The sequence below is a fragment of the Salarias fasciatus genome, chromosome 5, assembly GCF_902148845.1.
Source record: "Salarias fasciatus chromosome 5, fSalaFa1.1, whole genome shotgun sequence".
In the NCBI taxonomy this organism is placed as follows: Eukaryota; Metazoa; Chordata; class Actinopteri; order Blenniiformes; family Blenniidae; genus Salarias; species Salarias fasciatus.
This window is the reverse complement of record NC_043749.1, coordinates 32,593,619-32,654,566: the sequence shown is the minus strand read 5'-3', so window position 1 is coordinate 32,654,566 and position 60,948 is coordinate 32,593,619. Positions and strand designations below refer to the sequence as shown.

General features: G+C 47.4%; 1 protein-coding gene and 1 long non-coding RNA gene across 2 annotated transcripts; one reads left to right on the top strand and one right to left on the bottom strand.

The window, feature by feature from the left end:
- Positions 1-9,427: 9,427 nt before the first annotated feature.
- Positions 9,428-19,417, bottom strand: sdc4 (syndecan 4). Its single transcript, XM_030092806.1, has 5 exons — positions 19,161-19,417; positions 12,634-12,832; positions 12,501-12,541; positions 12,205-12,403; positions 9,428-11,204 (listed from the first exon to the last, which is right to left on the bottom strand). The coding sequence occupies exons 1-5, from the start codon at positions 19,212-19,214 to the stop codon at positions 11,053-11,055; spliced, it is 645 nt and encodes a 214-aa protein (XP_029948666.1). The 5' UTR covers positions 19,215-19,417; the 3' UTR covers positions 9,428-11,052.
- A 7,486-nt stretch (positions 19,418-26,903) lies between these two features.
- Positions 26,904-28,392, top strand: LOC115389333 (uncharacterized). Its single transcript, XR_003931571.1, has 3 exons — positions 26,904-27,031; positions 27,610-27,679; positions 27,789-28,392. It is a non-coding gene; the product is annotated as an uncharacterized LOC115389333 (long non-coding RNA).
- The last annotated feature ends 32,556 nt before the right edge of the window (positions 28,393-60,948 follow it).

Genomic DNA, 60,948 nt, shown 5'->3' with positions numbered 1-60,948 from the left:
CCCCAAAAAACACTTTTATTTTCTCCTCTCTCCACTCTAACTGAAATGACCATATATGGGCATACATTGCAGTTACACAGCTGACAGCAGCTGTCAATCAAACTCTGCCACTGATTGCCTTCATTCAGTGACTGTCAAAAGCAGCTGGGAGAAGCTAACAACTCCATGTTAGTGGATGACTGATGCCACCAGCTCCATGTTAATGGATGGAACATGCTAACAACTCAATGTTAGTGGATGGGAGACGCTAACTACTCCATGTTAGTGGATGGGAGATGATAACGACTCCATGTTAGTGGATGGGAGATGCTAACTACTCCATGTTAGTGGATGGGAGATGCTAACAGCTCCATGTTAGTGGATGGGAGATGCTAACTACTCCATGTTAGTGGATGGGAGATGCTAACAACTCCATGTAAGTGGATGGCAGACGCTAACTACTCAATGTTAGTGGATGGGACATGCTAACTACACCATGTTAGTGGATGGGACATGCTAACTACTCCATGTTAGTGGATGGGAGATGCTAACAACTCATTGTTAGTGGATGGGAGATGCTAACTACTCCATGTTAGCGGATGGAAGATGCTAACAATTCCATGTTAGTGGATGGGAGATGCTAACTACTCAATGTTAGTGGATGGGAGATGCTAACTACTCCATGTTAGCGGATGGAAGATGCTAACAATTCAATGTTAGTGGATGGGAGATGCTAACTACTCCATGTTAGTGGATGGGAGAAGCTAACAACTCCATGTTAGTGGATGACTGATGCCACCAGCTCCATGTTAATGGATGGAACATGCTAACAACTCAATGTTAGTGGATGGGAGACGCTAACTACTCCATGTTAGTGGATGGGAGATGCTAACTACTCCATGTTAGTGGATGGGAGATGCTAACTACTCCATGTTAGTGGATGGGAGATGCTAACAGCTCCATGTTAGTGGATGGGAGATGCTAACTACTCCATGTTAGTGGATGGGAGATGCTAACAACTCCATGTAAGTGGATGGCAGACGCTAACTACTCAATGTTAGTGGATGGGACATGCTAACTACTCCATGTTAGTGGATGGGACATGCTAACTACTCCATGTTAGTGGATGGGAGATGCTAATTACTCAATGTTCGTGGATTGGAGATGCTAACAACTCCATGTTAGTGGATGGGAGATGCTAACTACTCAATGTTAGTGGATGGGAGATGCTAACTACTCCATGTTAGTGGATGGGAGATGCTAACTACTCCATGTTAGCGGATGGAAGATGCTAACAATTCCATGTTAGTGGATGGGAGATACTAACAACTCCATGTTAGTGGATTACAGATGCTAACAGCTACATGTTAGTGAATGGGACATGCTAAAAACTCCATGTTAGTGGAAGACGGATGCTAACAGCTCCATGTTAGTGGACTGGGCATGCTAACTACTCCATGTTAGTGGATGACAGATGCTAACAGCTACATGTTAGTGAATGGGACATGCTAACAACTCCACGTTAGTGGAAAAGTGATGCTAACAACTACATGTTAGTGGATGGGAGCTGCTTACAACTCCATGTTAGTGGATGGGAGATGGTCACAACTCCATGTTAGTGGATGACAGAATCTAACAACTGCATGTTAGTGGATGGGACATGCTAACAACTCTGTGTTAATGGGAGACAGATTCTGACAGCTTCATTATAGTGGGTGGACGTCTCAGTCGCTGGCCGGCAGGGAGGCTCGGTCCCGACCAATGCCGCTTGCGGCTTTAATGTAGAGAGCTTTCAATGAAGATGGCTGCACCGCCTCCTGTTTTATTTGGTCTGTTGATATATTGTAGTTCGTAACCATCCAAGCTAAAATCAGATCCTCTGTCAGTATTCATCCACGTTTCAGTCACCGTTATGATGTTGAATGGATTAGTGAAGTGGCTCAGATATTCCTTGATATGGCGAAAGTTAGCATATAGGCTTCTGCTATTGAAATGTATCAGAGACAGTTTCCCTGTGATGTCTCTGCTCTGATTGAACTGATTTTCAGTGTAGTATCTGCAGTTGACTTCAGAAGAGAGAAAGTTATGATCAGGGTCTATATTATAATCAAAGTCATTACGTTTCCTCGATAAGGCAATGTTCAGTTCCAGTGTTTGTTCCGACATCATATTTGTCTGTGAGGAGCTGTCTATTTCAGGTAATTGTGCCATGGATATTGTCTGTGATGTAGGTCACCTTACATACACACTGATCATATGTATTGATCCAACTCCTCCAGTTTCCTGATGACCAAGACTTTTGCCTCTTCTGGTGTTCCCTTTAATTTGATGAATACTTTGCAGTTGGTTGTCCATGTACTTTGAATCTTTCCTTGTTTTCTCAAGGCTCTGGCTTTCCAAGCAATTTCTGCGTTGACTTTTGTCAGGTGTTCATTCATAAACGCGTTGGTTCCCTTTAATTTCCTGCCCTGTTTCAACAAGGCGATCTTGTCTTTTCTGTTTACAAATCTCATTATTACGGTTGGCTTGTGATCTCTGCTCCGTTTGGGCAACAAGTGGCAGGCCTCGATGCCGTCGCAGTCCACAGAAATGCCTCTGGACTCCAAAAAAGCAGCTACCTGGCGCTCGGTAGAGAATTGCACCAACTTTCTAAATAACTGGTCACAAAGAGATTTATCCATTTCAGGTAGAATTCTCCTCAGTAAAACTGAGAGCATCTCACGCCTTATACACCCTGCTTATTCTATTGGTGTACCCAATCCTGCCATAAAAGCTATAAATCAAATAAATTTTAACTTTATATGGAAGCGAAAAACACACTATATAAGACAAGGCAATTTGATGAAACCATATGAGGATGGAGGTTTGCAAGGTATTGAATTTGAGAGCTGAAATGGTGCCCTGAAAATGAATCGGCTACGCTCATTCATAAAAAGCCCAAAAAGTTTATGGTTTATTATTCCTGAAATAATTTTCTCAAAATTAGGTGGCATAAAATTCCTCCTCAGTTGCAACTTTAATGTTAAAAAACTACCCATTCATCTTTCCTCTTTCCATCAACAAGTCCTGTCATATTGGAGACTAATATACAAACACAGTTTCAGCCCTCACAATGCTCCACTTTGGACCTGCCAGAAACAAGTCTCCATTCATACAAAAATGGTTTGAAAAAGCTATTTGGTCTCTCATGCATATTTTGAATGATAATGGTCATCTCATGTCTTTTGAAGAGTTTTCTGTGAAATACGACCTTCAATGTGAAAAGAAGAATTTAGCTAAAATGATTAAAGCCATACCTCAAAATATTATCTGTACAATTACTGCCTTATTTAACAACCCCAGCTGCAGGTCTCCTTCTCTTCCTTTGCTGTTGGTGAATGGTCTCAGCATTACATCGACTAAACTCCCAAACAGGGACACTCGTTACCTCTTCACCGAAGTTCTTTTTCCTTACATATTAAATCCAAATGCTGTTTCTCTTCTCTTTTCACATGATGAGAAGCGAATAATCAGAAAAAAGTATTTAAAACTCCCTGTCCCCCCAAAAGCAAAGGAAGTCCACTTCAAAACACTGTCAGGTGTCTACTCCTAAAGAATTTCTTACAAAACGTTTTGGGTTGGAGGACAACTGCTGTACATTTTGTGAAGATACCAGAGTCTACAGACCACTTGTTCTTTGAATGCATGTTCTCTAAAAGTTTTCGGGACGACATACATTATTGGCTTTTCCCCAAAATCCCTAACTTACCGGATTTTTCTAACAAGGACATTATTTTTGGTATTCTCCTAAAGGACAGACACTTTGATGATATATTGAATGTTATAATTATTATGGGTAAATTCTTCATTCACAAATGTCGTTTCTTAAAGACCAAGCCATCGTTTTTCACTTTTCACAAAGAATTTCTATTCTTTCTCTCTTCTGTGTCCTTCATGGAAAAAACAAAAGCTGTAAAACTGAAAAGTATTATTGACGATCTGGACCTTTTTAAAAACCTCTAGTAATGTATGTATTGTTTTTCTTTTTTTCTTTTGTTTGTTTGTTTTTTGGGGGGGTTCCCTCCTCGTGTCCTTATCCATATTTATTTTGTGTCTTGTTTTTTGTTTTCACATCCTTTATTTCTGTAATGTTTAACTCCTGTCCGTGCTCATTCCAACTGTACCTGTTGCAATGCGTTATTTGAAAAGAACTGCCCAGTTTGTTGTAAATTTCAAATCTTTGTTAATTGCGCGTGCTTGTTAGCGTGTGCGTGAGAGGGTGTGAGTGTGTTGGAATGTGAGTGTGTGTGTGTGTGCGTTTGGTTTAGGGATGAGTGGTTGTGTGTGTGCGTGTGTGCATGTGTGTGTGTCAGTATGAGTGAGTGGGTATGAGTGTTGGGTTGGGGCGGGGGGGAGTGAGGCGGGAGAGGACAGGGGGTGGGAGGGGTGGGCCGGGCGGGGGACGGGCGGGGGGGTGGGTTCCGGGTGGGGGTCGTGGGGTGGGGGGTGGGGTGGGGTGGGTTGGGGGGGGGGGGGGGGGGGGGGGGGAGTGGTGGGGGGGGGGGGGGGGGTGGGGGGTGGGGTGGGGTGGGTTGGGGGGGGGGGAGTGGTGGGGGGGGGGTGATGCCCTGGATCTCGGGGTGCGTGGCCGGAGCGCTGGGGGGTGTACTGGCCCGGGGTGGGTAGCCGCCCGTGTGGGCTGGTTCTCCCGGGTGGGTCATAGCCCTTCGCCTGGGTGGGGGGTTGGCTCCTGGGCTCTTGGGCCTTGGGCTCTCGGCCCTGCCCGCCCCGGGCGTCCGGCGCCCGGGGTGGACCGGCTCCTGCCGGTCATGGCTCCGCGGGGCCCGGGCCCCGGGACTGCCGGGGTCCCCGGCCGGGGCTTTCCTCTGCCCCGTTTCTGGACTGGAGCGTGGGCGTCTGCCTGGGGGGGCGGCTTGGATCCGGGCTCTGTGATGTCCGCCGGCTGTCTGGGCTCTGAGGGCCTCTCTGGCCTGCTTCTGGCCTTCTCAGAGGTCAGAGGTCATATATGCATGATCACTATCACCATCACTGTCACCATCATATTCACATGATCACGTTGATCTTTAATCACTCTTTACATACTGGGTTACCTTGTCTTCTTGTGGTGGTTAGACTAATGGTGATCTGTAGCAGACCTCTCTTGATGCACGCCCCTAGTTTACTACTAGTTACGACTAGCTATATTCAAAAAAAAAAAAAAAAAAAAATACGGTTTGTGGTGTCCTTGCATTTCCCTCCTCCCCTACACCTCCTTTTATTTTTGTGGCCTGGTCTGTTCACTAATATGGTTTGGAAAAAAAGGGGGGAAAAAAAAAAAAAAAAATGTATGTATGGTTCTGTAATTTTCTGTGTTGGTTGTCGGCTCTGTTTTGGTGTTGTCTAGATTGGGGGTTTGGGATTGTTCTAGGTTGCGTGTGGTGCGTCGACAACACTGTTTTGTATTGTGACTTTGTACATAGGTTGTGCCGCCCCCCCCCCCCCCCCCCCCCCCCCCTTCCGTTCTCCCTCTCTTTATCTTTCTCTCTTTCTGTCCCTGCTCTCTGAGCGTTTCCGTCCCGGTCCTGTCCGGTAGCCATGCCGGATGCCAGCTTTAAATAAAGGCAGCAGCAGGAGGAGACTCAGTCTCATCCTGCTGCTAATATTAAAATCTGTTCGGATAGTAAAAGGCTACAATCATACAATATTGCACGCCCCAGCTGCCGAACAGGACAAGGGAAAAAAAAAAAAAAAAAAAAAAACCTTCCATTGTGTCCGTCCGAAAACCTTCCCCGACCCACCTCTGGATAAACGAGTTCACGGCCTCTGGGAGCTCAGTCCAGAGCCGGGGGGCGGAGCCTGGACTGCTCTGTCACCATGGTGCAGGTTTGGTTCTGGGCTGGAGCAGGTGGTGGGCGGAGGTGGTGGGTGGTGTGTGGGGGAGGGGTTCTCTGAGGTGGGCGGGGCAGCTCCATGAACACACTGGTCAGTGAGGAGGCAGAGTTTGACTCGTGTCCTGTGTTTTGTCGGCGGCCAGTGATGAGACTGGAGAACAGCAGGTCACATCTGGAGAACAGCGGGTCACATCTGGAGAACAGCGGGTCACATCTGGAGAACAGCAGGTCACATCTGGAGAACAGCAGGTCGTAGCTGCCTCCTCGTCAGAACCCGGGCAGCTGGGCTGCAGCTTTTGGAGATTCCTGCCGGGGATCCCGACGAGGAGTCCAGCCTGGAGGAGATGAAGGCATGGATCAGTTTTTCGGCTGATTGGTCGGGAGAGGGAGGGGCGGAGTTTGGCTGTTTTTGAGGTGGAGGAGTGAGACCTGACAGAGGTGGAGGGGGGAGACCTGACAGAGGTGGAGGGGGGAGACCTGACAGAGGTGGAGGGGGTGGGGATCCAATGACAGGTGAGCGTCAAGTTTGACTCCAAGGTTTGTAGCAGTTGAAGAAAGGGGGACGTTTTGGCCAAATACATGGATACTGCTGAGGGGGGGCTGGATGGGGGGCTGAATGGGGGGGGCTGGATGGGGGGCTGGATGGGGGGGGGGCTGGATGGGGGGCTGGATGGGGGGGCTGGATGGGGGACTGGATGGGGGGCTGGATGGGGGGCTGGATGGGGGGGCTGGATGGGGGACTGGATGGGGGGCTGGATGGGGGGCTGGATGGGGGGGTGCCAGTTTGAATGACTTCAGTTCTGCTGCTATTAAACTGAAGGACGTTCTCAGCGGGGGGGGGGGTTCCAGGTTCTGTGAGGCCAACAGGAGGAAAATCCTGTGGTCCCCAGACCAGACTTATGGACCGGTCCATAACGATTCTGAGCAGAACCAGCCCTGCTGGAGTCCAACATGAACCAGGACCAGGTCCGACTTACTGCCGGTAATGCGGACCAGAGTCCTGCTCCGGCCCTACAGAGACCGGACGGTCCAGGACAACAGGTCCCGGATCCCCCACAAGACACCAGGAGGGACGCGGTCCAGCACCTTGTCCAAGTCCACAAAACACGTGGACTGGTTGGGTGAACTCCTGTGAACCCTGGAGCCCCCATGGAGGGTCTAGAGCTGGTCCAGGGTTCCAGGACCAAAACCACCTTGTTCCTCCTGGATCCAAGGCTCACTGTCGGTGGAGTCCTCCTCTCCAGGACCTGGATCAGACTGTCCCGGGGAGGCTGAGGAGTCTGACCCCCTGCAGCTGGACCACATCCTCCGGAACCAGAACCCGGCCTGCCGGTCCAGAGGTTCTGTCCCTGACCGCCAGGCCCTGGTCCAGAGACCAGTCCACAAGACGGTCCTGAAGATCCAGAGACTGACGGTCCTGAGGACGGACCCGTTCCTCCATCTGGACCTGGAGTCCATCCTGAGGTCCAGAAGCCCGGTTCTCCTGATGGTCCCCGGTTCCCCCGACGGTCCTCTGATCAGAGCTTCCTGTCGCTTCCACCGTCGGTTTCCCATCATGCAGTTCTCTTCATGATCTCCGTCCAGCGGTTCTGCTGAGGCGGTTCTGCCGGTCCTGTCGGGAATCATGGATATTTTTCCAAAACGACGTAATTTTCCAACATTTCCAAAACGCCTGCCTGACCAGCCTCTGCTGCCCGCAGTCTCTCCAGCAAGGCACCTTCCTCTGGGAGAACCCCTCCATACCGGGACCGGGTGGAGGTTCCACCCCGTCATGATCCTGCACAAAGCTGACACACACACACACACACACACACACACACACACACACACACACACACACACACACACACACACACACACACACACACACCCGTCCCCTGCAGTACCCCGGGTTCTCCTGTGGAGGCGCTGTTGGCCACAAGTCAAACCTCATGAGGGAAACAGATGAAGAACTGGAGTCATGTGAAGGCATGACTCCTCCTCCTCCTCCTCCTCCTCCTCCACCTCCTCCTCCTCCACCCGGTGGAGACCCTCGTCCCCCGTCCTCCCGTCCCTCAGCAGGGACCCTCGCAACTCGCTCATGTTTTAAATGAGGTTCAGGACGTTCAGGTGGAGAACAGAGAACCCAGAGAACCGAGCTGCTCCTCAGGGCCTCACACACCCAAACACCCACTTGAACACACCCCCGAACACACACCTTAACACACACACGAACACACACCTAAACAAACACCGCTCCGCCGCGTGTGTGTGCGTGTGTGTGTGTGTGTGTGTGTGTGTGTGTGTGTGTGTGTGTGTAGAAATGTGTGTCTCCCTGCAGCGCTGCTCTCGTCACTGTTTTACACTGAGGTGTTATTCCTGCTGCTGAGGCCAACAAGCAGCAGCCTGTCTGAGAACTCTCACACACACACACACACACACACACACACACACACACACACACACACGGAATGTTCTCACTGATAGTTATAGTTCCTCTTCTGGTCTGGACCAAACTGCTAGCGCTGTTAGCCGCTAGCAGCTAGCTGCTGTTAGCTGTTAGCTGCTCGCCGCTAGCTGCTGTTAGCTGCTAACACAGGGTTCTGCAGTCTTTCGGACCAGAAGAACCGTCTGCGAGAGACGTTCTGCTGTTCTGGATCCATGAAGAACCTTTAACCTTTAAAACGAGGCGAAAGCAGCTCAGGAAGCTTCACACAGAAAACATCTGATGAAGCATTTATGAAGTCTGAATTCTATGAAAATTAACCTATTTGTACTCGATTTTTAGTTTTTCTATTTATGCAAGTATTTTTTGTTGACAATTTACAAATTTTAGCAGTTTTTACCATTTTCCCTCCTTTTAAGCAGTTTTGCATGTTTTCCTCTCAGTCATTGATGTTCTACTTTTAGATTTTCTCAAAATTTCACATTTTTTAAGCTCTTCTGACACTTTTCCCCCCATTTCTTGTTTTAACTATTTTTCCTAATTTTACTTGAACCTTTATTTGAATCCTTGTTGAACCGAGAAGTGAAGAATCATTCTGAGAGTTCTGTGGTGGAACTATGATAAAGATCATGTTAATATTCATTCAGCCTTCATTCTATGAAGGCTTCATGGAGCCACAGGTTGAACACCCCTGCGCTAGCAGCTAACGGCTAGCGCCCATCGGACCGACTGGTGCTGGAATCCCTCCCCGCGCCACAGTCACAGTTCATTCCATTACCCAACATGCACTGCTCCGTCACATCCTCTTGGTCTGCTGGATAGTCCACTTCCTGCCTGTGGACCAGAACACGGTTCACCTGAAGTGACCCCAGACCCAGGTCTTCAGGAGGACCTGGATTCACCAGTTTGGTCCAGTTGAGCCTTCAGACCGGGGACCGTCCCCGGAACCAGCTGTGGTCCGGATCATCAGTGCTGGTGGAGCAGCGGTCTGTGACTCGGGTCCAGGTCCAGTTTGACCGTTGAGAACTGGTTCCAAGAGTTTAATGAACTGAGTAGAGTTTCAGTGGAGGAGAAGTACCGGGTTCTGCCAGGGAGACGAAGACCAGGACCCGTCTCAGGGAGATGGGAGGCCAGGACTGGCCTGAGGGAGACAGAAGGACTCGGATGTTTCTGTGCATAAAAATATCTTTATTTCTTTACGGACTCGGACCGGCAGTCAGTCACCATCGCTCCGTCACGCCGTGACGTCAGAAAGCAGCAGAACATTCTCCATGTGGACGGAGAGGACATCCGGTCCTCCGCCGGGCGGAGGAGGGCGTGGAGGTCGTCTCCACCCAACAGGAACATCATCCATCCTTCTACACAACAACCGAAAGACATAAATACAAAAAAACACAAGTCTAGAAGACGATAGAAACTCTTAGAAAAATGAAAAGTTTCCAAACTACCTGGAACAAGAGAATATAAAACTTTAGAGCTCACATGTACAACAGCTTAAAACGGGTGAAACACCCAAACCTGAAGAACGGCAATAAAATCATCTGACAGTTAAATTAAAACAGGAAAGGCTGATCTGGAGAGACGAAGACGGCCGAGGAGTCAGTCCCACAGGCGGCAGCGCAAAACTAAATCCATGTCCGGGCGACTGTTTGGCTTTTCAGCATTTGGTTGATATTTAGCTTCGTACCGCGTTACACAACAGTCACTGCTACAACCGCGCTTCAAGGTCAATGTCACGTCCAAAACGACAACCGACAGAGTCAACGTGACGTCCAGAACAACCGACAGAGTCAACGTGACGTCCAGAACAACCGACAGAGTCAACGTCTCGTTAAAATCAGCCTCCTCATTGTTGTTTTTATAAAAATGGTCAAACATTGAAATGGTGGAGGTTCAGCGCCACCTACAGTCTACGGACCAAAACAACAGGCAGACGGAGGTGAAATGAGCAGAACATGTTCTTGAAATGAAACGGCGTTCCGTTCAGTGGCGGTCCGTCAGACGCGACTCCCGTCCACTTCCAGTCCGAGGGTAACGCTAGCAGCTAGCTAGCTCGCTAGCTCGCTTCACATTTATATTAGCAGCTAGCTAGCAGCTAGCTAAATTGAATTAGCATTGAGCACCGCAGGAAGAAGTCCAAGAACCTGAAAGTCACCGTTTCTGGACCAACGCAGGCTGAAGGGAACCGAGCTGCTGGGACCGGACCCCTTCTGGATACGTTCCAGCTCTGATCGGGCAGACTCCGCCCACCGAGAGGGAGAACCTGAAACTCATGTTCTGCGTTCTGCTCAGTAAAAAGCTCCCGGGGTTCCCAGACGTAAAAGACCTCAGTCTGCGAGCAGACCGTGAGGAACGCCCTGGAGCCGGACCGTCCCCCGGAGCCGGACCGTCCCCCGGAGCCGGACCGTCCCCCGGAGCCGGACCGACCCCCGGAGCCGGACCGACCCCCGCGTCAAAAACGTCCCCCGCGTACCGGAATGTATCGCGGTACCAGAATGCCGACTGTCTGGTCATGGAAAGGTTAAACCAGGTGGAAGCCAGAGTCTGCTTCCTGGGCGGAGAACGTGTCAGAACCAACGGAACCGTTCTTCCTACCGTGAAATGTAAAAAAAAAAAAAGAAAAAATCAAAGTGAAGTCCTCTGCCGCCGCGGCGAACCAGGAGGAATAAATAATCATACGGCCGTTAGTGTTGGAAGGCGTGGCGCGGCGGCGGGCGGGGGCAGTCAGAGGGAAGGCTGAGGCACTGATTGGTGGGCGGGGCGAGGAGGGGGCGGGGCCTAGGCGTAGATCTCCGTGGTGGGGGCCTTCCGGTAGATGGGCTTGCGGCCCAGGTCGTAGCTGCCCTCGTCCTTCTTCTTCATGCGGTGGACGAGCAGCAGGACGAGCAGGACGGCGAACATCAGGCCGACGGCGCCGCCGGCGATCAGAGCTGCGGGACGCACAGAGGTCAAAGGTCAGTGACGGGAACAGAAATGTCACATTTCACAGTTCAGATGTAAAATCGAGGAAACGCTGAGAGAAGAAACTTGAAAAGTCCGTCTGACTGTCGTTCTCCCGGTTCTCTCAATGTTCCACAAACACACAGCGTTCTTAAAGCCATACTTCAACATTTTGGCAAATTGGCCCATTTAGCTCAACTCCTCAGTCATTAGAGCAGCAGACTGACTGTTTCTGTGAGGCGAGCTGTTGTTTATCCAGAGGCGAGTCGGGGAAGGTTTTTGGGACGGACACAATGGAAGTGGACGGTATTTTTGTTCCCCCTTCGTCAAACTCATCAAATACACAATCCAACAACCCCAAAACACTTTGGTGGACACGTTATAATCCACACACTCACTACGCTGTGGAACACCAACAAATAATATTGTAGCATTACGACACTGAAGCAAATACTGGGAACTACTTTTTCTTTTGAGATCACTACGCCCAGACGCCATGTTTAGTAAGTAATTCCGTCTCAGCAATCTTCGCATAAACAACTCAATCTGGTCATTTTGCATTAATATTCCACAGCGTAGTGAATGTGTGGATTATAACGTGTCCTCCAAAGTGTTTTGGGGTTGTTGGATTGTGTATTTGAGGAGTTTGACGAGGGGAACCAAAAATACCGTCCACTTCCATTGTGTCCGTCCTGAAAACCTTCCCCGACTCGCCTCTGGATAAACAACAGCTCGCCCTCACAGAAACAGTCAGTCTGCTGTTCTAATGACTGAGGAGTTGAGCTCAATGGGCCAATTTGCCAAAATGTTGAAGTATCACTTTAAGAATGGAACAGCTGATCAAAACCCCAGACGGCTTCTCATTCTAGATCAGACACTGGGAGGGTTCTGGTCTGGTTCTGAAGTGTTCTTGTAAGGTTCTGGATCTAAATGCTCCTGGGCTGGTTCTAAAGGGTCTGAGACGATTCCGAGCGGAACCTGCTTCCTGACCTGCCAGAACCTCCGTCTTGTTGAAGACGCTGTCGTCCCCGGCGTGCGCCATGAGGACGTTGGGCGGGTTCTCGTCGGCCGGCGCCGGCCGGTTCTTCAGCAGCGGGATCTCGTTGGCGTTCTGGACCGGGTCCTCTGCGGTGGCGGCGGGCTGCAGCGGCCGGTCCGGCTCGGGGATCCTGTTGTCGCTGGCGTCGGGCTGAGGAGAGCATCACAGAGTGAGAGACGCGTTCTGTCAGACGGTTCCGGACCGTTCTGGACCGGACGGCGGTGTTCTGCGGCGTTCCGCGGCTCACCTTCGCCGACGGCCGCGGCGTTCCGGCCGGAGTCTCGGTCGCTGTGGAGGAAACAAACAACTGGTTAACTGGGCCGATCGCTCGCCGCCGAAGCGGGTTCTGTGTTCGGTTCTAGCTCCGGGCGAGCGCCAACCTCCGTTCCCCGACCCGGAGAACTCCTCGTCCTCGTCTTCGTCGTCGTACAGCGTGTCGTCGTAATAGTCTTCGTCGTCCATGAAGCCGAAGTCAGAGCCGTCGGGAGAGTCGCCCGACGCCTCCGGGTCGGCGCCACGCGGCGCCAAGGCGGCGGCCGGCGAGCGCCGCAGCGGCATCCAGGTCTCCGTCTCCCTCACCTGCAGGGGGCGGAGCAGAGCACAGGGGGCGGGGCTTAGAGCCACACAGACCTATCCACTCACAGAACCGGAGAACAAACAGGAACGTTCAAACTAACGGCGGCAGGGTTCCTCTGAGAACATGAACCAGGACCCCCGGGTTCTCCAGGGTCCTCCGGGTTCTGAGCAGGGTTCCTCTGGGAGCTGCAGATCCACGTCCAAGAGGAACCACTCAGAACCTACTGGCACCTGGCCCAGGCAGGTTCCAGAGAGGTTTTGCTGGGGCGTCTGGGTGAGTGGATCAAACGCCCCCATCAGCTCTAATCAGCGTGAAGCCCAGGGTGCAGGGTGACCCCGGGCCAGGGGTCAGAGGTCAGGGGTCAGAGGGGGCCTCACAGCGGCGAGCTGCAGCAAAAACAGGAACAGAACCGGTTCTGCTCGATGTGCCGCTGAGCAACACTGAAGCAACCAAGAGAGAACGTCCTAGAACCTCCTCCTGGAGGGCGGAGCCATGAGGCTGAAGCCCCGCCCACCCCAACTTCTCAAAACCTCATTTCAGCAACTTCCACCAAACCTCAGTGTGGAGAGAGTTTCAGCCATTTAGGGTGTGTGTGTGTGTGGGTGTGTGTGTGTGTGTGTGTGTGTGTGTGTGTGTGTGTGTGTGTGTGTGTGTGTGTGTTGGAGAGAATCTCCACTTAAACCAGAAAACGCTTCCTCTCGTCTCCACGGCAACAGGCCTGCCTCCTCCTCCTGTGATTCTCACTAAATTCTCATTATTTCTCGGCCTCAAACGGATTTTGTTGAGATTTTCTCCTGAATCCAAAAGTTCACACATCTGTCCAGACGGGCTGTGGATGAACGGATGATCCTCCAGAAGGAAAACCTCAGGATGAATCCATGAACAGACCTGGCGCCGACTGTCAAAGAATGATTCCATTTCACCTCCGGGTTCTGGAGAAACGTTTCAACCAAACAGACCGGAGGAAAAACTGCTGACTCACCGTCATGGCTGCTGACAGCAGCTGGTCTCCATGGCAACACACACACCTGCTGACAGCAGCTGGTCTCCATGGCAACACACACACCTGCTGACAGCAGCTGGTCTCCATGGCAACACACACACACACACCTGCTGACAGCAGCTGGTCTCCATGGCAACACACACACACACACACCTGCTGACAGCAGCTGGTCTCCATGGCAACACACACACACCTGCTGACAGCAGCTGGTCTCCACGGTGCTGCAGACCTCGGAGTGTCACCCGACCAGCAGCTGGCAGGCACTAAATAAAATGTCCTCTGGAATTTTCTTTAAGGTTTGTTGTGACATGTTAGCATGAGAGCTCGGCTGAGCATGGACCCAGGACTGAGCCCTGAGGGACGCCGCCTGCAGCAGACCCCCCCCCCCACTGACACCAGACAATAAAGCCGGATGAATCAATGACTTGGGGGGGGGGGGGGGGGGGGGGGGGGGGACCCCATCTGTCAACACTGAAGCATCTGGAGCGTTCTCATGGCAGGAGGAGGAGGTAGAGCATCTTCCTCCACTAACAGCCACTGCAGAGCCTCTGAGTGGGGTGGAGCTTCCAGCCTGGTGGTCCTGGTGGTCCAGGTGGTCCTGGTGGTCTCCGTGGTCCTGTCGGTCCTGGTGGAACTCAGCGGAGAACTGTTCTCTGGAGTGTTCCGAGCTCGGAGGCTGGATCCGTTTCCGATTCCCTCCGTCTTTTCGGAGGAGTTCTGCAGTTTGTCAAACTGCCTGAAAGCCAGCATGTTTGGTAAAGTGTGCCGACCTTTGACCTGGATCCCGGCCGGAGTGAGAGCGGCGTCCAGAGGAGCCGGGTGTGAACTCCTCCAACAACCAGTTTCGCCTGAACTCCAACACAAAGCGTTTTATGAGCACCAGCAGCTCTTTGTGGAGGAAACCCGAGCCGCAGCACCACCGCCTCCACCTGGGGGGGGCGGGCCGTCGCGCTCCACTTCTGCCCCCCATGCAGGACTACAGCTCCCATTACAACCGGCTGCAGCGGCTGGGAGGTGGAGGAGGGACGGGGGGGGGGGGGGGGGGGGATCAGACTGTGGGCTGCAGGAAGGACAAAAAGCTCCTCTGAGCTGCCAACATTCCTCAGCCCAAAGAGATTTTATAGACCAGCGGACAGCTATGCAGCAAGCATTAACACACACACACACACACACACACACACACACACACACACACACACACACACACACACACACACACACACACACACACACACACACACACACACACACACACACACACACACACACACACACACACAATTTAAAGCCTGAGTAAAGCTCAGTCTCCACTCCGCCGCTGCTGATGAGATTAAAACCTCAAACATTCAACAGTTTGTTTCAACGTTTTGAAAACAGTCCTGACGGCCTGTCCTCACCGGTCCCCCCCGGTCCGGTCCGGTCCCGGCCGGCCCCTCTCTGGAGGGTTTGGTAGAGTGACGTAACGGAGCGTTGGCCTCTGTTAATGAGTGTCGATCGCCCTCGCCACTCTGAAGCGCTGAGCTCAGTGGAAACGGCAGCAGGCCCGGCAGGCTGGTTATCTGCCACTGATTACAGCCGGCGGCGGCGGTCGCCCCGGGCAACGGCGAGAAATAACTTCCTCTCAGCAGCTGAAAGACGGCGGGATAAAAACATTCCGGCGCTCCTGCAGCTCCCAGAATCCCCTGCTCCTCCATTCAGAGCGTCTCCGCTGCAGCCATCGATTAGCAAGAACGCCATACCCACAATCCCCGGGGGGGCTCCATTCAGATCCCTCCAAGTGTGCTAAATCCCCCACAGGGCCAGTCAAGGTCAGAGGTCACATTCCAGAGGAGAGACCAGGACCAGGAGGAGGAGAGACCAGGACCAGGAGGAGACAACACCAGGACCAGGAGGAGGAGACACCAGGAGGAGGAGGAGGAGAGACCAGGACCAGGACCAGGAGGAGGAGACACCAGGAGGAGGAGACACCAGGAGGAGGAGACACCAGGAGGAGGAGACACCAGGAGGAGGAGACACCAGGAGGAGGAGGAGGAGCCTGGACTCTGATTCACCATCAGTCTGAGCGTCTTGAGTTTTCTCTCCCTAAGAGAACCAGCAGCTGGTGTTCTGGAAAGTTCTGCATCCAGAACGACGGTCCAGACCTGAGGACACACGGGACACCAGTGGACCTGCTGGGAACCAGGACGTCCCCCAAGTAACACATCCACCACCAGGTCCACTTCAGACAGTCTCCACTAGAGGGAGCTACAGCTCCCTGGACCAACCCGCCGCTGCTCGCTACAGCCACGCCGCTGCTCGCTACAGCCACGCCGCTGCTCGCTACAGCCACGCTGCTGCTCGCTACAGCCACGCTGCTGCTCGCTAGACCCACGCCGCTGCTCGCTACAGCCACGCCGCTGCTTGCTAGACCCACGCTGCTGCTCGTTACGCCACTGCTTGCTACAGCCACGCCGCTGCTCGCTACAGCCACGCCGCTGCTCGCTAGACCCACGCCGCTGCTCGCTAGACCCACGCCGCTGCTCGCTACAGCCACGCCGCTGCTCGCTACAGCCACGCCGCTGCTCGCTAGACCCACGCCGCTGCTCGCTAGACCCACGCCGCTGCTCGCTAGACCCACGCCGCTGCTCGCTACAGCCACGCCGCTGCTCGCTAGACCCACGCCGCTGCTCGCTACGCCACTGCTCGCTACAGCCACGCCGCTGCTCGCTAGACCCACGCCGCTGCTCGCTACAGCCACGCTGCTGCTCGCTAGACCCACGCCGCTGCTCGCTACGCCACTGCTCGCTACAGCCACGCTGCTGCTCGCTACGCCGCTGCTCGCTACAGCCACGCCGCTGCTCGCTACAGCCACGCCGCTGCTCCTAGCTACAGCCACGTCGCTGCTCGCTAGACCCACGCCGCTGCTCGCTACAGCCACGCCGCTGCTCGCTACAGCCACGCCGCTGCTCGCTACAGCCACGCCGCTGCTCGCTACAGCCACGCTGCTGCTGCTAGCTAGACCAACGCTAACCTCCTACAGGAAGCCAACGGCCTCCCAACTTCAGCCAACATTAAAATCTGACTGAACCGTCGATTGTTGAGATTAAATACTCAAAATAAAAACAAAAAAAACATGTAGTGCTGCCTGATCCAGTTCAGAGTCCAGTTCAGGGACCACCAGGACCCCCAGACCACTTCGCAGCGTTCAAGCATCTGATTCTTCTAATGAAGCAGCAAAGAACTCAGTAAAAAACCTGTTCTGATGGGCGCCGCCCTCTGCCAAGCTGCCGTCAAAGAGGCGGCGGCGGCTCGCCAACGCTAACGGCGGCGGCTCGCCAACGCTAACGGCGGCGGCTTGTCAACGCTAACAGCGGCACTCAGGAACAGGTTGACTCCGACCTCACCCCGCCGGCTTCTATCGGTGGAAACACGCCTGAAAACCCCAATGTCCAAAAGCCTGTCTATGACGGTCCACTTCCCTCAGTCCACCGAGGACCAAGGAACCGGGGAACCGAGGAACCGGGGAACCGAGGAACCGAGGAACCGGGGAACCAAAGAACCGGGGACCCGGGACCAATCAGCCAGTCCTCCCCTGAACAGCAGGCGTCTGGAGCTTCCTAGAAATCTGAACTCTTCAGTGTGAAAAACAAGGAAAACCGCTGGAACCAGCGATTGTTTTCAAAATATTTTGGAGCAACAGTCAAAGTCAAACCTACAGCGTGAACAGATTACAGCCAGACACTCAACAGCTGGACAGCACCGGCTCACCGACTGTTCCTACATCAACAGCAGGAAGAACCAGAACGTTCCGATAACAGCCGGCACGAGGAGAACAGGCACTCCGATCGCCTCCGTCACCATCCCAACGACTCGCAACAACCGGAACAATGAGCCAACAGCTCCGAGGAGACACCGAGACCTGCTGAGACACCGAGACCTGCTGAGACACCGTCAGCACCGCTGCCCATCGATGGCAACAACACTGACTGTCGTCATGGAAACGGGTAAAAACTGCTTCCAAAAACACCAAGACTTCGTCTCCACGTGGACGGAATAAACACTGCTACTGGTCCCGGTTCCAGTCCAGACTCCCCTGGTCCTGGTTCCAGTTCAAACCCCCCTGGTCCCGGTTCCAGTTCAAACCCCCCTGGTCCCGGTTCAGACTCCCCCGGTCCCAGCCCAGACTCCCCTGGTCCTGGTTCCGGTCCAGACTCCCCCGGTCCTGGTTCCGGTCCAGACTCCCCTGGTCCTGGTTCAGACTCTCCTGGACTTGGTAGTTTTAGAGTTGACAGTCACCGTCATAACAATCCATCTCGGTGTTCTGTTCATATGAACGTCTGAGTTCTCCACTGTTAATGTTCACGGTGGGCTGTTCTCCGTGTTCTGTATTGTTTACGGTGGGTTGTTCTCTGTGTTCTGTATTGTTTATGGTGGGCTGTTCTCCGTGTTCTGTATTGTTTGCGGTGGGCTGTTCTCTGTGTTCTGTATTGTTTACGGTGGGGTGTTCTCCGTGTTCTGTATTGTTTACGGTGGGCTGTTCTCTGTGTTCTGTATTGTTTACGGTGGGGTGTTCTCCGTGTTCTGTATTGTTTACAGTGGGCTGTTCTCCGTGTTCTGTATCGTTTACGGTGGGCTGTTCTCTGTGTTCTGTATTGTTTACGGTGGGGTGTTCTCCGTGTCCTGTATTGTTTACGGTGGGTTCTTCTCTGTGTTCTGTATTGTTTACGGTGGGCTGTTCTCCGTGTTCTGTATTGTTTACGGTGGGTTGTTCTCCGTGTTCTGTATCGTTTACGGTGGGTTGTTCTCTGTGTTCTGTATTGTTTACGGTGAGCTGTTCTCCCTGTTCTGTATTGTTTACGGTGGGCTGTTCTCCGTGTTCTGTATTGTTTACGGTGGGTTGTTCTCCGTGTTCTGTATCGTTTACGGTGGGTTGTTCTCTGTGTTCTGTATTGTTTACGGTGAGCTGTTCTCCCTGTTCTGTATTGTTTACGGTGGGCTGTTCTCCGTGTTCTCTCTGCTGTGTGACTGTACTGAACAGCGCCAGCTAGTGGAACAACATGAAGCTGAGGCTGTCTGTAAACAAAAACTTCTACGATGTTTTCCCCTGAAACGAGGCCTGAATCCATCAGGTGAAACTGGGTGGAGTGTGTGTGTGTGTGTGTGTGTGTGTGTGTGTGTGTGTGTGTGTGTGTGTGTGTGTGTGTGTGTGTGTGTGTCCCTCCCCCCCCAGGGCCCCATGCGGGAGCAGAACTTGACCAGCTCTCCTCGCGGACTCCGCCGCAGGACTGGTCGCGGACCCGTTAGTCCCGGAGGAGGACCGGTTCCTCCCCGGAGACGCCCAGACTCACCGACTCGGAGCAGACGGCGGAGGACGCGAGCAGCACGAGGCACAGCGCGAGCATGTTGTCCGTCCAGGTGGGAACCGACCGGGAAGCGAGGGGCCGAGGCGGGCTGGAGGCTGCGGAGGGCGGGGGGCGTCCGGGCTGCGGCGGGGGCGTCGGTGTGGTCCCTGGGGGGCCGTGGCGGGGCTGCGGGCGGTTTTATCCGGTTTTCTCCTGACTGCTCCTCGGTTCTCCCGCTGCGGCTCCTCTTCGCCTCCTCTCGCCGGTCCGCTGCTCTTTATCTCCTCGCCGCCTCCTCCGCTCCTCCAGCTCGCCGCCTCCTCCAATCACAGGCCGGCGCTCCGCGTGACGTCACGGCCCGCCCCACCCGGGAAATTTCTGCGTGCTGACCACGCCCCTCGCGCAGTAAACCCGCCCACCGGGCAGGTCGGGACTGGAAAGAAAAGTTCAATAAATGTATTAAAAGTCACACTTTTATTAAATCTGTATTTTTTGTTGGATTTTCTGTCATTGAATAAAAACAGGCGGTTAGAGAAAAAGTTACTAATTTATCTTTTAGGTTTCTTAAAAATTTATGGAAAATAAATGAATTCAAATCTAATGAAAACGTAGAGCTTCCACAGCAGGAGAGACGAAACAGACGAATATTCACTGAACGGGGCTCAGTTCTCCGTTTTCAACAGAGTGAGACTTTTAATAAACATAGAAACAATCGATCAGCCGTTAAAGAGGTTTTATCTTTATGTCAGAAGACTGTCCGACTTCTGCTCACAGACAACGGTTCTGGGAATCTTTAGAGATGTTTTTTTACCCAGGTAAACCCAGGGGCAATCACAGTGCTCACAGACAGTGGCTGGCAGCGGTGGGTTTTTAGCGGTGTTCACAGACGATGGAGTCCTGGACTCTACAGTCACTGCCCCTGTGTCCATGCAGTGGTTTTCTATGAAAACCACCCTGAAGATTCCCAACATCATGATTTGGTTTCCTTTTGAAATGTAACACGCTCTGTGTGTGTGTGTGTGTGTGTGTGTGTGTGTGTGTGTGTGTGTGTGTGTGTGTGTGTGTGTGTGTGTGTTCCTCCTGACGCCTGTCAGTGGAAAGCGAAGCTGCAGCCTGCGGGGTTTTTCTCTCATCTGCTTCATGAAAGTTCAACAAGTGACGACATCTTCCGGGAAAGTTCCTCCCTCGTCCTCCGTTCTCCCCCCCCTCCCCGGTGGAACCGTCACACACTCCAGTGTTCCGGTGTTGCCCTCCCTCCTCCTCCCATCCAGCTCTGACCCGTCTGCTCTCGTGTTTGAAACCTGGAGGTTCTGGATCTGACGTTCCTCTGAGCAGCTTCAACAGCCGCTCCAGTCCGCCGCAGAACCAGAACCTCACGGAACAGCATGAGGCTCACATCCAGCAGACACACGGTCTGATTCCACTGCCAGGCTCAAAGGAACTGGGGCCAACACCAGAGCCGCCAATCAGCAGTCAGCAGTTCCAGAGACTAGAGAACCTCCTGGACTACAGAGACCAGAGACTAGAGAACCTCCTGGACTGATAAGAAGAAGGTCTCAGACTCAGTTCCACACATGGAGACTGGACTCTCTGGAACTGGACCAGACCAACAGACACTGAGAACCTTCAAGGGACTGTAGACTGGAGAGACCTGACTCGGTGTGTGTGTGTGTGTGTGTGTGTGTGTGTGTGTGTGTGTGTGTTGGCTCTGGGAGCAGCAGACCTTCTTTTCTGTGGAATTTAAACGGTGAAACTTTTGAGGTGAGAAAAGCTTCAGTCTGTCAGAGCTGCTTGTTTTTTCATGGTGTCATTTCAACACTTCATTGGTGGCTGTTTTCTGATGCTAACAGGCTAACTCGCTGACAGGCTAACAGGCTAGCAGACCCGGCTTGTTGGATCCTTCAGCTCAGCTGTTTTACATTTATGGAAATGACCCGACGGAAGGTTCCTGTTCCTGTTTCTCGCTCCGTGACGCTGACGGGGATTTCCAGACGGTTCCCTTCACCTCATCGTCGCCCGGTCCTCACTTCTCTGTTCTCTGCGTCAGGCCGAGGACGAGACGAGACGAGACGAGGACGAGGACGAGACGAGGATGAGGACGAGACGAGAGGAGGATGAGACGAGGATGAGGATAAGACGAGACGAGGACGAGATGAGGACGAGATGAGGACAAGGATGAGTACGAGATGAGACAAGACGAGGATGAGGACGAGACGAGGACGAGATGAGGACGAGACGAGGATGAGTACGAGACGAGACGAGACGAAGACGAGACGAGGACGAGACAAGACGAGGACGAGACGAGGACGAGACGAGGACGAGATGAGGACGAGACAAGGACGAGACGAGGACGAGACGAGACGACGACGAGACGAGATGAGGACGAGTCGAGGACAAGGATGAGGACGAGACGAGACGAGGATGAGACGAGACGAGGATGAGGATGAGGACAAGTCGAGGACGAGGATGAGGACGAGACGAGATGAGGATGAGACAAGGATGAGACAAGGACGAGACAAGGACGAGACGAGGACGAGACGAGGACGAGAATGAGACAAGGATGAGGACGAGACGAGAGGAGGATGAGACGAGGATGAGGAAGAGAAGAGACGAGGACGAGGACGAGACGAGGATGAGGACGAGACGAGAGGAGGATGAGACGAGGATGAGGATGAGACGAGACGAGGACGAGGACGAGATGAGGACGAAATGAGGACAAGGATGAGTACGAGACGAGACAAGACGAGGATGAGGACGAGACTGGACGAGGACGAGATGAGACGAGACGAAGACGAGACGAGGACGAGATGAGGACGAGGATGAGTACGAGAGTACGAGACGAGGACGAGACAAGACGAGGACGAGACAAGGACGAGACGAGGACGAGATGAGGACGAGACAAGGACGAGACGAGGACGAGACGACAACGAGACGAGGATGAGGACGAGTCGAGGACAAGGATGAGGACGAGACGAGACGAGGATGAGGACGAGACGAGACGAGGATGAGACGAGGATGAGACGAGACGAGACGAGGATGAGGATGAGGACAAGTCGAGGACGAGGATGAGGACGAGACGAGATGAGGATGAGACGAGGGCGAGACGAGGACAAGACGAGGACGAGACGAGGACGAGACGAGGACGAGACGAGGACGAGACGAGGACGAGAACGAGACGAGGACGAGGATGAGACGAGGACGAGACAAGGAAGATACGAGGACGAGAACGAGACGAGGACGAGATGAGGACGATACGGGGATGAGGACGAGACTAGGACAAGACAAGGACGAGATGAGGACGGGACGAGGACGAGATGAGGACGAAACGAGGACAAGACGAGGACGAGGATGAGACGAGACGAGGACGGCTGAAAGGAAAGTGGAACTTTGTTTGGTTTTCCCTCTCAGGTCTGAGCTGAACTTTGATCTTCTCCTTCTTCTGTTTGCTTTTCTCCTCCAGCCTCAGGAGAGACACACAAAGAACGACTGACGCAACAACCGGCTGATACAACAACACAACACCGAGAGACGACTGGCTGAGAGGAGAGCTGAATGACACCAGGAACAAGAACCACAATTAGACACACAGCAGCCACAAAAAGACACAACAACCACAGACACACAACAACAGTGGGACACAGTGATCTGGGCCTGGTCTCTCGTCCTCAAACAGGATTTTTTTACTTGTATGATCCTGTTTCTGAATCTGATGGAAGTGAAGTCACACACACACACACACACACACACACACACACACATACACACACACACACACACACACACACACACACACACACACACACACGCTCAGTCTCGTATTTCTATCCTTGTGGGGACCGTCCATTGACTCCCATTCATGTCTAGCCCCTAACCCTAACCCTTACCCTAACCCTAACCCACACCACAACAAAGCCTAACCCTAAAGAAATGTTTTTGCACTTTTACTTTTTTCAGTAACAACAACATGGTCAAGAAAACACTGTTTCTCCTACTTAGGACCGGAAAAAGGTCCCCACAAGGCACGTCGTTCCACGTTTTGCTATCCTTGTGGGGACATTTGGCCCCAACAAGGATAGAAATACGAGAACACACACACACACACACACACACACACACACACACACACACACACAGGTAGAAGAGTGCTCTAAAGTTCTGACAATGTTCTGACGCCTCACCTGTGTTCGGGCGCCCCCTGCTGGTCACTCTGGAGAAACACATGGTGAATAAAGATGCTGGAGTTGGAACCCGTGGATTTCTCAGGGTGAGGCAAAAGTACTCACCACTGCACCACCGTCTAAAACAGCCGGTCTGTTCAAACCGGCTGCAGCCTGCAGGCTGAAAGCGCGTGTTCAATATTACCCATCATGCATTGCGAATCTCCAGCAAAATAGCGGAAGAGCAGCAGCGAGCCGGGAATAACTTAATACGTTTTTATTTATTCTTCAGTGATCAGAAAGACGACAGGAAAGGAAAAAGCACAATAAGAGACATTAAAAAAAGTATTACAAAGCGTCTGGTTACCATGGTTACCATGGTTACCGTGGTAACGACCAGGGGTCACATGATCAGCGCTGAGGAAAAAAGTAGGGAGCTGCGAGTCCGAATCCCAACGGATTCAGGCCACTAAAGTCCACTATGTGGTCCAGCTCTGTGGAGACTGAGGGGTCAGGGGTCAGGGGTCGGGGGGACATTCTGACACAGCCCTCTTCACCAATCAATACTCCATCCATTCCAACACTTCAGATCAACCAATCACAGCTCCTCCTCTGTCCACGTGATGCCATCATGTTGGTCATGGACCAATCACATTTCATCTGGTTTTCAGTGTTCAGTATGGAGACGACCTGCCGTGGGGGACGCCACGTTAGCTCCGCCCACCTTTGTATACAGCCTACCAACACTGTGGGGGACGCCACGTTAGCTCCACCCACCTGTGCCTCCAGTCAGTGGGCCGCCCAGCAGCAGGTGAACAGTGGTTCCTGCTGGGCGCCGGTTCTCTCGGGTGTTCAGGTCAGTCATCAAACACTCGGTTCTATCATCAGTAACTGAACATGACCTTAAAGAGGCTCCAAGTTCTCTGACATATTTAATCCTTTTTTTTAAAGTGATGCTATAGTTACTTTACCAGGTAATTCGTTACTTTTCAAATATTGTAACTCAGTTACTAACTCAACTTTTTTGAAGATGTAACTAATAACTATAACTAATTCCTTTTCTAAAGTAATCTGCCCAACACTGCTGAATTTACTGAAACAGATCAAGTCCAACTAGTTTGAACGAAAAGAACATCTGGAAGGTTCCTCATACTGTATGTTCCTGATTTGTTCCAGTCAGGGTCCTGATCTGTTCTTGATACGTATGTTCCTGATATGTTCCTGATATGTTCCTGATATGTTCCTGATATGTTCTTGATATGTTCCTGATATGTTCCTGATCTGTTCCTAATATGTTCCTGATCTGTTCCTGATATGTTCCTGATATGTTCTTGATATGTTCTTGATATGTTCCTGATATGTTCCTGATATGTTCTTGATATGTTCTTGATATGTTCCTGATATGTTCCTGATCTGTTCCTAATATGTTCCTGATTTGTTCCTGATATGTTCTTGATATGTTCCTGATATGTTCCTGATATGTTCTTGATATGTTCCTATATGTTCCTGATATGTTCCTGATATGTTCTTGATCTGTTCCTGATCTGTTCCTAATATGTTCCTGATATGTTCCTGATATGTTCTTGATATGTTCCTGATATGTTCCTGATATGTTCCTGATATGTTCTTGATCTGTTCTTGATATGTTCCTGATATGTTCTTGATCTGTTCCTGATATGTTCTTGATATGTTCCTGATATGTTCCTGATATGTTCCTGATATGTTCTTGATCTGTTCCTGATCTGTTCCTGATATGTTCTTGATATGTTCCTGATTTGTTCCAGTCAGGGTCCTGATCTGTTCCTAATATGTTCCTGATATGTTCATGATATGTTCCTGATATGTTCCTGATATGTTCTTGATATGTTCCTGATATGTTCTTGATATGTTCCTGATATGTTCTTGATATGTTCCTGATATGTTCCTGATATGTTCTTGATATGTTCCTGACATGTTCCTGATCTGTTCCTAATATGTTCCTGATATGTTCCTGATATGTTCCTGATATGTTCCTGATTTGTTCCAGTCAGGGTCCTGATCTGTTCCTAATATGTTCCTGATATGTTCCTGATATGTTCATGATATGTTCTTGATATGTTCCTGATATGTTCCTGATATGTTCCTGATATGTTCCTGATTTGTTCCAGTCAGGGTCCTGATCTGTTCCTAATATGTTCCTGATATGTTCCTGATATATTCTTGATATGTTCCTGATATGTTCCTGATATGTTCCTGATATGTTCCTGATTTGTTCCAGTCAGGGTCCTGATCTGTTCCTGATATGTTCCTGATATGTTCCTGATATGTTCATGATATGTTCTTGATATGTTCCTGATATGTTCCTGATATGTTCCTGATTTGTTCCAGTCAGGGTCCTGATCTGTTCCTAATATGTTCCTGATATGTTCATGATATGTTCCTGATATGTTCCTGATATGTTCTTGATATGTTCCTGATATGTTCTTGATATGTTCCTGATATGTTCCTGATATGTTCTTGATATGTTCCTGATATGTTCTTGATATGTTCCTGATATGTTCCTGATATGTTCTTGATATGTTCCTGACATGTTCCTGATCTGTTCCTAATATGTTCCTGATATGTTCCTGATATGTTCCTGATATGTTCTTGATATGTTCCTGATATGTTCCTGATATGTTCCTGATTTGTTCCAGTCAGGGTCCTGATCTGTTCCTAATATGTTCCTGATATGTTCCTGATATGTTCATGATATGTTCTTGATATGTTCCTGATATGTTCCTGATATGTTCTTGATATGTTCCTGATATGTTCCTGATATGTTCTTGATATGTTCCTGATATGTTCTTGATATGTTCCTGATATGTTCCTGATATGTTCTTGATATGTTCCTGACATGTTCCTGACATGTTCCTGATATGTTCTTGATATGTTCCTGACATGTAATATATAATATATATATAATTTATAATTTATGTAAATGATTTTTCAAATTCTTCTTCAGTTCTTTATAAAGTTGTCTTTGCAGATGACACAAATTTATTCCTATCTCACAAAAACCTGGAACAACTCCATAATACTGTAAATCGGGAATTGGAAAAAGTTGATACCTGGTTTAAATGTAATAAATTATCACTGAACACAGTGAAAACCAAATTTATCATATTCCGCTCAAGTAAATGTCGGAAAAGCCTTGAAAACATACAAATTAAAATAAGCAATTGCGTACTTGAACGAGTGGAATCTATTAAATTTCTTGGCATCCAAACTGATGAACATTTAAACTTCAGCAAACACCTTGATTACCTAACAATGAAACTATCTAAATATGTTGCCCTGTTACTTAAAGGTCCCATATTATGCTAAGTTTCAGCAAGTTCCAGTGGGTCTCAGAGGTCCAACACCAGTCTATTTGATGTTTTTTGCCTAAAAATCCAGTTTTTTCCTGGACTTCAGCCAGCCTGAAGTCCCCTCTCCTGAGCTCTGCTGAGAACAGGCCGTTTCTGGTCTGTAGCTTTACATTCTAATGAGCTTCTCTGACCACGCCTCCTCCACACCATATATGGGAGAGGGCGTGGCTCTCGCTCTGGTATCATGCTGTAATGTTGACACACGCAGAGCCGGCATGTCTGCTATGAACTCTGTGGTTCAGCCAGACCAATCTGATCCAGAGTCTGACCCAGAAGGAGAGGCCCCTGAAGAAATCCAAACTCTGCGGCTGCAGCAGGACGTTTCTGAATGGTAAGTTCTCGATAGTATGTGTCCCTGATATTTTTCTTTTTACTTTTTTTGTGTGTTGTTGCACAATAACTTATGCAGCTAGGTCACGTTAGCTCCTGCTAACGGTTACATCTCCGCTGTCGTCTCGTTACTTGGAGCTCTTTTGTTGAATGCGCACGATTGTGAAAAGCTGATAGTTATCTGTCATGACTGTATTCTTGCAGTCTACGGAGAAAAGGTGTCGTCAGAGGACTGTTACTAGCCTCCGCTGTCTGTTGACAAAGGCCAGAAAAAATCTTGTTTGTGATGTTTAGAGCAGAGTCGTTTGTCATCACAGCTCCCTGCCATTTCTTTTTCACATCATTATGTACTGATTTAGCGTAAATATGCCTGTATCAATAACCTTTTAGTCAGTTTTCATAATTGGAGTCGGTGCACAGTGTTCTGGAAGCTACACTGTTCTCCATGTCCACATCAGTCACATGCTATAAATGAGATATTTCTTGCACCTGAAGTGGCTTTAGGCTCAGGTTACTTCTGATCCACCTCTGCTTGTCCACTCATTTTTTGTTGAAATGTTCACTTTTCTCATTGGATAGGTGCAGCTGTGGAAACTGAGCTACCATGCCCACAGAAGCTGAGAATATCTGCTGTTTGGAGATACCACAGGTAGCTTCATCTATACCCAAACTGAAAATAATTTGTCTTGATTAGGCTCCATGTTACATTTACAGTATAAAACACAGTACATACATTTACCTTCTGTAATTCCCTGTAGGTCACCAGACGGCTGCGGGAGGTGGAGGAGCAGCCGTCCTGTATGGTGGACCATCCTGGGTTGGAGCCTGTTTGCCTCAGTGTGTACTCTCTGCAGAAAGCCTGCCAAATGTATGGTGCTGACTATGGTCCTTTACAGCTGAGAGGAATACACCAGTATGCTATGCTTTGTATCTAAATCAAAAATGTAGTCTTACTTTGCTTCAGTGAGCATAATCTTACAATTGTAACAAAACGTGATGAGGTGAATTGATTTTGCTTTTTTAAAACTGCATATTTCTTCCAAAAGCCGTTGATCTGTACATCATTCATGTAATCACAGAGTGCCTTCGGTAGACAAGCATTTATTGACATCACACACTTTACATATGACCATAACACGGGGCCAGCCTATGACTGGCGGTGACCTCCTCTGTCAGGCCGCTGAACTGTGCAGTCAGGTCCTCTGGAACGGGGATGGCCAGGACTGCCTCTGTGTATGGAGCCGGATCCTTGAAGATTTCTTCAAAAATGAGGTCCATCATCTCAGCAACATACCCTGTTTCAGAACAGACATGCACAAAGAAACCGTTGTTTTTGTTTTGTTTTTTTAATTTTACAATGACAGAGTTTTTTCCTAAATACGTCCTGGTGTTTGACACTTTATCTGATTCACTGTTTTCACAAGGTTGTTTTTGGTGTGTTGAAGGTTCTTTCCAAAACACGTTCCGGTTGAAAAAATTAATAAAAGAATATGACACTTACGGAATGTTGGCTCTGTCTTTAGTTGTTTTGCTCTGCATCCTCCCTTCATGGCCTTTGGAAAGTGGACCTTGAAGAGGGGCACGCCTTCGTTCTGGCTTGTGGTCGGTTGGCGTTTTCATTATAACACATGGCAGCCAGGTAGAGTCTGGAAGTACAGGAAAGAGAAAATCAAAGATGTTAACACTGACAGACACTTTTCGCTAGACACTCACACAATTTCTATGTAACCAGTTTATTTTCCCTTTAATTTCAGTGAAATATAAAAACCTGGAGAGTCTGCCCTCATGTCGCCACAACGATTACTTTGTCGTCCTGACTGAGCCGCTGCAGCATCACATCCTGCAGTGTCTTCCAGTGGCGAATGACTGCAGGCTCAATGAAGGATCTGGCACGCCGGCGAAACGGGTCATATTGTCATAGTTAGAACCATATTGACAGAGTCAAAGGAAATGTCACAGAGTTTGAATGGTCATAGGTGGAGTCCTGCCCTTTTGAAGATGCCACTGAAGAGGTGTCCTGTAATGGATCTGAATCCAGCTCCTGCTCCTCGTCCAGGTCGAGACGAGATCTCTCTGAAGGTCTCTTTACTGGTGTTGATGATAAATAAAAAGGATCTGTAGTGGATGTCCCAACACCAACATCCTGGCAGGACACCGTAGCCTGGACACCTGTGAAAAAATACAATTTTTACTAAAGGAAGTCTTTCCATGACACATAAAGACAGTAATACATTACATTATAGGTGAATAGTATTATAACAGGTAAATGATTACTAACTTCATCAACAATAAATGAACTACACTTGACTACAGACCTTTACTTCTGACATGAGACTGTAGAGTCCTCCAGGACAGCTGTGTGCCTCCAGAACGGGTCTCCACTGGGTCAGTCTGGCAGGCAGCATCCCTCAATGCAGGAACATCTGTGGCTGCAGTTGATGTGCTGGCCTGTAGACAGGAAACAGAGGTTAGTAAAGTAAAGTAAAGTAAAAGTTTATTTATATAGCACATTTACAAGCGGCTTAGCCGTGCCAAAGTGCTTCACACAAGTGCAGAGAATAGAAACAAACAAAAAACGGTGAAAAGACAAAACAGCACAAACAAATTAAAACACATCTCAAACTCGAGCGCCAAGGAAAGACCTAGCTGAAGGCCAAGGCAAAGAGGTGGGTCTTCAGCAGTGATTTAAAAATTCCCACAGACTCGGCCGCACGGATGTGGGGGGGAAGGGAGTTCCACAGCCTCGGGGCAGTAACAGAAAAGGCTCTGTCCCCCCTGGTTTTTAGCCTGGTCCTGGGAATGAAGAGGAGGCGTTGGTCAGCCGACCGTAACGCTCTGGAAGAGTTGAGGGGGCGGAGAAGATCGGTCAGGTAGGGAGGGGCGAGGAGATGAAGAGATTTAAAAACTGTTAAAAGAATTTTGAAATCAATGCGGTGGCGGACGGGGAGCCAGTGAAGGGAAGCGAGAACCGGAGTGATGTGAGCGTGTTTTTTGGTGGAGGTGAGGAGTCGGGCGGCAGAGTTCTGGACGAGCTGCAGGCGGTGGAGTTGGGCTTTATCAATACCGGTGTAAAGACTATTGCAATAATCCAGGTGTGAGGTGACAAAGGCGTGAATGGCCTGCTCTAGCCCCGCCTGGGGAAGGTAAGTTTTAATTTTGGCTAAAGTCCTCAGGTTGAGAAAACTTCTTCTGATGACTGCGCTGATCTGCTGCTCGAACTTGAAGGAACTGTCGAAGACCACACCAAGATTCCTGACAGCTGGCTTGGACTTCAAGGCAAGAGTACCCAGGGCGTTGGAGAGAAATGCTGGGGCGGCTTTGCCAAATACAATAACCTCAGTCTTATCCTCATTGAGGTTGAGGAAATTTGCTGTCATCCATGCCTTAATGTCAGACATGCAGTCAAACAGAGGCTGGAGAGCAGCAGGGTCGTCGGCCTTGAAGGGGAGGTACAACTGAACGTCGTCCGCGTAGCAGTGGAAGGAGATATTATATTTATTTATAATATCTCCTAAGGGCAATATGTATAGGATGAACAGAATGGGGCCTAATATGGAGCCTTGAGGCACACCGCAGGAGAGGGGGGCTGCAGAGGAGGTGAAGTCTCCCAGCTGAACAGAGAAGCTCCTGTCAGTCAGGTAGGAACGGAAAAATTCCAGAACTGTACCTCTGATGCCCAGGTGTTCGAGGCGAGACAGTAGGACCCTGTGGTCCACTGAATCGAAGGCGGAGGTGAGATCGAGAAGCACCAGGACCACAGGGCTACCTGAGTCCGTAGCTAAGAGCAGGTCGTTAAGGACTCTCAGGAGGGCAGTCTCTGTGCTGTGGCCAGATCTGAAACCGGACTGGAATTTTTCAAAGCTGTTATTATCTGTTAAGAATGGTTGCAGCTGGGAGTATACTTCACGCTCGATGACTTTGGAGAGGAAGGGCAGTTTGGAGATGGGCCTGAAGTTTGCAACGGAGGAGGGGTCGAGGTTGGGCTTTTTTAATAGAGGGTGCACCACAGCATGCTTGAACGCTGGCGGGACACAACCAGTGGACAAGATGCAGTTGACTATTGAAAGGAGGAAGGGGGCAACTGAGTCAAGGACTGTTGGATCCTTGAGAAGGCGCGAAGGTAGGCAGTCAGAGGGGCAGTTGGAAGGCCGCAGGTGCCTGACTACGGCAGAGAGAGAAGCTACCGAGGCGGGTTCAAATCGTGAGAATGTTGCTGACAGGGGGAGGGGGGGAGGGATGGGGGGTGAGAAGGGGCCAGTAGAGGGCCTGAGTGCGGCGATCTTGCTAATGAAGAATTGTTGGAAGGTATCACAGAGGGCAGTGGAGGGCCTGACGGGGGGATCATTACGGGGGTTGATGAGGGAATTCAGTGTGTGAAAGAGAACCTTACAGTTACACCTGCATCTTCCCAAATACATAGTTACAACAGCAACAAATACTGCAAAAATGACATGTGCACCTTTGTTTACTGTCTTTCATGATAGGATGAACTGATTCATCCAGGTGTGTCTGACCAGTTCATCCTGTCATGAAAGACTGGAAATAAAGGTTCTGTCAGAACTTCAGGAAGTAGTGGAGCTGTGCATCTCGACCACTGTATCCCCCCCTTCACTTATTCCCTGTAATCCAACTACTACTACTATCAGGGAACAAAAACTATCGTTAGCATCTTGGTGCTAAGTAAAGGCTAATGCATGATGAGGTGTACATTATCACCGTCCGCATCGTCCATACATTATCCCTTACGTATATAATGCCCGTTTTACATGAAATATATGTTCATACGGCAGTGTTTACTGCAAGGAAAGAAGTTTGATCGGGGGGGGGGGGGGGGGGGGTGTCGTTGCTAACGCTGCTAACGGCTAACACTGCTAACACTGCCGTGTTCGACTGTCGGAGAGTTTTTTTTTCCTCTGGTGGAAATCCTGATACGTCAAGCAAGAGAAGGAGAGAATAGATTTTTCTCATTTTGGGGGGGTTTGTGCACAGGCTCAGGACGCATATTACTGTTACAAAACCATTGTAAAGTGGATTTTGCATAATATGGGACCTTTAAGGTGAGACATTTCCTTCCCCTTGAGGCCCTTCTGACTTTATATAGGTCCATATTTGAACCTCATCTAGATTATTGCAGCATCACATGGTGTAATACTTACCCCCGTTACCTCCTACAATTGCAAGTTCTACAAAAGAAGGCTATCAGAGCCATTTCTTGGGCTAAGTATAACTGTCCGTCGGACCCTCTCTTCTGTAAACATCGGCTTCTGAAACTCACTGAGTGCAACTTATTTCACAATGCCTGTACCATGTATAATGCAGTGTATAGACTCTGTCAGTTCATTCCTGTTTCTACCTCCTCTCATGATTACAACACAAAGGGAAAATCACTGTTAAAGGGTAAAAATAGGAAGTTGAAATGCACCAGTTTTAGTGTAACATGTAAGGGTCCACAGATTTGGAATGAGCTGAGTGAAGACCTTGAAATGTCTAGGTCTTTGCCCATTTTCAAAAAGAAACTTAAACTTAATCTCCTTGAAAAATATAATGGAACCCCGACGAGCTGAAGGCTTATTTATGTCCTCTGAAGCCCATGAGTAATCTGTATGTAATGACATGTTGATGTGTGTTTATCTGGCTGATGATTGAAGCAAACACTGTTGCCGTGCGCAGGTAGGATTAGTGTAGCGTAGGTAACAGCTTAGGTAACTGTAGGCTGAATTTCTGTGATTTTCTGTGTTTAATGTAAAATTCTCTTATCTTAATGCTATAAGAGCCCCGTCAATAAGCACCGGTCTGCTTCCAAGGGTGTCCCTAGTTACAAAATGATTGTTGTGAAATGTACAGTAAGTGTCTGTGTGACATTTTTGTCATTTTGCAATTTGTAATTTTGTAATAAAGAAGATGATGATGAGCCAGCCTGGTTTTAGAGTAATGGCACCTGAACAAGACTTTGACCTGGACCAATGTCAAACGAGCACAAATGTCTTATGAATAAGTTTCAAAGCAGAATCCCATCAGGATTGGTCGACGACCGCTCCGGGTTCCGTCTCCCAGGCTTGCTTTACTTTTGTGGTTAAATAACTATCATATGATTGAATAATGTTATATATTTTAGAAGTCACTGAGGGGGTGAATTGTTAAAGTTCGATCCACGGCTGCTCGGGTGGGAGGTAAGGACGACGGGAGAATAATGCTTTGGCACAATTTCTCACTTGGAAATATCTAAATAGATGAGTAGGCGGAAGATCAAAGTTACGCGATCAATCTGCAAAAGAATAAAAAAATCCTTTTTCGTAGAAATCCTTAAAGCTTCTCAATCCTTTATCATGCCATGCTTTAAAAACTGGATCCGTAAGTGAAGGTTTGAACCGATGGTTCTAAAGAAACGGTGCTAAAGGTGTAGATTCAATACATTTGAAATGCCTCCGAAACTGAAAAAACATTCTGAAAGTTGAAATCACCACCAAGTTATCAGAAAGGCCAGAGGACAGAAACAGAGCCGGTCAACAGAGCAGAGGGAAGACGAGGGGCTCCACAGCGACTCACAACACACCAGGGCGCCTCCACTGGCTGCGACCAGTATGTCATTCTGGAAACGTTCACTGCCCAGTAAGAAAACTGGACATTTGGCAAGAACAAGCCAGCATCAAACATTCTGCTTGACTCCGGGTGTTCTGCCGTTCCACAGAAAGTGTGAAATAGTTGACTGAATCAATTTAAAAAATCATTTAGGCAAAAAAATAGGCAGGCACTGAAACAAAAATAGACATTTTGGTAGGACATTCATCTTCACTGTGTTTATTTTACCAATCAAAGTAAGAGGGAGACAAACAGTCAGTCACTGTCTGCTTTGATCAAAAATGCCATCTTTTAACATCTCCACTGAGGCAGTGGGCTGGTTTGCGTCGTACCTCCAGGACAGAGAACAGTGTGTTAAAGTAGGGGCATTCCACAGGGCTCTATACTGGGACCCTTACTGCTGAGTCTATTCATAAATGACCTGCCTAAAACCTGCGCTGCAGCTAACTGCCAACTATATGCGGATGATGCAGTTTTTTATGCAGCCGCCAAGGCCCAGAGCAGGCAGCGGACATTTTGTCTGCATGTGTGGCCGAGGGGAGTCAGTGGCTCACTCAAATCAGTGGGTGCTAAACTTAACAAAGACTGTCTCAACGTGTTTTTCTATCAGAAAACAAAACATAGAACAAAATTTCCAAAGAAACTTAGAAAATAAGAAGCTTACCACTGTGACAGAAATTAAATATCTTGGATTGGTCCCAGACCCCCAACTTAAATTTGATAAACACATTGAGAAAGTCTCAAAAACAGTTCAAAGCAATTTAAATTGTTTTAAATTAATTAGATCTTCCATCCCAAACCAGGCCGCCCTCCTGTACATGCAAGCTATGATATTCTCTCACATATCATCTTGCATGACAGCCTGGGCCCAGGACACTCCCTCAGCCACTGAACGCAGAGGTTCATTATACAATCAAACTGTAAAAATCATGGACAAAAAGCCAATCCGTACCCATCACTGCAATGTCCTTGAGAAGTATAAATTGTTAAGCTTTGAAAGCTTTGCAAATTTGTGTTTTCTCAAGCTAATATTTAAATGTATGAACAATCCAGCACCTGAGCCACTGACTTCATTTATTCAGAGACAAAACAGCCAGAGGGACGCCAGAGCATTTCCAAATCACAACTGCCGGGTCCCACGCTGCAATACTTCATCTGGACAATCCGCTTTCTCTTTTAAAAGTGTAAAGTTTAATTCTTTACCGACCGAGCTGAAGACCATATCTGAGTTTCAAGTTTTCACCTCCAGGCTTAAGTCTTGGCTTAAAAGTAATCAAGAGTGTCCTCATCAGTAAATAGCACTGTGAGTGAATGAGAACATGAGTGTGAGCGCTTTAATGTTTTTCCATGTTGTGTATAGTAGGCTTGTGTGTGGAGGGTGTGTGTGTGTGTGTGTAATCGTGACTTTTTAAGCATCTTTTAGATCTGCCTGTCTGAGGGTGGATTGATTATATGATTAGTGTTATTTTGTGTAGAAAAGCCCAACTGGGGACGGGAGCTGTGAATTAGCTCTGGCTATAAACTCTGATGCTCCACATCAGCTGCAAACATTGTTTAGTAACTATGTCTGTCTGCAACTGTCCCTATCAAATAAATAAATAAATAAAAATAAATAAAAAATAAGCCCATCTCTGAAAATCTGCCTTAAAGGTTGTATCGAGGATTTTCCACGAAGAGAAAAATTCCAGTGACAGTTAGTCCTTTTTGAAATGCTGCCATGCGTGACCCCCCCCCCCCCCCCCCCCCCCCCCCCCGCTCTCTCCGGAGGAACGCCTCCTCCTTAGCAGAAAGCAGCATGTAGCATGTAGCAACTTAGCATCATAGCGCTAACACATAGCTACCAACGTGTCCCTTTGAACAACACAAAACACAGCGAATAAGAGTAAAGCCCTGTCCCTGAGCCGTCCCTGAGCCGTCCCTGGTCTCGGTGGATCGGAGGAGGACGGGGAGGTTTGTGTGCAAGACGCTGGAGCTCACAGCTGATCTGTGTGGCTGCAGCCTGCAGGCGTAAACACACACACACACACACACACACACACACACACACACACACACACACACACCCTCCTCTCACTCTCCGGACTGTTTCATACAAGTCTTGTTTTAAGATTAAAACATACATTTTCACCAAATGGCAGCACGTTGCAGCTACATTAAGAAAAACTGTCTCAGGTCTGCAGGTGAAAAGGTGTTGATAGCGGCAGCAGAGCCTGGCGGGGGGGAGCGTGTGGGGGAGGGGGGACGAAAACGGCGTAGGAGCATGACAGCTATGCTACAAATGTAGAGAGGTTGATCGACACGTTAGAAAACCAATAGATAACAAGGCTACCTCCTTATTGATTGGCTAAAGTAATGTTGGTTTTACAACCTCCAGAGTTGATTAATTTCAATTTTCTTTTTGTTGATCAAGATAAAAACAAGGCTTCTACAGCTTAGTAACACCATTTTTTAGCTTTAATTCATTGTTGTTACTAATAAAGATCTTCTATACAACCTTTACCCTCAGATACCAGGGGGGAGAAATTGGCCGAATGAAGAGAGTTGAAGGCTCTCTGTAGCTGACGCTGTTTAAGAATCTGGTTGTTATGACAGCACAGGAAGCTGTATAGTTCATAATCGGAAAACAAATTTTAGTTTTGAAACTGATGTTCTAAAAACGATTCTGTCATATTGTTGATCATTTTGTGTGTTGAAAATTGATTAATTTAATTTAGTTTTGTTTGCCCGGATTGTTTAAGTTTCACTTGATGTCATGTGACTTGCGCATATCAGGAAGTGAGTAGCGCGGGAGAGAGAGAGAACCAGCGAGCGGGAAGCGGCCGATTAAACATACCAACTTCATTTAATCTTTCTGTTGGTCATCCAGGCGAACACGGTAACTATTCATTTGGATATATTTTCAAAGATCTGTGTATTTTGTTTATGAGAGATGTGAGAGACAGAGTTGATTGTTTATTTCCGTTTTGTGAATCAATGCGATTGTGTGTGTTATAGTTTTCACGGTGTTCCACGGTGCTCCACGAAATGACGTATCTTCTGTGAAGAATAAACCTTGATGTGGACATCAGTATGAAGCGTGGACTCTTTCAATGACCAGCAGTTATAGTGAAAACGTGGCCTAATCCATCCTCTGGAGGTGTGTCGTCTTCTGCGGTGGACTTCAGCGTCAGCGTGCCGATCTGCTTCATCCTCAGCGTCAAACCTCAGGCTTCAGCGAGCAGTTCTGCATCTTCTACAGCAGTGGAATACTGTTACAACGCGCAGTTCTGTTGTATCCTGTGGTGAGCTGTTGGTCCCAGCGTGCAGATCTACTCCATCCTCGGCAGTGGACTTCAGACTGTATCATCCCTTTGCAAGTTTCATCTCCTGTGGTGGGCCACAGGTTAAAGTCTGCATCTTCAGGTGAGACTGTGCCAAGTAAAATTAAAAAACCTCCAATAACGGATGGAAGATCCCACATCAAAGTAAAGAGAAACTGAACATTACAAAAGCAAAGCAACAAGGTTTGATACCACATATAAGAGACTGAATTTCAAGAGTTGAATAATTTTGTGTTGATGTTAATAGTGGTGAAGTTGCTTATTCATTTGATTTAAGACTGTAATGTTCACAAAGTAATAAGGTTTGGTTTCATTCATACTTGCATTATTGTGAAGATTTGAACAGCAAGGTTGAGAGTGATTTAAGTTTATTGGAGCAAAGTGTTTCATTTTCTATTGCTGTGTTGCAAGTTTATGGGTTTCTTAATTTTCTACTGTAAAAAGCAACTTGCTTCAGCTTTGCACACAGAAAAATGTCAGTTCATGGTGAATTTGTCTCACAGAGTGGTGAGTTAGATAAACAAGCAGAGGATGTTACCAAGCAGGAGCAATCTAAAACTGACAAAACTGAAACAGCGCTCACAGAGGCTAATTTAACTGAAGAAAATGCAGATAAAGCGAGAAAATCTTCCCGTGAGCGAAACTTAACCCCCAAAATGCTGGAGCTCAAAACTCAAGAATCAGCTAAGAGAGAAAAGAAGTTCATATCAGCATATGAAAAGTGGAAAACCCAAGCCAGAGAGGTTCGTACAAAACTAAAGCATGACTGCTCTGAGACTGATTTATTTAACATGATGGATGCAGTTGAAAAACTAGAGTCTGAACTGAAAGAGCTATACAGCAGTATAAGACTCCAAATGACACCCAGTCAAGAGATCAGAAGAAAAATAGATGCATGCACATCAGTAACTGGAAATTTAATGGGCCTAATGAAACTAAGGCTCACAGAAGAGGGAGAGGAATTTGATGCAGAGGCAGAGAAAGCAAGATTATGCCTACTGCTAGACAACGAATACACGAAGTCCATATATGGATCCTCATTTTCCAAAGCTGCTTCAGTTAGTCACGCCTCCAAGTGTGGCTCAGAGACCCCAAGCATTTCAGCCAAAAGAGCAGAGACAGCTGCAGAGTTAGCAGCAAAGAAAGCTGAAATTGAAATGGAAGCTGCAATTGATGCTCAACGTCAGCAACTCAAAAAACTGGAAAACCAAAGAGACGTTGAAATCATTGAGGCAAAACTCAGGGTGTACAATGAAGAGGAGTCAAAGATCAAAAATGAGAACAGAAGCCCCCCATGCAGTGAGTTATCGTGTGCTCGACAGTCCAATTCAGGATCTCAGGAAACTCAAGTCTCAGAACATGAAGCAATATTAGTGCAGACACTACAGGAATCAATGGCACTATCTCGTCTCCCTGTACCAGAACCTTCTGTCTTCCATGGTGATCCAATTAAGTTTACAGAATGGAGCACAAGCTTTAAAGCCCTAATAGAGAGACGATGCTCAAATCCTGCAGATAGGCTGTTCTATCTACAAAAGTATGTCAGTGGAGAGGCAAGGTCTGCTCTGGAAGGCAGCTTCTACAGGAAGGATGAAGAAGCTTACCAACAGGCTTGGGACAAACTAAATGCCAGGTATGGTCACTCTTTTGTAGTGCAACGTGCCTATAGAGACAAGCTTAACAAATGGCCGAAGATTGGTGGGAAAGAATATGTTAAGCTAAGAGAGTTCAGCGATTTCCTGCAAACTTGCAGTGATGCCATGCCTCACGTCAAAGGTCTCCAGGTTTTGAATGATTGTGAAGAGAATCAGAAGCTGCTTGTCAAACTACCTGATTGGATCACATCCAGATGGAATCGCTATGTCACAGAGCAATTAGACCAAGATAAAGATTATCCAAGTTTCAAAGAGTTTGCTTCATTCATCTCCAAAGAAGCTCGCATAGCATGCAATCCAGTGTCATCACTGCATGCACTAAAGCCTTCTGAAGAAAAGTCTTTCAGAGATTTAAAGAGACCAAAAGCAAACACCTTTGCTACAAGTGTAAAGGCTTCAGATGCAGGTCACACAACCAAAGTCATCGATTTTGATGACAAACCAAAAGATTCAAACAAAGATCCAAAGAAACCCAGCACACAAGTACACAATCCAAACCAATTCAAGTGTATTTGCTGTGGAGAAAGCCACTCAATCCATAAATGTCCAAGACTTCTGGAAAAATCTTTAGAAGACAGGCGAAAGTTTGTTCAGGACAGTAAACTGTGCTTTGCATGCATGAGAAAAGGACACATCTCAAAAGACTGCAGAAACAAAGCCACCTGTGGTATATGCAAAAAGCATCATCCAACGCTGCTGCATGAAGATCATCCACCCACAGAGAAGTCTTCTCTCCAAGGTGTCCCACAGGGAGGAGAAGCCACTTCTTCAATGTCATGCTGTGTCAAGGGAGATGAAGGTGGGAGCACATCAATGATCGTGCCAGTATGGATATCATCATCAAACACCCCAGATTCTGAAATCCTGGTATATGCCCTACTAGACACCCAAAGCAGTCATACATTTGTTGACAAAGAGGTATGTGAGAGAACAGGGGCTGTGATGGAACCAGTCAAACTAAAGCTCTCCACAATGATGGCAAAAGACTCGATTGTGGAAAGTCAGAGAGTGAGCGGACTTAAAGTAAGGGGCTTCAGTGCCAATAACTTCATCAACTTACCTCCTGCCTACACAAGAGATTTCATTCCCTTCGAACGTGCACACATCCCAACTCGTGAGACAGCCAGCAAATGTAATCACCTCAAGGCTATAGCTCCTGAAATGCCTTCGCTGATGGATTGTGAGGTTGGTCTTTTGATCGGCTATGACTGCTCCATAGCGCTTGCACCTCGAAAGGTCATCACTGGTGGTGATTATGAGCCCTATGCAGTCAAGACAGATTTGGGCTGGAGCATTGTGGGAAATACAGCACATAAAGCCAACTCAGAAGATGTGACTGGACTATGTCACCGTGTGTCTGTAAAAGAGCTTCCACCTGTCTCACCAGCCGCTGTTTTAAAGGTGCTCGAACAAGACTTTGTGGACACTAAACCAGGTGAAAAGAACATCTCACAGGAAGATATTCAGTTCTTGCAGATCTTAAAGGGAAGTATCCATCAGAATGAGTGTGGTCATCTCGAAATGCCCCTTCCCTTCAAAGCTCGTCCTCAGCTGCCTGACAATAAAAGGCTCGCTCTGACCAGGTTAAAGCACCTTAAAAGAAAACTGGACAGAGATCCCAAATTTAAAGGTGACTATGTGAAGTTTATGGAGGGCATCTTCAAAGACGGTGATGCTGAGAGGGCAGACGAACCTTCAGAGTCTGGGCATGTTTGGTACATCCCACACCAAGGGGTGTACCACCCCAGAAAACCAGATAAGATCAGGGTGGTTTTTGACTGCTCAGCGAAGTACGAAGGCACTTCCTTAAACGACCATCTGCTGACAGGACCTGACCTTACCAATGGGCTCACCGGAGTGCTCTGCCGTTTTCGGAAGCATCCCATTGTGATCACCTGCGATGTGGAGAAGATGTTCCACAGGTTCCATGTCAGCGAAAGAGACAGAGATTTCCTCCGCTTCCTGTGGTGGGATAATGGTGACACAGATTCAGAGCCCAGAGAGTACCGGATGAAGGTCCACCTATTTGGCGCATCATCATCCCCAGGCTGTGCTAACTATGGTTTGAAACATCTTGCCAGCCAGAATGAGAGTGAGCACCCTTCAGCAGCCAACTTCATCAGGAAGCACTTCTATGTAGATGATGGCCTCATAAGTGTGGAATCTGCAGAGGAAGCAGTTGAGCTGATAAAAGAAGCCCAAATGGTGTGTGGAGAAGGAAAACTACATCTTCACAAATTCACCTCAAACAACCGAGAAGTGCTGGAGTCCGTCTGTGCCACTGAACGTGCTGCTGAGGTCAAGAGTGTAAATCTCATCCATGATGATCTTCCAATGCAGAGTGTGCTCGGAGTAAGATGGAATGCAGAAAATGACACCTTCGGCTTCAAAGTCTCAGTTGAGGAGAAACCAGCTACACGATGTGGAACAGGGGAGCTGATGGTGGGAGATCCAGAGGTAAAAGCAACCCAAGTGCTGACAACTGAGGCTAAAAGGCATGTTAGTTTCCAAGAACAGCTGTCCCACTTCTCAAAATGGACTATTGCTGTAAGCGCAGTTGCTCGAATCCAGAGGTTAGCAAAGAGAGTAAAGCAAGCAGAACCTCCAAGTGTTGAAGAAAGAAGAAGAGCTGCACTTGCTGTTGTCAGGCTTGCTCAGCGTGATGCATTTGAAGAAGAGATGCACATGCTTGGCCAGGGAGCTGGTAAACTGCCTTATAACCATAAAGTCTTCCAGCTTGAACCACACCTCAAAGATGGTGTAATGAGAATGAGTGGAAGCTCGCCAGGGTACTTAAAGTACATGAGGATGATGATGGACTGGTACGAAGAGCAACAATACAGATCGGAGAGCGGAAGTTAGGAAAAGGTGGTGAACGCCTCAACAAACCATCTATCCTAGAAAGACCCATTCAGAAGTTAGTTGTTCTTGTAGAAAGCAGCTAAAAACAGCAAAAAAAAAAAAAAAAAAAAAAAAAAAAAAAAAAAGAAGAGAAACTTCTGCATCAGCCGGAGCTTCCAGTCATTAAATCATCAGTAACTACTTCCTCCAAGATTAAAAATTAAAGTGATTATTTTACTGTGTTTACAAGAAAGAGTTCAGAATTTGATTGTAGTTCATTATAAATGTACAGGTCAGTTTCAACAGATAAGTTAAACACCCCCCATACATCATATTTTCTTGTTTTTGATGGTCTCTGAAGGTTTTGACAAATACCTCTGAAATTACCTTTGCTTTAATTCATGAAGAGTGTAAAATATTCTGTAACGTTTCTGTTTGAAGTGGTGATTCAAAACCAAAGGTAATTTGGTGGGAGTGTAGCTGACGCTGTTTAAGAATCTGGTTGTTATGACAGCACAGGAAGCTGTATAGTTCATAATCGGAAAACAAATTTTAGTTTTGAAACTGATGTTCTAAAAACGATTCTGTCATATTGTTGATCATTTTGTGTGTTGAAAATTGATTAATTTAATTTAGTTTTGTTTGCCCGGATTGTTTAAGTTTCACTTGATGTCATGTGACTTGCGCATATCAGGAAGTGAGTAGCGCGGGAGAGAGAGAGAACCAGCGAGCGGGAAGCGGCCGATTAAACATACCAACTTCATTTAATCTTTCTGTTGGTCATCCAGGCGAACACGGTAACTATTCATTTGGATATATTTTCAAAGATCTGTGTATTTTGTTTATGAGAGATGTGAGAGACAGAGTTGATTGTTTATTTCCGTTTTGTGAATCAATGCGATTGTGTGTGTTATAGTTTTCACGGTGTTCCACGGTGCTCCACGAAATGACGTATCTTCTGTGAAGAATAAACCTTGATGTGGACATCAGTATGAAGCGTGGACTCTTTCAATGACCAGCAGTTATACTCTCACTATATCGACACCTAAGTACCTGAAGCCAGAGGGGCTGAACTTAAAGGGGCACAGCACGGTTTTAAATACTAAATTATCAACTATTCACACCCACACACGTTTTCACCTTTGCCTGATGCGCAACAAGAGCTATTTCTGCAAGATCGCAGTCGCTCCTATTGTCCTGTGCAGGGCGCTGAAGGCACAGCAGTATGACTGATTCGGGTACGAATCGCTCTGAGCCTGACGTAATGCGCCTCCCGCTGGCCTGGTATTCTTAAGTTTGGTTTTGTCCGCCATTACTCCGCCAGATGCTTAGCACAACTGAGCAGTACTGAGGATGGAGCTTCCAGAAAGTAAGAACAGACCGGCTTCTAGCACTGCCACAGCTCCACACAGACCCACCAGGCAGAAGAAACTTACATTTTACTGGAGCGCTGCTAAAAGAGCGAGGAAGGAGTTCCCCTCTTCTGTGCACGTACATGGACACAAGCCACAGACACGAGCTTTTCACTAGGCTACAGTGACACCTAAGGCCTGCAGGGGGCGCTGTTTCACATAAAATGAGCAAACTGCGCTGTGCTCCTTTAAAGGGAATATCTGACGGACCAAGTTGCATTGACAGGTTGTTACAGTTTCTGCCTGTTGCTTGAACACGTTTTGCAAAACTTGGCTCATTGTGTCAAAACTCTACACACAAGCAAATGAGACACAACTCTGGGAAATAAACCATTCACATCTCTGTCAAATTGAAACTCTATCAAAACCTGACAATCCTTTGTCAAAATGTCACTCTGATGACAAAATGATCCCCCTTGCATCATATGAAAACACTTTCAGATCGGCAGCAACACACCAGTCTACTTTATATAAAACACTGCCGTCTTTTGTTTTCACTCTTTTTATTCAGTTCCACAGAAGGCACGTTTTCACAACAACCAAAACATGAAATACTCAATCTGAAATCATTACAGTAGTGTATTTTACAGTACAGTAAATTCAGTTAAAGCAAAAATAAAACAAAAAATATACTGTCAACACAGAAAAGCACAATTGTGTGTGGGCTTACAGTTTTTTTCGATTACTAAAACACAAAAAGCAAAAATTTGGCACAATTTTCACAATTGCACCCATTCTGTCCTGTAAATGTGAAGGACTGTAACAGTCAGCTGTACTTATTCATGTGGAAGTTCTTTCACCCTGACACTGTTCCTCTCAAATGGGAGCCTGTACAGTCGCTTCATGGTCATGTTGTGCTTTACCCAGATGCGTCCGACAGCGGAAACGCTTATTCGATCCAAGTTGTTGAATACGTTCCAATCTGCAAGTATGTGTTGCTGTAGCTGGTTGTTTGCTCTGACTGGGTTCACTGTGGACAGTTCCTGCACTCTAAAAAATGATTCATGGGGTTAGTTAGTTGAGCTTAAAAGAATACTCCGAAGATTTTGGACCCACGCCCTATCCCGATCATTTACAGAGTGAGATAAGCTCATAAATACCTTTTTTGTGTTCGTTTGTCCAGCGGCTGGCTAACAGCTGTTAGCATCGTAGTTAGCTTAGCTCAACTACGGCAGGTGAAGAGGAGACAGAGCCAGACTGAGAAAGTGGACAAAATCCTCCTTCCAGTGGTCCAGGGGACGGCGAAGTAAATCTGAATGGTTATAAAACATTTTAACAGAAGTGTTTTCTTTTCAATCCCTTAAAATAATGTTTTGATACACAGATCTGCACAAGCATAGCGCTCCGCGGAAGGATATGCCGGCGCACAGCGGCTGAGTCCATGCTTCTGCTGCTGTGCTCCGGTATATCCTTCCAGAGCGCTGCCATCCTCATTCTGGCTCTGTCTCCTCTTCACCTGCCGTAGTTGAGCTAAGCTAACTACGATGCTAACAGCTGTTAGCCAGGCACTGGACCAACGGACACAAAACAGGTATTAATGAGCTTGTCTCCCTCTGTAAATGATCGGGATAGGGCGTGGGTCCAAAATCTTCGGAGTATTCCTTTAAAATCATGAGCTTTTTTGGCATAAAAGAATAAGGTTGTTACATGGACTTATTATAACAAGGTGGTAATTTGTTTTAAGAGGTGAGTTCAGCTGAAAATATTGGATTAGCTAGTTGAGCTTAAAATCAAGAGCTTTGTCAACATAACATTCTAAATTTGATAGATGGACTTATCAGAACAAGATGGTGACTATTTTAAGAAGTTGGTCCAGCTTGAAATCGGCAACTGTGTCAACTTAAATATGTATGTATATTTTCAACAAAACCTGTCAAATTCAAACTGAAAAAACTTCTTTTGTCAGGTGTGTCAAAGGCCACACCTGAAATCAGCTACACCTCATTCATTGTCTGAGCTGAATCAGGGACTGAAATTTTGCTGTATTTTGAGTTTTCCCATCAGTTTGCCCAAATCTCAGACAGCAACTGGCAGGTGACAAATAACTGAAAAACATAAATGTAAAAAATACACTTTAAGTAAGACAAAACAAACAAAAGTGTTCATAAATATTTTAGGGCTGAGTGTAAGTAAGATGGCCACATGGTGGTGCAGTGGTTAGCGCTCATGCCTCACAGCAAGAAGGTCCTGGGTTCAAATACCAGCCGGGGCTCAGGCCTTTCTGTGTGGAGTTTGCATGTTCTCCCCGTGTGTTCATGGGTTCTCTCTGGGTACTCCAGCGTCCTCCCACAGTCCAAAAACATGCATGCCAGGTTAAATGGTCACCCTAAACTGCCCCTAGGTGTGAATGTGTGAGTGAATGGTTGTATATATGTCAGACTGGTGACCAGCAGCTGGGACGGGCCCAGCCACCCGCGACCCCGAAAGGGAAGAAGTGGAAGATAATGAATGAATTTATGTAAGATTTTCAAACCATGAGGTAACCTCACCTCTTTCATACGTTGTTTCACCTTAATTTTACAGAAACCATTTCACTGAAATTAAGTTGCTTCACCTTAATTTGACATGGACCAGTTTATTAAAATTATGTTGCTTCACCCTAATTAACTGTTTGCAGGTTGAAGTAAATTATGTTGGTTGACCTTAAATAACTGAGTTTCCACCATTAAAAGTCCTGTTGGATTTATTGAAAGGTTTTAGTTGGAATTTCTTAAAAAGGTTGATGCAAATTGTTACCTTAATTGAATTAAGCTGAGCTGTTACATTATTTCTTAGAGTGTGCTGTTGGGTGAAGAGGTGCTGGCGTCCCCCCCCCAGGAGGTCTTCTAGCCATTCTGTAGAAAAATGCAACCACAAATAGTTATTGTTTGCTTCTTCTTTACAGTACTGTACATACTGTTCTTACAGTTTTTACCCATTGCTTGAACACTATAGACACATGCTTAAACCAAAGTAACATAACTTGAAGTTGTTGTGACTGTACCTTAAACAAAGTGTAACCACACCCTAAACAAAGCGCTGCTTTGCACTTTAGTGGGGGGGGCAACCTATGTACAAATTCATAATGAAAAACCGTGCTGTCGACGCACCACACGCAACCAAGAACAACCAACACAGAAACTGACAGAACCGTACATTTATATAATTATTATTACTATTATTATTATTTTTTTTTGTTGTTTTTTTTTCCCCCCTGACGAGCCATAGTAGTAAACAGACTAGTAACTAGTAGTAACTAGTAGTAAACTCGGGGCGTGCATCAAGAGAGGGCTACTACAGATCACCATTATTCTAACCACCACAAGAAGACAAGGTAACCCAGTATGTGAACAGTGATTAAAGATCAGCGTGATCATGCAGATATGATGGTGATAGTGATCATGCATATATGACCTCTGACCTCTGAGAAGGCCAGAAGCAGGCCAGAGAGGCCCTCAGAGCCCAGACAGCCGGCGGTCATCACAGAGCCCGGATCCAAGCCGCCCCCCCAGGCAGACGCCCCCGCTCCGGTTCAGAAATGGGGCAGAGGAAAGCCCCGGCCGGGGACCCCGGCGGTCCCGGGGCCCGGGCCCCGCGGAGCCACGACCGGCAGGAGCCGGCAGAGCCGAGAGCCCAAGGCCCAAGAGCCCAGGAGCCAACCCCCCACACAGGCGGAGGGCCATGACCCCCCCGGGAGAACCGGCCCACACGGGCGGCTACCCACCCCAGGCCAGTACCCCCCCCCCAGCGCTCCGGCCACGCACCCCGAGATCCAGGGCATCACCCCCCCCCCCCCCACCGTCCATCCCCCGTCCCACCCCTCTCACCCTGTCCTCTCTCACCTCACTCCCCCCCGCCCCAACCCAACACACACACACACACACACACACACACACACACACACACACACACACACACACACAGAGTCAACCCTACCCCAAACACACTCACATTCCCACGTCATCCAACCGTCATGTCCTGTGGGAGACCCCCCCGGAAGGCAAGGGAACACCGAACCCCACATCCAGCCCCCCCCGCCCTCAAACCCCACCGCTGCAGATAGGTATGCACCCCCCAGAGCCAGCAGCCCCCCAAACCACAGCCGGTCCAAACCCCAGGCCTGTGGGGAAACAACATGTATTTGGTCGTGTTAGATGACTAAGTGCAGTTAAGACTGAGAGGCGAGCCATTGAAGGGTGCAGTGACTGGGGCCACTTAGATGGCATGATACACACCCACACTCCAGATACACACCCACACACTCACATACACATACATACATACCCACTCATACAAAAACATACATACATACTCACACAGACACACCCACACACACACATATACATATACACACACTCAGACTGTATCTAGAGTATTTACAGTACTGTACCGTATCACGTTACCGTGTCACCGTGGGGTGGTTCTCTATGTGTGGTAGTGTAGTTATGTGGTTTGAGTGAAGCCATCCACAATATGTACGAGGGGGTACCCAAAAAAAAAACGGAATTTGGTCAGAAAACAATAATAATAATGAGTTCCGACTTCTGGCCGTCAGATGTGCTGCAGGTAAGCCTCGTGCACATCTGTGAGAAATTTGAGCTCCAAGAGTGACACTGATGCCTGTCAGGCGCTATTTATAGCAACAGAGTGCAGAGGTGGTCTGCGATTTTTCCAAAATGGCGACATTGACTGTGAAGCCAGAGCAGCGTAAACATTAAATTCTGCTTTTTGCTGGAAAAACAGCAGCAGAAACACTCAGCTTGTTGCAGCAAGCCTACAAGGATGATGCTCTGGGGAAGACTCAGGTCCATGAGTGGTCCGGGGGTTTGAGAAGGGCCAGATGTCGGCGCGTCAGGTCCGCTCAGCGTGAAAACAATGCTGAGCTGCTTCTTGGCTGTCCAGGGTCTCGTCCACAGCGAGTCTGTCCCTCCAGGTCAGACTGTAAACCAGGACTACTACAGGAAGTCCTCAGACGCTCCGTGAGGATGTGAGGAGGAAGCAGAGCGTCGTGGCGGAGTGGAGCCGGTTGATCCACCACCACAGAGCGCCAGCGGACACGGCGCTGCGCCTCACGCAGTTTCTGGAGAAGAATGAGATGAATCTCCTCTCCCATCCGCCTGATTCGCCAGATGAAGCCTCCAGTGACTTTTTCTTGTTCCCCAGGTTGAAGAAGCAGCTGAAGGGACAGCGGTGTGCAGATGTGGAGGAGGTGACAGAAAAATCACAGCCGGCTCAGAATGGCACAATTACGCAGGGGTCTGACGACGCATTGGTGAAGTGGGAGACACGGCTGGAGCGCTGCATTAATGCGGATGGGGATTATTTTGAAGGCGACGGTGGTGTTTTATTTTGAAATGTCATAAATAAAAAGTTATAATCAAATTCCGGTTTTTTTTGGGTACACCCTCGTATTTTTCGTTACAGAGAATCTTGGCCATGGATGGAGCTGCCCAGCCTCATGAATGTATTTACATTGACGAGGCTGGTTTCAACCTCAGTAAAAACAGACGACGGGGACGTAATATAATTGGCCAAAGGACAATTGTGCACGTCCCGGGGCAGCGCGGGGGAAATATCACATTGTGTGCTGCCATAAGTCTTCAAGGGCTGCTGCACCATCATGCCCAACTAGGTCCCTATAATACGCAACACATAATCACATTTGTGGATGCACTTCATGATGCAGTTGTACAGGAGAGACCAGAGCAGCCAAGGTTTGTTGTTGTCTGGGATAATGTTAGTTTCCATCGGGCTGCTCTGGTCCAGGACTGGTTCACCAACCATGATCAATTTGAAGTTGTGTACTTGCCGCCCTACTCGCCATTTCTGAATCCTATAGAAGTTTTTTTTTCTGCTTGGAGATGGCGCATATATGACCACCAACCACATGCCCGTATGCCTCTTCTGCAGGCAATGGAACAGGCCTGCGGGGACACTGAGGTGAGGTCGATCCAGGGATGGATTCGGCACACAAGGAGATATTTTCCCCGATGCTTAGCGAGACAAAACATTGCTTGTGATGTTGATGAGATCCTGTGGCCAGACCCCAACAGACGGCAGGATCCATAAGCCCACTTACACACAATTGTGTTTTTTTTTTTTTACAGTAAAGGTGCAAAAGGTGCTATACAAATAAAGTTTATTATTATTGTTATTATTATTATTATTATATTGTTTGTTTTATTTTTGTTTTATTTTTGCTTTAACTGAATGTACTGTAAAATACACTACTGTAATGATTTTGGATTGAGTATTTCATGTTTCGGTTGTTGTGAAAACGTGCCTTCTGTGGAACTGAATAAAAAGAGTGAAAACGAAAGACGGCAGTGTTTTGTATAAAGTAGACTGGTGTGTTGCTGCCGATCTGAAAGTGTTTTCATATGATGCAAGTGGGGATCATTTTGTCATCAGAGTGACATTTTGACAAAGGATTGTCAGGTTTTGATAGCAGAGTTTCAATTTGACAGAGATGTGAATGGTTTATTTCCCAGAGTTGTGTCTCATTTGCTTGTGTGTAGAGTTTTGACACAATGAGCCAAGTTTTGCAAAACGTGTTCAAGCAACAGGCAGAAACTGTGACTGTATTTACCATGCACAGTACTGAAACATCTCCACACGTTATCACCGCATGTTTCACAAAGCAACCACTTTAGTTTGAAAGAGAGCGTTAGCCACCCTGCAGTGCAGCACATGTGACACGGTAACGTGATACGGTACAGTACTGTAAATACTCTAGTTACAGTCTGAGTAGAGTAGAGAGTTGAAGACATACCTGTTGTCCAGTCGGAATGTCCTGATTATGGATGAAAGTGTGAAACGGCTCAGATCAGGCTGGACTCTCTGCCAGCTTCCCTCACAGTCAGACCATGTTTAGGACCTGGTCCACCAACGCTGCTCTCATGTCATTGGAAGTAACGTCCCTCGCTCGGCCTCTTCGACCACGTCCTCCTCTCTCTCTCTGTCTTCCTCTTCCTCTGCCTCTCGCTCTCCCTGCCTCCATGCTCGCAAAGCTCTCCAAATGGCTTAACGGAGGCCTTTTTGTATCTGGCTGATTGGTGTTCACTTTTTCAAGTAAGTGTTTTCAGGCACACGCCTCAGTATTTTCAATTAGGCAATGTGTGTTGTATTTTGAATAGATGTGTTTTCCCAGTGGTACCTTGAGATTTCATTTTTGAACTAAGTGTCTTACATATGGAATAGTGTGTAGTGTGCAGGAGCAAGTGTGTAGTGTGCAGGAGCAAGTGTGTTGCAGAATTGCAACTAAAGTACAAAGCAGCGCTTTGTTTAGGGCGTGGTTACACTTTGTTTAAGGTACAGTCACAACAACTTCAAGTTATGTTACTTTGGTTTAAGCATGTGTCTATAGTGTTCAAGCAATGGGTAAAAACTGTAATGGGGTAGCATTCACTTTTTGATATATTAATTTTATATTAATTTTATATCCTGAAAATAAACCAAATCTATGAAAAAGGGAGATAAGATGCGGAAAAACAGACCTGGGATTTGTAATATACAGTAATAAATCATCCGCATACAGTGAAAGTTTGAATTCTGCTGGAAGCCTGGTAACACCGGTGAAGTCAGGGGAAGACCTCAAATAGACTGACGGGCTCAATGGCGAGTGCGAATAAGAGGGGCGCCAGAGGACAGCCCTGCCTGCAGCCTCTGTTCAGAGTGAAATGTTCAGATGTAACGTTATTGGTAACGATACCAGCACATGGTGATCTGTGAAGGAGCTGTATCCAGGACATGAATTCACTGCCAAATCCAAACTTTGACAGAACAGCAAACAAACATTCGACTCTATCAAATGCTTTTTCTGCATCGACTGACCAAATCATTTCTGGTGTATTGGTGGAACCTTTAGAGTAAATTACGTTCAACAGGGTGCGAACATGATAAAGTAGCTGTGGCCCCTTTATAAAACCAGTCTGTTCCTGAGAGATGATACTTGGAAGCACTTTTTTTCAAATGATGAGCAAGAGCCTTAGTATTTTACAATTTACATTCATTAAAGAAATGGGTCTATATGAGGAACATAAATCTGGATCTTTATCTTTTTTTAAAAGAACACTAATAGAAGCTTGTTCTAATGTAGGCGGAAGTGGGCCACAAGATAAGGATTCGACATAAACTGAATATAATATCAGAATGACTTTTGTGTGAAATGTTTTAAAGAACTCCACCGGGAATCCATCTGGACCCGGCGCTGTATTACTATGCATGTTTGTAAAGCCAGATTAAGTTCTGCAACTGTCAATTTTGAGTCCAATTGGTCAGAAGTATCTGAGTTTACAGGATGAAATATAAGCCCATCTAAAAAAGCTTCCGTATCTGTTGAGTCAGAGGGGAATTAAATCTATACGAGGACTCACAGAAAGACGAGACAACAGAACTAATAAGGGAAGGTTCCTCCACCAAGGCACCAGAACCACTTTGAATACGAGGTATGACTCTGGATGATGCTCGGCGGCGCAACTGATGAGCAAGTAGTCTGTCCGATTGATCTCCACGTTCGTAGCATCTGCAGCGTGAGTGCAATCAGAGACGCTCTGCCTCGTCGGTAGTAACGATGTCCAACTCGGTCTGTATGGCAACTCCACGTTTTAAAAGACCAGCAGATTGGACAGTTGCAAGCTGTTGCTCTCGAGATTTAAGATCAGCTGATAATTTATGGATTTTTGATGTCATTTTTTTCACATGTGCAGAGAATGAAATCATCTGGCCTAGTAGACAGGCTGTCAAAGATTCCCATCTGTGGCGGACCGTGCATTTCACACTAAGGCCTTCAGAACAGATCCGCCTGAACCAATCCACCCCTCAATAACTATTTTATGTCTATAAAAAAAAATCTTATTATACAGATATGCACATAAAGAGTTGTTGCACAGCAGATAGATACTTGTGCAGCCAGAATAAATGCCTTTGCTGAAGAGCACAATTCTCCTACTACATCTGTGCACATACAATGAGCATCAACAACTTAATAAAACAGCAATATTATTTAGGAAAAGAGGAACATTTTACTCACCAAAATCCCGATTATTTGTAAACAAAATCCATCCTCCTTTCCTTCCTCAAAAAGAGTTCATTTGCTCTGTCATATAGATTATCCGTGAGTTTCAGTTCCATAAAGCCAGAGCTGAAAGTCCAGCTTGCCCTGTGGGATTTCTGGCAAGTTTTAATTCTCTTCAGGTCTTCTTCTTCTTCTTTGGAATAATTGCGGGTGGCGACCAACAACTTAGGTGCATAGCGCCACCTACTGTATCTCTTGGTGAATGTAAATCAGAAGGCCTGGATCTGCTGTTGTTAGTGTAGCTAGCTAGAAGGCGCCGAGTCGCCAACTCGAAATCTGATTGGTTAAAGCAGCTGTCTGTTTGACACTTTACTTTACTGGGCTGTCAGGAACGGACTGTGAAGGCCTCAGGCAGATTTCTTTTTACCCTAGCAACAGATGATGCCTGAAATCTGATCGGTTAAATGGTTTAATATGAAATAACAAAATACAATTTACATCAGTCTGTAATTCAGATACCTTTTAGGCCAGCAGAGAAGGCCTTGCAGGTCCTGACGGCCCACCACTGATTCCCATAATAGCGCCTTTGAGATAGGCTGCGATTCAGACTGACTCAGGCTATTGAAGTCATCTATTGCTTTGGAAATAAATTCACCAAATTTTCAATCTGATAAGAGAGAAATGTTAAATGTCCAGTGTGAGGAATAACGATATCCAGGTAATAATTGCATATTAAAAGACACAGGAGCATGACCCGAAATAATAATAGGGTGGCACGTAACATCAGTGACACTGAGCATAAATTTAGTACCTACAAAAAAATAATCTACATGTGAAAAAGTCTGATGCACATGAGAGAAGAATGAGTCTCGTCTCTGGGGTGACCGCCTCCAGAAAGACAAAAAGAGGGACACCTGTCATGTTTCGGAGGGACAAGGTGGGATGGACACAACCGTCTGTAAACCCTGACCATACTCTTCACAGTTTAGACCACAAGACCAGTAAAACTAAATATTTAATATGTAGCCTCTATATTTTCAGGAAACATCACACAGAATTAAGGAACAAATGTGTTTTACTTACTTTAGTAAAACATAAATTGACACATTAACATTAATAATCGATCTAAAAGCTCTGAAAAGGCCGAACATAAAGCCTGTCAAGTATACAGGACAATAACCAACAGGCCTATTTGTGCTTCCAACACCCCCATACTGACAGAATTCAACTAGCGCACGGTGTGGAAATCTTGGCTTAAATAAAATACCAGTGGAAAAAAACATATCAACATAAAATCTCATGTTTAACTGTAATGTACAAGGTAGAAGAAATAGTCTGTCTTTTCTCTCAGCAGGTCAGCTTCTTGCAGCGCTGTGTAGAGGCTCAGGACACATTTCTGAAACACAGAAGGAAAAACAGCCAACAAATATTAGCATCTGAATCTTAGACTGCAGAAGTTAGAGCCAGCTTTGCTGAGTTTGAATTGCTTATTGTGTTGTTGTTGCTGTGTTTGGGGTGGTTAGGTGCTTGCACTGCAGTTTCGGTTTCTGCCTGCCCAGTAGAGAGGTCGTTGACGCGGGTCACACCTTCTACTGTCTGGCTCCAGTGACATCAGACAGGGGCGGGTCGGCCGGGCGCCATCGGTCAAGTTGGAAACAGCTGTGACTCCGTCAGGTACTTCACAGCACGGACTGCGCTTTGGCGTCAGCCCACAGAGGGTAAAGACCACAGAGGGTAAAGACCTGCGAGTCTACCTGCGCGAGTCCACCGAGCTAGGACACCGGCTTCACTAAGGTCTGTCTGTCACAGTCTAACGCACAATGTGTGTCTTACGTATCCCAGTCATCGTCGGCAACCGGAAAAGACGCGTAGTCCTCCGCAAACGCAATCCACACAACCGCTCTCTCTGGAAGTGGTCCAGCCCGCATTCAGTTACCTCCGGTCTTTGGAACTGTCAGTCCGCAGTTAATAAGACAGAATTCATCAGTTCTCTGATGAAACTCTCAGACATTCAGGTCCTCGCCCTGACTGAGACCTGGATCCACCCAGAAAACTCAGCTACACCAGCTGCAATCTCTGCGTCCGCTGCGCTAAGCCACACCCCTCGCTCTACTGGCCGAGGAGGCGGTGCTACATTAAGCCACGCCCCTCGCTCTACTGGCCCAGGAGGCGGTGCTACGTTAAGCCACGCCCCTCGCTCTACTGGCCGAGGAGGCGGTGCTACGTTAAGCCACGCCCCTCGCTCTACTGGCCGAGGAGGCGGTGCTACGTTAAGCCACGCCCCTCGCTCTACTGGCCCAGGAGGCAGTGCTACATTAAGCCACGCCCCTCGCTCTGCTGGCCGAGGAGGCGGTGCTGGCATTCTCATTCCAGACAACTGGTCCTTCTCCTCACTGCGCCCGTCGAACAACAACACAACGTTTGAATATCATGCTTTAACGGTCTCTACTCCCATCAAAGCATATATTCTGATTGTGTACCGCCCACCAGGGGGCGATCTGGATGGCTTTGTCTCTGAAATGGACATGTTACTCTCTGACATCCCTGATGATGGCACACCACTGGTTGTCATGGAGACATGAACATTCACGTTGACAAACCTCAGGCACAGGACTTTTTGGCACTGATGGCTTCCTTTGCTCTGGTACTGGCTCCGCCTCCTCCCCCCACAAAGCTGGCAAAATCCTTGACTTGGTGCTGACTCGTAACTGCTCTATAGCAGAGGTGACGGTTACTCCACTACACCTATCTGACCATTTCCTGGTCAAATTTGCGGCTGCCTTTCTGCCATTGCAGACACCGACACAGATGGTCTCCTTCCAGAACCCTGAAGTCCCTCACAGCAGCTCAGCTCCGTCCTGCCGGACTACTCTCACTTCTCATCGCTTCCTGTTAATGAGGTACAGAAACACTCTGGTCCTCTCTGGTGTCCTCTTTGGAAAAACTCTGCCCCCGGGTGTCCAAACCAGCCAAGAAAAAACAACCAGGTCCATGGCTCTCAGAAGTGCTGAGAGAACAAAGAGCTGGACTCAGGGCAGCAGAAAGGAAGTGGCGTAAATCTCAAGAGCTGCTGATTGGTCCTCATACTAACAGAAACAGAAACTTGCTTCCTTTACCTCCCGCCTGCAGTCCGCAAAGAAAGCTTTTTATCAGAACCAGATCTGTGCAGCTTCTGATTCCAGAAAACTGTTTTTGGCGTTTAACTCCCTGCTTCCTCCTCCAGCTGCTCAGCCGTCCACTGAGCTGATCCTGACATGTTCGCCTCCTTTTCCACTGAGAAGGAGGCTGCAGTCAGAACCAGTTCTCTGAGCCGGACCAGCCCAGTCAGCTCAGACCCACCACTGCTCCTTTTCTCTGCTCTTTTGCTCCTCTGAGTGAGGATGAGGTCTCCAGACTTCTTCTGAGCCCAAAACCGACAACATGTCCTCTGGATCCAATACCCACCAGCATTCTACAGACCATCTGGTCCATAATCAAACCTGCAGTCACACATTGTCACTTCCTCTCTGGAAACCAGCATTTTTCCTGTTACTTTTAAACAAGCCCGCGCCCCCCACTGCTCAGAAAGCCTCATCTCAACCCAGCCCAGGCTGAAGACTCCAGGCCAGTCTCACTTCTACCATTCCTGTCGAAAATACTGGAGGCTCAGTATTTAACCAAGTCTCTGAACTCCTGCGGAACCAGAACCTGCTGGACCCTTTTCAGTCAGGCTTCAGATGAGACCACTCCACCCAGACTGCTCTCCTGTCAGTCACAGGATCTCTGCGGCTGGAAAGAGCTGCTGGTCAGTCCTCTGTCCTCCTGCTGCTGGACAGTCCTCTGTCCTCCTGCTGCTGGTCAGTCCTCTGTCCTCCTGCTGCTGGACAGTCCTCTGTCCTCCTGCTGCTGGACAGTCCTCTGTCCTCCTGCTGCTGGTCAGTCCTCTGTCCTCCTGCTGCTGGACAGTCCTCTGTCCTCCTGCTGCTGGTCAGTCCTCTGTCCTCCTGCTGCTGGTCAGTCCTCTGTCCTCCTGCTGCTGGACTTGTCTGCTGCCTTTGACACCGTGAACCATCAGATCCTCCTCTCCACTCTCTGACCTCGGCCTCTCAGGTTCCGTCCTGTTGTGGTCCAGGTCCACCTCACAGGCAGATCTTTCAGAGTTTCATGGCGAGGGGAGGTGTCAAGGTCACATGGCCTATCAACAGGGGTCCCTCAGGGGTCGGTGCTTGGCCCCTTGCTCTTCTCTCTGTACACCACCTCACTTGGTGCAGTGATTCGCTCCCATGGCTTCTCCTACCACTGTATGCTGACGACACTCAGCTCTTCCTCTCTTTTCCACCTGACGACACCACAGTCTCAGCTCGGATATCAGCATGTCTGGCTGATCCTCCACCTGGATGAAGGAACGCCATCTTCAGCTAAATCTGTCTAAGACTGAACTCATGGTCTTTCCAGCTTGTCCATCTGTCCTCAGATCAGTGTCCAACTTCACTCCAGCCTACTTGTGCCCACAAACTCAACCAGAAACCTGGGTGTCATGATTGATGACCTGCTGACCTTTAAGGTTCACGTGGTCTCAGTTTCTCGGTCTTGTCGTTATGCCCTCTACAGCATCAGGAAGATCAGACCCTTCCTGACCCAACAGGCCCCCCAGCTCCTGGTTCAGGCTCTCGTGATATCATGCATTGACTACTGCAACTCTCTTCTGGCGGGTCTCCCTGCAGGTCCAGTCAAACCTCTACAGAGGATCCAGAATGCAGCAGGTCTGGTCTTCAACCAGCCCAAAAGAGCTCATGTCGCTCCTCTGTTCATCTCCCTTCATTGGCTTCCAGTTGCAGCCAGGATCAAATTCAAATCTCTCCTCCTGGCTTACAAAACGCTTACAAGAACGGCTCCGGCCGACCTGGACTCCCTGATCCAGGTCTACTCTCCTTCACGCCCTCTTCGCTCTGCATGTGAGAGACGTCTGGAGCTTCCAGTCCAGCTCGGCTCTGAACCTCCAGCCAGACTCTTCTCCTCTGTTGTTCCCAAATGGTGGAACGAACTTCCCAACTCGGTGCGTTCCGCCGAGTCTCTTTCTACTTTCAAGAGACAATTGAAGACTCAATTGTTCAGAGAACACCTAGGGTCTTAATTCGACTCCATGTTCGGGGAAGAATAGGTCAGGTGGTCTAAAACCCAGCACTTATGGACCACTGACTAAGTTGACACACCAAAAAAAAAACAAAAAAAAAAAGGGGGGGGTAGTGGCTCCTCTTCTGCAGCTTGATGGCAGCTCCCTTGACCAATCGCACTTGAAGCAATTGAAGCATTTACTAATGGTTTCTTTCTTTCTTATGTCTATATTCTTGCTTGTGTTGTACGTCGCTTTGGACAAAAGCGTCTGCTGAATGAAATTGTAGAATTGTAGAATCATTAGATACATACACAATAAAACATGATTATTTGACCATTTAAATACATAAACATGACTCTCACCTTAGTTCTTCTTGAATTTCTACTTTTTGCTTGACCTTACAGCCTCCAGTACCCAGCAGGCACTTGACGTTGATGTAACGTTGGAACAATGTTGTACTCCAACGTTGGATTACCGTTGGATTATGATGCGAAAATGAAAGTTAGGTTTACGTTAAATCCTTATGTAGCCTTGACGTCAACTTCTAACGTTAAATAAACATTGAATATTTGTTGGCCTTCCAACGCTGGATTACCATTGGATTATGATGCAAATATGAAAGTTGGATTTACGTTAAAACCTAACATAGGCTTGAAGTCAACTTTCAACGTTAAATAGACATTGGATTTTGAATTTAGGCTTTTTGATTGATGGGTTGACGTCAAAATCCAATGTCGGGATAACATTAACCTCCAACACTGAACAGACACTTAAAGGTATAACGGGACGATTTTCTCGAAAAAGTTGAAGCCAAATGTCGGTTACTCGCTTTTTGAAAAACGTGCGTGCGCCAGACCATCCGACCGGCTCTGCTGCTCCTACGCTTGACGGCGTTACGCAAGCATTTCTCCAGCGTGATTGACATGTTAGAGGACCAATAGTTGAGACTCGCATCACGCCATTCATTGGTTAAAACATCGTCTATTATACCTTTAAGTCAAGGAAAAAAAAAAAGCTTGAGCACACAAAAATGTAGGTCACAAATTTACTCTTTACAATTCTTTAAACAGTGCAAATAATGACTATAAACTGCGCATATAAAACAGCATTATATAAAGCGAGCTTCTTTATAGGTCCCCTTCCACATAAGCTGAACTCCGCCTGGACTTCTTGCGTCATCAACCTGTGGGAATAAGGATACAATCATACATTAACTTAGCAATCATCCAGCGTTCCAGGGCAAGTCATGGATTCTTAAAATGGATCTGGTCGCCAAATCTGTGCAAGGCTTGATTTACCTTATCTTCACAATTTCACATGTGCACAAGTAACTGTGGTGGGGTGGCGAGTGCCTGGTGGCTACAGCTTGTGTAGGCGGGGCCTATGGTCTGATTCTACAGGAAGTGTACAGCTGAACTAACGGCCTGCTACACATGCATCGCTTAAACTTATTGTCCATGACCTATTTGACATTGGTTTTCATACTCGTTCCTCTGTCTACCATTGCCAAGTGTTGAATCTGAAATTGGAGAAAATCGGTGTTAAACAAGGTGAGTGTTCAGTGTATCCCCATGACTGTGTTACAAGATGATTCAAACAGTACACATGAGAAAATGCATTATGTTGTAGTCTTAACATTGCCAGTAGGGTTGGGCACCGAACCGCGGTGCTTTGTTGGCACCAACCGAATGATATCAGTCCACCTCTGACCAAACACTATTTATGAATTCGGTGCTTATCTTCAGTACTTAAAACAAAACAAAAAAAAAATACACCACCACAAAATTACATCAGTCCCATCCTTAGTGCACATGCAATCAGTGAGGAACGCTCAGAGGAATCGGGTGTGCCAAGATCAGATGATATTTTCCCTAAGGGCAGTGTTACAGCTATGATTTGTGTTGAAACCCAGTGCCTAGGTTTTGTGACCAATATTGCTTTCAATCTAGCAAGTAACTAAACTACAAAAATCAGTTTGTCACCAATTTCGACAAAACTTTTGGAAATTACTTGCCACAAATGAATGTATTGAAGGGTCATTTTTCATGTTACGGAATTCCATTGCAAAGAGATCATGATTTATGTTTTAAACAAAATGTTACCTATGTGTTATGGCCACGTTATTTGAATAATGCCTAATGACAGCATGTCTCTAGTTTCTTTTGCAGGTTGTTTTGTGAAGATCGAGCCACATTGGACCGAATGACGCCAGATCTGGCGAACCAATATGCTGTTACAGAAATTTGTTTAAGACCCAATAATGTTGTTTATTTGTCACATTTCCAACCACTCCAAGAAGATATATTAGGAATTATGGGTTTATTATGTGCATTTGTTTGTAATTAATAGAAATATGACCAGAAATATGACCACCAACTATGGTGAATGCGAAAAACTCCCCACTCATCCCTCAATCAGTGCAATGTGTAAAATAACGTGTAGTGTCCGTCCCCGAATGGTCTGTCCTGATGCACATGTAATAGCAAGAAGGATTGGGGAACTATGGTTGTTCATATGTGCATCTTTGCTTAATGAATTGCAACAACATGTTTAAAAACATGATTCCCCGTGTAATTTTTGAAATTGGGGCCACATTAGTCGCTGTGTAGTGTCCGTCCCTCAGTAGTGTCCGTCCCTCAGTAGTGTCCGTCCCCTCTTATTCTCTGACCTTCAGTTACCAGTTGTAATTGGTGCATTATTTATCATTGTTTATTGTTGAAGCACAATTTCATCAAAATGCGTTGCTTATTTCTGTGTCAGGAAGGCATTTGTGTTAAATTGTGTAGTGTCCGTCCCTTCCTTCGCATGGTCTGTTACATGATGCTACATGAGCTGTGATGGAAATTAAATAAGGGTTAAAGGTTCGAATGGAGAAAAAATGTAATTGTTGTCTGATATTAACTGATTTAATGGCAGTAAGATTCACATGTGACTAACTGTGGTGCGTTTAGTATGATTCATTGACCGTGTTGACAACATGATCACATGATGATACTCATCAACGATGCAAACGACACTCAATATCAAATGATATTTTATAATTTACTTGAATATTGACATTTTGAAACACTGAAAGCTTGCTTTGGGACAAAAACTTGCAGAAAAACACCATCAGTCCCATTGAGATCACCGTTTAAATGGTCCTTGTACGAATATGTCATCAGGCGTAGCGTCCGTCCCCCTTTTCTTGTGAATCGTTACTTAAGCTACAATTGACAAGGAACATAGTTAAATGAGGAATAAATGTTTAAATGGAGAAACTGAAAGGTTGTTGTTTGATATTCAACTAAATTAGAGCAGTGAGATTTCACTCTGACGAACCATGAGGGCAGATATAGTCTATTGACGGCATGAAATTTTTAAATTTTGTGAAATTACTCATAAAATCAGTTGATATTTTGCAAGTTTCTTGCATTTTGGCGTTCTATAACACGAAAAGATTACTTTGGGTCACAAACATGTAAGAAAGACACCATCAGTACCATGACGAACACCCAGCAGTTGGTCTCAGTAGGATGCATGTTCGTGTTGTAGTGTCCGTCCCCTTAAAAAATGTGGATTTGGGTACCTGCGTTCGTTGCCTTTTTACGCGATAATGGTGTACGGATACTACAGACCATTGCTGCTTCATTATAGAAGAGGTGTTCAAGTACATGTTGCACCAACATACATGGGAATTTGGCAACATGAAATTTTCAGTCACCCTGTCCTGAAAGTCATGATCTGATCTTGGCACACCCGAATGCATTATTATATTATTCTCACTGCGCAAGACTTCACAACAGATATGAAACCTACCAGTTTTTGTCTTTCCTCCACCGAGTTCAGCGACTCGTCGAGACTTTTAAGTTCTTCAACTGTTGTCAGGAAGAGCTGTGTCCTGCGGCTGTGCTTGATGACCTTCAGCTCCTTCAACATGTCGGATCTCCAGGAGCATCTGCATAACTTTTCTGTGAAATCCTAAAGCAATGAAACAAATGACAACTGTAATTAATCAGAGCACAACCTTACCAACTCAGCA

Excerpts from the sequence above, each read along its gene's own strand:
- sdc4 (XM_030092806.1), bottom strand. The coding sequence starts at position 19,214 with ATGCTCGCGCTGTGCCTCGTGCTGCTCGCGTCCTCCGCCGTCTGCTCC. Across the intron at positions 12,542-12,633 it reads CTCCGGGTCGGGGAACGGAG|CGACCGAGACTCCGGCCGGA; the intron begins GTTGGCGCTCGC and ends TTTCCTCCACAG. Across the intron at positions 11,205-12,204 it reads CAAGACGGAGGTTCTGGCAG|CTCTGATCGCCGGCGGCGCC; the intron begins GTCAGGAAGCAG and ends TGCGTCCCGCAG.